Source organism: Sus scrofa, chromosome 13, assembly GCF_000003025.6.
Source record: "Sus scrofa isolate TJ Tabasco breed Duroc chromosome 13, Sscrofa11.1, whole genome shotgun sequence".
NCBI lineage: Eukaryota > Metazoa > Chordata > Mammalia > Artiodactyla > Suidae > Sus > Sus scrofa.
The window spans coordinates 196986449-197038521 of NC_010455.5; the positions used below are offsets into that span (position 1 = coordinate 196986449).

Here is a 52073-nt window from a genome sequence, read left to right on the forward strand (position 1 = left end):
AACTCGGGTCATGAGTTACGAACGTTTGTGATTTTCACAGCTCAGGACTTAGCATTGTAGATTGGTTTTTGTGTACCTATAGTATATCTACTCTCTGTTCCCATGGCCTCATTATTTAATTCTGTGATACTTGACTTTTTAAAAAACTTTCAACACCAGCCTGAAATATAACAGATCTAATCCTGGCTTCTTGGCGTATTTTCTCTTCTTATCAGCCCCAGGGACCTTTGGCTGGCAGGCAGGGCGAGCCTCAGTTTGCATATGACATCACCAGGTTGTTGGTATTGCCAAGCCCAAAGTGACACTGGAGTTTCCCCAGGCCTTGGAACTACCTGAGGGGATTAGAGCCACTAGCGTTGAATTGGGATCATTTTTTTTGTGGATCCTGGTCTGATTTCCAAGACGAAATTCCTAATTCACATTAAGGATGGAACACACCTGGCCTTGCTCAGTGGGCTACGGATCTGGGGTTGCCGTGAGCTGTGGTGTAGGTCGCAGATGCGGCTCAGATCTGGCATTGCTGTGGCTCATAGGCTGGCAGCTTTAGCTCTGATTAGACCCCTAGCCTGGGAACCTCCATATGTCTCAGGTGTGGCCGTAAAAAGACAAAAAAAGATCAAAAAAAAAAAAAAAAAGAGTACGCTTTAGAGGTAAAATTCCTTCCCGCTAAGGTTTTCTAAAAGGTAGAATTTTGTTGTTGTTGTTGTTTATTTTGAAGCTTGATTGAGATAGAATTGATGTGTATTACGCTGTGCATATTTGAAATTCACTTTGGATAAGTTTTTACGTATGTGAAACCGTCACCACAATCAAAATAAGGAATACCTCTTACCCCAAAGTTTTCTCAATTTTAAAGTAAAACATGTTGGGGAGTTCCCGTCGTGGCTCAGTGGCTAACGAACCTGATTAGGATCCATGAGGACTCAGGTTCAATCCCTGGCCTTGCTCAGTGGGTTAAGGATCTGGCGTTGCTGTGAGCTGTGGTGTAGGCTTCAGACATGGCTCGCATCTGGCATTGCTGTGGCTGTGGCATAAGCTGGCAGCTGTAGCTCCACTTGGATCCCTAGCCTGGGAACCTCCATGTGCCATGGGTGCGGCCCTAAAAAGACAAAAAATAAAAATAAAATAAAGTATGTTGAGATCATAAGGGAATTTAAAATGTCCCCCCTTAGCAATTGCTTGCTTGTAAAGGACAGATCCAAGTATCTGTCTTTTCGATTTGGTTTATTTTCAAAAAACAAACAAAACTCAAAAGAGAAATGCCTAGATTTCAACAGTACCAACAGGAAAACATATAACTAATTCTAACCTTTTTGTAATCCTACCACTTGAAGAAGAATCCAGTGTAAGGTAACGTGGTATCCTGGACTGGCTCCTGGAACAGAAAATGGACATTCTTTTTTTTTCTTTTTTTTTTCTTTTTTTCTTTTTTTTTTTTTTTTGTCTTTTTAGGGCTGCACCTGTGGCATATGGAGGCCCCTAGGCCAGGGGTCTAATTGGAGCTATAGCTACTGGCCTACACCACAGTCACAGCAACATCAGATCCAAGCCACCTCTGCGAGCTATAACACAGCTCACAGCAATGCTGGATCCTTGACCCACTGAGCAGCGATGCCAGGGATGGAACCCACAACCTCATGGTTCCCAATAGGATTTGTTTCCACTGCGCCAGGAACTCCAGAAAAAGGACCTTAATTCGGAAACTGGTGAAATCTAAATAAAGTCTAGGATTTGGTAATATTAAGATGTCACTTAAGTTTCTGGTTTTGACAAAAGTAAGATAACTTTAGGGAGTTCCCATGATGGCTCAGCATTAATGAGCCTGACTAGTATCCATGAGGACAGAGGTTCGATCCCTGGCCTTGCTCAGTGGGTTGAGGATCCGGCGTTGCTGTGAGCCGTGGTGTACGTCACAGAAGCGGCTCAGATGCCGCGTTGCTGTGGCTGTGGTGTAGACCGGCAGCTACAGCTCCAATTCAACCTCTAGCCTGGGAAACTACATATGCCGCAGGTGTGGCCCTAAAAAGACCAAAAAAAAAAAAAAAAAAAAGTAAGATAACTTTAGGGGAAAATGAAAACTGGATGAGAAGCATACAGAACCCCCTGTACACTCTTTGTAACTTTTCCATAAATCTAAAATTTTCCAAAATATGCAGTTTACATAAAAAAGAATTTAGTGGAATTCCCGTCATGGCTCAGTGGTTAACAAATCCGACTAGGAACCATAAGGTTGCGGGTTCGAACTCAGTGGCCTTGCTCAGTGGGTTGGGGGTCCGGCATTGCCATGAGCTGTGGCGTAGGTTGCAGACACAGCTCGGATCCCTCGTTGCTGTGGCTCTGGTGTAGGCCAGGGGCTACAGCTCTGATTCGACCCCTAGCCTGGGAACCTCCATATGCTGCGGGAGCAGCCAGCCCAAGAAACGGCAAAAAGACAAAAAAAAAAAAAAAAAAAAAAAAAAAAAAAAAAAAATTAGTGACTGTTGCTCAAGGAAAAGCACATTTTATCACAGAGGTTGTGTTCGAAATATAAAAGATTATATTATACCTCTAAATAGTGGGCAAGTGGAGTTCCTGTTGTGGCTCAGTGGAAACTAATCTGACTAGGAACCATGAGGATGCAGGTTTGATCTCTGGCTTCGCTCAGTGGGTTAAGGATCCGACATTGCCGTGAGCTGTGGTGTAGGTCATAGATGTGACTCAGATCCCATGTTGCTGTGGCTCTGGCATAGGCCAGAAACTGTAGCTCTTATTCGATCCCTAGCCTGGGAACCTGCCATGGGTGTGGCCCTAAAAAGCAAAAAATAAAAATAAAATAAAAAATAAAAATAATGGGCAAGCAACCAGATCTATGTAGTTTTTTTGTTTGTTTGTTTTTTAAGTAACAGCAAAACGCATTTCACTTACTAGTGCTACCTTTCCGTTATAATAGGTTTTGTTAGGGAACAAATGAGTGACACCACCTGCCTTGGCCAGGCATGACAATAATCACTGGCAGGAGCTGTCTCACAACAGGAGGTCCTGATAAGCAACAGGTGCCCGTGCCGCTGCTGAACACGAACCGGAGAATTTGGGAGGGGCCAAAAGGAAGGAGGAGACACCAGCCCATAATATGCCCTGCCCACCTCCCAGAAGCCCTCACTCTGGAAGCCACCTTGACTGAGAGATGCATGCATGGCCAGGAAGGGCCCTGAGTCAGAGCACATACGGGCCAAGCAAGACGATTGGCCAGAACCAACCCCAAAACTAACCCCATTAACATAAAGCCAGAGGCTTCGAGGCACATGGCAGAGTGGTTCTCCTGGATTTCCTCACCCTCCTGCTCCCGCTGGCCCCAGCTCCTTCCCAACAAAGTCCTGTGCTCTGTCAGCAGGTGTATCTCCTCAGAAAAGTCACTTCCAAGTGTTAGACAAGAGCTCACTCTCAAATTGATATTGCTGTAGTTTGGGGTGGTTCACAGCAGGTTCAGCACCAGCCAGCCCACCTCACCTTTTCTGGACTTTGTCTAGATCCCAGGAAAGTTGAACGTAGCAAAAATGATTCAATGGTTCCTGTATCTGGTATTGGGAAACCAGTGCATAGCAGTACCCACTGTTCTAACAGATGCACTCCTTCTGATGATAGACATTTAATTATCTAGGTCAGGAGTTGCAGGATTATTATTTTAAATAATTGTAATTATAACAAATATTATTATATAATTATGATTATTACTTGATTGTTATTTTTAGTTATATTTATTGTCTTCAGTAATCAGTTTTGCCCACTAGTCTCTCTGGCTTCCTGTTTAAATGACCTTTTTTCCTATAGACAACTACTAAATTATTCAAGTCCAAGCTACAATGCTTGGTCTCAGCTGTACCTCAACTGTCTAGAATAATGCCTGGCACAAAGTGTGTGCTGAGGAGTTCCCATCGTGGCTCAGCGGAAACGAATCTGACTAGGAACCATGAGGTTGTGGGTTCGATCCATCTCTGGCCTCACTCAGTGGGTTAAGGATCCAGCATTGCCGTGAGCTGTGGGGTAGGTGGCAGATGCGGCTCTGATCTGGCGTTTCTGTGGCTGTGGTATAAGTCAGCAGCTGCAGCTCCGATTAGACCCCCTAGCCTAGGAAGCTCTATATGCCGTGGGTGCGGCCCTAAAAAAACCAAAAAACCAAACAAAACAACAAAGTGCATGCTGATAGATATTTTTTAAAATATTTGTTGAGGAATTAAAAGGTAGATTCCTCTCTTCTGACACTTGGATAAGCCAACACTTCAGTGTTAGTTGCCTTCGTTCAAATCAAATCTCCTTAGGACTATTTGTTTCCTGGGACAATGTGAGGAACGTCCATTCAGGAAATAAGAGGTCTTTTTGCTTTCTTTTTTTTTTTTTTTTTAAACGGCTGTACCTGCGGCATAAGGAAGTTCCCAGGCTAGGGGCTGAATCAGAGCTGCAGCTGCAGTCTACACCACAGCCACAGCAACACAGCATCCAAGCCACATCTAAGACCTACATTGCAACTTGCAGCAACACCAGATCCGTAGCCCACTGATCGAGGCCAGGTGTCGAACCTGCATCCTCACGGACACTATGTCAGGTTCTTAACCGGCTGGGCCACAACGGGAACTCTCCTTGGTCTTGCGATCTGCTCAGGTAGGATCTGAGCCTTCGTTTGCATAGATGCTCCTGTGCCACCTATGGGAGTAACTAAGGAGTCACTTACAGCTGTTCCCAGGTCCTTGGGTGATTTGACTGGGATAATGAGAGGAGGGAAGTGTGCCCTCTCCCTTGCATGTCCTGGGAGAGTCAAGGCAGGACAGGAAGGCTCCCCAAGGTCAGGGAAGCTGGCAGGACTGTGACTTGGGGTCAGGGGAGGCGCTGGGAGTGAGCCCTTTCGTCAGGAGGGAAGGACTGCCCCTTGGGAACACGTCCCAGGCGTCTGAGTCCATGTTTCTCTCCAGCTACAGCAGGGGAGTGAAAAGCTGCTGGCACAGCGTGGGTACCTCTCTGCCTCAGCTTGAGGGACCCCTCAGTTCCTGCCTGGGGCTCTCCACTCCCCACATGGAGGGACATCTCGAGACCTTCCGTGAGCGCTGGAACAGAAGAGAGAGAAGAGGCGCCCACAGCATCCTCATCGGCCGACACCAAGACGACCCATCACCGGGGCGGAGTTTGGTCCCACTCGCCACCCTCTGGTGCTGCGTTGGCTGATTGACCTGGGTGTCCTCTGTCACCTCCACCAAAATGTACACTCATCAGGCTCCGAGTTTTTGTGTGTTGTGTTCAGAATAGGACCTGGAGTGGAGTAGGTGCTTAATAAACATTGGTTAAATGAAGGAGGGATGAAGGGAGGGAGGGAAAGAAGGAAGGAAGGGGGAGGGGAGGGGACACGATACTGAAAACAGACGTGTGTTTTCTGAACACACTTCGCTGTCCCTGGACCTTTTCTGTTCCTGTTTTTTCACTAACGACTGTAACTCCGGGAATTCATATTTGTTTTCATTTGTTTTGTTTCGCATGGACAACGAGCGTACCTAAATGAATTTGCGTTTGTTTTGTTTTGATGTGCGTTGTATATAAATCACGTAAGCATGGTGTCGGAGGTTTCAAAGGTAAAAGGAAAGGAGAGCTCAAGATGAGAATAGTTTCAGAATGGGAGGCCATCTGGCTGCAACATCTGTCACCCCACGGATCGCCAGGGTCGATTCTTCGGCGGATCTGGCTGGCTCGGCAGGTGTCCCCTTCCTCCCTCACGGCTCCATGTGCGACCCTCCCAAAGCTGCACGCTCGGTGGAAGAGGACAACCTCCCCCGAGAGGGGAGGGACCGCTTCTTCCTCTAATGGGTTTTTTTTTTTTTTTTTTTTTTTTTTTTTTTTTTTTTTTTTTTTTTTTTCCCTGTAAGGGTAGTATCCAAGCATTCTTACTTTTTTTTCTGTTCAATGGTATACATAGTTCATGCTTTCTTCTTTTTTTTTTGTTATAAGCCAAGCTGTCCTCCCCCTCCTAGAACAATCTCTCCAACAGATTCTACAAGATGAGAAGAGTTTTAGACTTCGCAGGGAGGGGACATTCACAGGCACTTAACACCAGGAAATGGAGCATAAATGTCAGGTCATGGCTTGTTACACAAATGCCCTTGACTTTTGCTGGGCTGTACCCGGAAGGAGTCAGGCAACCTGAGGCTTAATTAAGCCTTTGGGTTGCTGAAGAGTAAACATGAGGTGTCAGGCATCTTCTTTCCCCTGGCCCACGTCATGGTTGGGACTTTGCAGAGTACAAATTCTATCTGCGTAATATCCTGAAACTGCAGGCTGCCTGATTTTTATTTATTTATTTATTTATTTATTTGTCTTTTAGGGCCACACCCAAGGCATATGGATGTTCCCAGGCTAGGGGTCCGATAGGAGCTACAGCTGCTGGCCTACACCACAGCCACAGCAACACGGGATCCAAGCCTTGTCTGCGATCTACACCACAGCTCACAGCAGTGCCAGATCCTTAACCCACTGAGCAAGGCCAGGGATTGAACCCCCATCCCCATGGATGCTAGCCGGGTTCGTTAACCACTGAGCCACAAGGGGAACTCCCCAGGCAGCCTGATTTTTGGACAATCACAAAAAGCAAGTGTGTGAGAAACCAAAGATGCCTTTCTATTCCATTCGGAATGTGGTTTCTACAATCTTCTCAAAAATGGTGAAATAATGTTGCCTCCTTGCCTTTTTACAGGTGTTCAAGAATTTAAGCATTTTGAGGAGTTCCCAGGTGGTGCAGCAGGTTAAGGATCCAGCATTGTCACTGCTGTGGCTCGGGTTTGATCCCCGGCATGATGTCAGTGCCGCCAAAAAAAAAAAAAAAAAAAAAAAAAAAGTAGGTATTTCAAAAAGTAAACTGGGTAAGTTCCCTTCATGGTACAGCAGAAGTGAATCCGACTAGGAACCATGACGATGCAGGTTTGATCCCTGGCCTCACTCATTGGGTTAAGGATCCGGCGTTGCCATGAGCTGTGGTGTAGGTTGCAGACATGGATCGGATCCTGCATTGCTGTAGCTGTGGTGTAGGCCAGCAGCTGTAGCTCTGATTGGACCCCTAGCCTGGGCCCCTCTATATGCAGGTGTGGCCCTTAAAAAAAAAAAAAAAAAAAAAAAAAGCAAGATGTAAACTGTAGTTACCTCTGGGTTGTAAATTACAGAGGAATTCTCTCCTTTATAATTTTTCAGTTTTTTATAGACTCATGATAATGAGTAAATGCTATTATCATTAAAAGGAAAAGACGGTAATAAGAGCTTGTGCCTATTTGTTGAGAAGTTCCAAACCAATTAACATTCCAATTTCAGTTAGCCCACAGACGAAGGGCCCAACCAAGGCAAAAGTAGCCATCGCCTAGAGCAGAAATCCAACTGGAAGCAAAATGCATGTCTTCCTCTCTCCCCAGATACTGGTGCATCTTTGGACATTAAGCACCCTGGTTTTTACTTAGGTTACTAGGAAGCCAATTTTAGCAAATGCGTAGGATTTTTTGACTAGATGTGGACATGCTGCCTCCCACCACCACACATCCTCTGACTTCATTTTCTAGGCATATATTTTCCATAGGCCTATAATTACTTAATCTAATATTTTATACCATGTATTCTTTTTTAATTTTTACATTAAAAATGCATACATGTGGGGGAGGGATAAATTGGGAGCATGGGATTAACAGAGACACGTTACCATATAGAAAACAGATACCAGTGATTGATCGTATAGCACAGGGAATGATATTCAATATCTTATCATAAGCTATCATGGAAAAGATTCAAAAATAGATAGATAACATGAATGCATAATCAGTCACTTTGCTGTACACCTGAAACTGACACAGTGCTGTAAATACTTCAGTTTAAAAAAATACTTGCATATGGTACAAACTGCCATATGGCGTATTATAGGTTGCCTTAAAATTCTAGAGAATAGGGGAGTTCCTCTCGTGGCTCATGGTTAACGAATCGACTAGGAACCATGAGGTTGTAGGTCCCTGGTCTTGATTGGTGGGTTAAAGGATCCAGCATTGCCGTGAGCTGTGGTGTAGGTCACAGACGTGGCTCGGATCTGGCATTGCTGTGGCTGTGGTGTAGGCCAGCAGCTGCAGCTCCGATTAGACCCCTAGCCTGGGAACCTCCATATGCTGCAGGTACGACCCTAAAAAGACAAAATAATAAATAAATAAAAATCTAGAGAACGAGTTACGGCCTTCTCTTTTTAGGGCCACTCTCAAAGCATATGAATGTTCCCAGTCTATGGGTCGAATCAGAGCTACAGCTGCTGGCCTACACCACAACCACGGCAACTCAGGATCCAAGCCACGTCTGCGAACTACACTACAGCTCACAGTCACGCTGGATTCTTAACCCACTGAGAGACGCCAGGGATCAAACCTGAGTCCTCATGGACACTAGTCGGGCTCATTACCACTGAGCCACAACGGGAACTCCTTTTTTTTTTTTTTTTTTTTTTTTCTTATTGAGTAATAGAAATCCGCTGAAGTTCATAGGTTCTGCCCAGGCTGAGCCTGCATACTGACTCAGTGACTGGAATTATTACATCCAATGCCAGGTTTTCTTGGAAGTCTCAGCTCTGGCACAAGCCTTTTCAAAGGGAATATGTGCCCACAAAGAATTGTTTGTGTCAGGGAAGGAATGCAGGGAAGCAGCCTACTCTTCCCCATAACCCTTTCTCTACCCGACTTGTAGACCAAATGACTGGCTAGCTCTGCCTACGTACTGTCGTGTACACAGTGCTGGGTGTTTTTGTTTTTTTGTTTTGTTTTGTTTTTTGCTTTTTAGGGCCACACCCATGGCATTTGGAAGTTCCCAGGCTAGGGGTTAAATCAGAGCTGTAGCCACCTGCCACAGCCACAGCCACGCCAGATCCAAGCTGTGTCTGTGATCTACACCAGAGCTCACGGTAATGCCAGATCCTTAACCCATTGAGTGAGGCCAGGATCAAACCCGCATCCTCATGGATACTGGTTGGATTCATTAACCACTGAGCCACGACGGGAACTCCTAGACAGGGCTACTATGGCCCAACCTTTTGCAACCAAAAAGTCATAGGCTTGCTCACAAATGAGTACATACAGATTAAACTACAACAAATCCTTTCCATCCCGACTTGCCCTAACCCCAAGTTTCAGAAAACAATGTTAATTCTCCTATCCCTTCTTTTTTTTCAGGTAGGTTTTTATTTATTTTTATAATGATTTTTACTTTTATCATTATAGCTGGTTTACAGTGTTCTGTCAATTTTCTACTATACAGCAAGGTGACTCAGTCACACATACACATAAACATTCGTTCGTCTCACGTTGTCATGCTCCATCATAAGTGACTAGATATAGTTCCCAGAGCTACACAGCAGGATCTCATTGCCAATCCTTTCCAAAGGCAAGAGTCTGCATCTACTAACCACAAGCCCCCAATCCATCCCAATTCCTCCCCCTCCCCCTTGGCAACCACAAGTCTATTCTCCAAGTCCATGATTTTCTTTTCTGTGGAAAGGTTCATTTGTGCCTCATATTAGATTCCAGATATAAGTATTATCATACGGTATTTGTCTTTCTCTTTCTGACTTACTTCACCCAGTATGAGAGTCTCTAGTTCCATCCATGTTGCTGCAAATGGCATTATTCTGTTCTTTTTTGTGGCTGAATAGTATTCCATTGTGTATATATACCACATCTTCCTAATTCAATCCTCTGTCGATGGACATTTGGGTTGTTTCCATGTCTTAGCTATTGTGAATAATGCTGCAGTGAACATGCAGGTGCATGTGTCTTTTTTAAGGTGAGTTTTGTCCGGATATATGCCCAAGAGTGGGATTGCAGGGTCATAAGATAGTTCTATGTATAGTTTGCTAAGGTACCTCCATACTGTTTTCCATAGGGGCTGTACCAGCTTACATTCCCACCAACAGTGCCGGAGGGTTCCCTTTTCTCCACACTCCCTCCAGCATTTGTTATTCCAGGTAGGCGTTAACACTCGCCAAGTTAACTGTGCACTGCGTTTAACAAGAAAAGGATGAATGCCAGCCCCGCATTCCACATAGACCTGCAGGAGCGACAGCCTTGGGGATTTTGAGAGGGAGGGAGTGTTGGTGCAATGGCCACCCTGGGGAGGCCAGGCTTTAGAGGTGTGGGGGTGCTGGGTGAGGGGGCCGTGCAAGCCTGAACTGGTGCAAGAGCCCAAAGTAGAGATGCTGAGGGAAGTGACCTACCTGTCTGGTGTCATTCTGCGCAGCCTCTGTGGTGGTCGAATCACGGACCCTAAAGATGTCCACAGCCTGTGAATGTGTTACCCTACTGGCAAAATGGACCTCGGAGATAGGATTAGTTAAAGACCTTGAGATAGAGAGGTTTTTCCTTGATTATGTACGAGGGCCCAATGTGATGATAAAGATCCTTATAAAAATAGAGGGGCAGGAATGTCAGCAAAGGGGTGTGTTGGAGTTCCCGTTGTGGCTCATCCGGTTAAGAACCCAACATAGTGTCCTCCAGGATGCAGATTCGATCCCTGGCCTCACTCAGTGGGTTAAGGATCCAGCGTTGCTGCAAGCTGCAGTGTAGGCCACAGATGCTGCTAGGATCTGGTGTTGTGGCTGTGGTGTAGACTGGCAGCTGCAGCTCCAATTTGACCCCTAGCCTGGGAACTTCCATATGCCATGAGTGTGGCCATTTAAAAAAAGAAAAGAGAAAAGAAAGAAAGAAAGAAAGAAAGAGAGAAAGAAAGAAAAGAAAAGGGTATGTGTCCATTGATAGATGAATGAATGAAGAAAATGTGTTATATAGCAAGGAAATATTCAGCCATAAACAGAAGGACATGTGTGCCATGTGTGACAACATGATGGGTACTCTGTGAAGTGAAATAAGTCAGAGAAAGACAAATGCCATATGATGTCACTTATACCTGGGATCTAAAAAGGGCTCCAATTAGACCCCTAGCCCGGGAACTTCCATATGCCACAGATGCAGCCTTAAAACAAACAAAAAAAGAACAGGACGTATTTTTAACTTTTTAGATATGTAAATAAAAACTGTTTGGGGCTGATTCCCCTCAGGAAATATTATTGAAGAACTGGGGTCTGAGATGAACTCCTGGTGGTTTTTGGAAGTGAAATTTTTCGGGGGTTTTGGCCCAGAGAAGGGGTATAGGGAAGGAGGCTTGGCACAGGGCTGCCAGGGAGGCTGGGAACTGGAGTTTTCTTGAATGAAAGTGTCCTCATAAGGCTGAGAATTCCCCAGCCAGACTAAGGGTATTTGCAAGGTCTGAGCAGGACAAACAACCACTGCCCTGACCTCATAAGTTTGAAATGCAGATGGAGAAATGACATAAGGCAAGGTCTCAACAAAAGACATCTGTTCTCTTGGGAGGGTGTGGACCCGCTGGGTTCATTTGAGTGACGCATCAGAAGCTCCGTCAGCATCTCCTGGCTGCACCGAGCTGATTTGCAGCCGCACGACCTCGCCTGAGCCGGTGTTTCTTGACACCACTCTTAGTCATGTCCAATCTGCCAGGTCTTTTCCTAGAAGTCTACAGGATCCAGATGGCAAATCGAAATACAGAGGACAGTGATATGATCTTCACCTTTCCAGAAAACAGGGAACCGTCTGAGTTCCTCTGAATTACACAAATCCTGCCCTAAGCAGCCCTGAAGACATCTCTGCCCGCCCCTCCCAGTTCCCACTGGCAGCTTCCTGAAACCCTGGGCCCCAGTTCCTGGGAGCCACTGGGGCTTTCCAAGGGGCAGGAATATTAAAGTTTGGGTATTTACCAACAATGTAGGCAAGAGCTTCTCTTTCTTTTTTTTTTAATAGGCATCTAATCTAAGCCCAGCAACAACACTGGGTCCTTAACCTACTTGGCCACAGTGGGAACTCCAACTGCTTTTTTAAAAGAGGTTCAAAGGACCTGCCAATTTCCTCCTCTCTGCCACTCTTTCTTCTTCCTGTGAACGTTCTGGATATTATCCATCCCCTGGGTTACAGAGGAATAGCATGAGGAATGTCATATTTTGTAATAGTTATTCTTTCGAGGTTCTTCCTCGAAGACGGTAGAGGAGAAAAGAGTGTGTCTTTGGGGGATGGGGTTTCACAGTGGTCCCACTGGGGAAGCAGAAATGCGACACTCTCAGGGAATTGAAAGGGGGGCGCTGTGGCCCATGATGGACACAGTTAGGGACAGGACCCATCACTAGAGAGACCCAAGGTGAATGGGTCCTTTTACATAAGGGTCAATTCCCCTGACCTTGCTGCTGGAATTTCTTGGAAGAGAGGACACCCCATCAAGGCCCCACTTAGCACTGCTCAGGGCTGGTTTTGAGTTCAGAGCTCTTGCTGCTCTGTTTAAATCAATGGGGGGGGGCCTCACCTACCCACACTTTGGGGGCGCGCATCTCAGCAGAGATCAATGATAACATGAGACAGTATCAGACAATAGAAGATGGTGATTAAGGACCGAGACAAAGTTCTCAGGAAGTGGAAGCTCAGACAAGAGAAGCTGTTTTATTTTTATTTTTATTTATATATTTATTTTTAATCATTAATTCCCCAATAAGATTTTTTTTCTACTGTACAGCATGGTGACCCAGTTACACATACATGTACACATTCTATTTTCTCACACTATCCTGCTCCATCACAAGTGACTAGACTTAGTTCCCAGTGCTACACAGCAGGATCTCATTGCCAATCCATTCCAAAGGCAAGAGTCTGCATCTACTAACCCAAGCTCCCCAACCACCCCACTCCCTCCCCCTTCCCCTTGGCAGCCACAAGTGTATTCTCCAAGTCCATGATTTTCTTTTCTGTGGAAAATTTCACTTGCGCCTTATATTAGATTCCAGATATGTGATCTCATATGGTATTTGTCTTTCTCTTTCTGACTCCTGCACTCAGTATGAGAGTCTCTAGTTCCATCCATGTTGCTGCAAATGGCATTATGTCATTCTTTTTTATGGCTGAGTAGTATTTCATCGTGTATATATACCACCTCTTCCTAATCAATCCTCTGTCGATGGACATTTGGGTTGTTTCCATGTCTTAGCTATTGTGAATAGTGCTGCAATGAACATGCAGGTGCATGTGTCTTTTTTAAGGAATGTTTTGTCCGGATATATGCCCAAGAGTGGGATTGCTGGGTCACATGGTGGTTCTATGTATAGATTTCTAAGTACCTCCATAATGTTCTCCATAGTGGTTGTACCAGTTTACAATCCCACCAACAGTGCAGGAGGGTTCCCTTTTCTCCACACCCCCTCCAGCATTTGTTATTTGTAGACTTATTAATGACGGTCATTTTGACTGGTGTGAGGTGGTATCTCGTGGTAGTTTTGATTTACATTTTTCTAATAATCAGTGATGTTGAGCATTTTTTCATGTGCCTGTTGGCCATCTGTACGTCTTCCTTGAAAAAATGTCTCTTTGGGTCTTTGCCCATTTTTCCATTGGGTGGTTGGCTTTTTTGCTTTTGAGTTGTATAAGTTGCTTATATATCCTAGAGATTAAGCCCCTGTCAGTTGCAACTATTTTTTCCCATTCTGTAAGTTGTCTTTTTGTTTTCTTTTTGGTTTCCTTTGCTGTGCAAAAGCTTGTCAGTTTGATTAGGTCCCATTGGTTTATTGCTTTTACTTCTGACGCTTTGGGAAACTGACCTGAGAAAACATTTGTAAGGTTGATGTCAGAGAATGTTTTGCCTGTGTTCTCTTCCAGGAGTCTGATGGTGCCTTGTCTTATATTGAAGTCTTTAAACCATTTTGAGTTTACTTCCATGCATGGCGTGAAGATGTGTTCTAGTCTCATTGATTTGCATGCAGCTGTCCAGGTTTTCCAGCCATACTTGCTGAAAAGACTGTCTTTTCCCCATTTTATGTTCTTGCCTCCTTTGTCGAAGATTAATTGACCATAGTGTCTGGGTTTATTTCTGGATTCTCTATTCTGTTCCATTGGTCGGTGTGTCTGTTTTGGTACCAGTACCACACTCTCTTGATGACTGTGGCTTTGTGATATTGCCTGAAGTCTGGGAGAGTTATGCCTCCTGTTTAGTTATTGTTCCTCGGAATTGCTTTGGCAATTCTGGGTCTTTTGTGGTTCCATATAAATTTTCAGATGCTTTGTTCTTGTTCTGTGAAAAGTGTCATAGGTAATTAGCTAGGGATTGCATTGAATCTGTAGATTGCTTTGAGTAGCATGGCCATTTTTACAATATTAATTTTTCGAACCCAGGAGCATGGAATATCCTTCCATTTAAGAGAAGCTGTTTTAGAATTTCGATTGCACACATGGGGAGAGGGGAGGGAGGAGAGGTGAAGGAAGGAAGAGGAATGCACAGGTGGGTGAGGAGCATCGGAAGAGAAGTACCACATACCGGCCTTGGAGAAGTACATCTTCAAAGACTCATGGATGGTGGGGGAGGGATAAATTAGGAGTATAGGATTAACAGATATGCATTGTTTTATATATTCTACCGTATATAAAGTAGATAAACTGCAAGGATTTATTGTATGGCACAGGGAACTATATTCACTATCTTGTAATAACCTATAAGGGAATAGAATCAAAAAAGAATATATTGGGAGTTCCCCTTGTGGTGCAATGGAAACGAATCCGACTAGTATCCATGAGGATGCGGGTTCGATCCTCAGCCTTGCTCAGTGGGTCGGGATCCGGCATTGCTGTGAGATGTGGTGTAGACCGCAGATGCGGCTCAGATCCCATGTGCCTGGGGTTGCGGTGTAGGCCAGCAGCTGTAGCTCTGATTTGACCCGTAGCCTGGGAACTTCCATATGCCACACATGCGGCCCCGGGGGGAAAAAAGAGAGACAGAGAAGACATACAATATGAATATATGACTCACTTTGCTGTACACCTGAAGCTAAAACAATACTGTAAATCAACTATACTTCAATTTAAAAAAAAATCCTTAGACTTCCTGCTGTGGTACAGTGGGTTAAGGATCCAGAGTTGCTGCAGCTATGGCATAGGTTGGAAGCTGCCGTTCGGATTCAATCCCTGGCCCAGGAACTTCCAGAAGCCGTGAGTGCAGCCAAAATAAAATTCCTTAAAGACTCATGGGTGGAACATCAGGGTCTTATTCAGGCGCCTTGAGAACTATGTTCGGGAGCCTTGGGGACTATGTTCGGGCAGGCAGAACCCAGCTTGACTGGGGGAGACCGAAATGGCAGGATGAGATGCAAGGGGCTTTGCAGCTAGACAGGGCCTGCTAGGGGCTCGCCGCACCCAGACAGCTGTGTGATTTGAGGGTATGATCAGTCAGATTTTGAACAGAGAAGCAGAACCACTACACAATTTGAATGTGTGTTTTAGGGAATTGACCATAAGAAATCGTGGAAGTTGGGAGTTCCCGTCGTGGCTCAGTAGTTAACGAATCCGACTAGAAACGATGAGGTTGCAGGTTCGATCCCCCGCCTTGCTCAGTGGATTAAGGATCGGTGTTGCTGTGAGCTATGGCATAGGTTGCAGACACGGCTCAGATCCCACGTTGCTGTGGCTCTGGTGTAGACCAGTGGCTACAGCTCCTATTGGATCCCTAGCCTGGGAACCTCCATATGCCGCGGGAGCGGCCCCAGAAAAGGCAAAAAAACAAACAAACAAAAAAAAATTGTGGAAGTTGGCTACACAGTCTATGGGAGTCTCATTTTTCCGTGTCTGGGGTGGGAGCCTGAAGTTCCTCGGCCAGAGCCTTGGAAAGAGAAGGCAGATGAGAGGAGGAGGCACGGACCAGCTGCAACTCTCACCATCTCCAAGCCTCCAACAGGGTGTCCCGCAGGAAAAGCTGGTGCCCTTTGCCAGGAAGCTAAACACGCCCCTGGCCCAGGAGACAAGGGAGCGGAGGCTCTGGCAGGGCTAGACGAGGTTATGGCCTGGCTACATCTGACCCTCCAGGACGCCATCAGAGAAGTCATGATGCTGTGAGCAGCAGCACTGCCCCAGTCCCTGTCTTCGGAGTGTGGCTGCATCTTCAGTCCTACCTTAACTCGGAGCTGTGCAAGGAGGGACTCTAGGAGATGCAATTACGTCTTAGATGAAAGACAAATCCACCACGGGCAAATCTCTTAATGCTCCCTGCCTCAGTCTCCTCATCTGTGGTAGAACCCACTCGAAGCCCCGATGGCCACCAATCGGTGTCGGCTTCTTTCTCTACCCCTCCTCCACCCTCCCCAGGAAGGGGAGGGGAGGGCCTCTAGATCTCTGCACGAGGAAAACATTTCAGGAAGATCAGGTAGCAAATTGACGGAAAGGGATGGGGCGATGCAGGTTGTGTAGGACTGAAGTGTACGTATTTATATACTAGTCATAAAAGAATACACAACTAAAAGTATAAAATTGGAGTTCCCGTCGTGGCACAGTGGTTAACGAACCCGACTAGGAACCATGAGGTTGCAGGTTCGATCCCTGGCCTTGCTCAGTGGATTAAGGATCCAGCATTGCCGTGAGCTGTGGTGTAGGTTGCAGACACGGCTCAGATCTCAGATCTGGTGCTGCTGTGGCTCTGGTATAGGCCAGTGGCTACAGCTCCAATTGGACCCCTAGCCTGGGAACCTCCATATGCTGCGGGAGCGGCCCTAGAAAAGGCAAAAAGACAAAAAAAAATTAGATACCAATGTATTTATTTATTTATGTTTATTTTTGGCCATGGTATGTTTGATGTGGAATCTCAGTTCCCAGACCAGAGAGGGACCCAGGACACAGTAGCGAAAGCACTAAGTCCTAACCACTAGATCACCAGGTATCCCAAATGCATTTATTTAGAACCAGAAAATAAATCACAAATTACACAATTTTAAAGCTGCCACCAATCTCTTGGGATAAACCAGGATTAATGTAATACAAGAAACAGAATGTATATCTATGTATGACTGGGTCACTTTGCTGTATAGCAGAAATTGGTACAACACTGTAAATCAACTATACTTTAATTTTTTATAAAAATGAAAAAATGGAGTTTCCATTGTGGCTCAGCGGTAATGAACCTGACAAGTACCCATGAGAATGTGGGTTCGATCCCTGGCCTTGCTCAGTGGGTTAAGGATCTGGCATTGCTGTGAGCTGTGCTGTAGTCACAGACATGGCTCAGATCCTGCATTGCTGTGGCTGTGGTGTAGGCTGGCAGCTGTAGTTCTGATTCTACCCCTAGCCTGGGAACCTCCATATGCCTCAGTGTGGCCCTAAAAAGCCAAAAAATAGAATAAAATAAATAAAATAAAATATGCTCTATAGAGGAGCTCCCTTTGTGCCTCAGTGGTAACAAATCCATGAAGATGCGGTTTCAATCCCTGGCCCTGCTCCGTGGGTTAGGGGTCTGGCATTGCCATGAGCTGTGGTGTAGGCCGGCAGCTCGAGCTCTGATTTGACCCCTAGTCTGAGAACTTCTCCTAACAAGACAAAAAAATAAAATAAAATACACTCTATAGAAAGAATAGAAAATTAATTCAGCCTTTCCTCTAGGAATGATTTATCAAAATGTTTCTTCTTATTGACAATTTAGAAAAGTGTCTTTTGGAGTTCCCGTTGTGGCTCAGCAGGTTAAGAACCCAACTAGTGTCCCTGAGGATGCAGGTTTGATCCCTGGCCTCTCTCTGTGAGTTAAGGATCTGGCTTTACCAAAAGCTTTGATGTCATTTGCAGATGCTGCTTGGATCTGGCGTTGCTGTGGCTCTGGCATAGGTCAGCAGCTGCAGCTCTAATTAGACCCCCAGCCTGGGAACTTCCATATGCTACAGGTGCAGCCGCAAAAAAAGGGAAAATTTTCTTTACCTTCACAGTTTGCTGTCGCTACATCATGTCAAGACATTTCCCAAAAACACCACAGCCACCCCATCCCCACTCTGCATGAGAAGGGTGTCAAAAGAGAAGTCAAAGAGGAAAGAGACAGAGGTCTGAACAACTGTGGTTAAAATCTCTTACTTGGCAGATTTCACAAAAGCATATGACCAAGTGAGAAGGATGGAGCAGGACAGGGTCCTTCCGTGGCCGTGGAAGGGGTTGTGGAAGGGAGGGCCACTGAGGAGTAAGCTTTTAGTGGTTTCTCAGTAAATGTGCCCCCAAAGGGAGTTCCCATTGTGGCACAGCAGAAACAAATCCAACTGGCATCCATGAGGTTGCAGGTTCGATCCCTGGCCTCACTCAGTGGGTTAAGGATCCGGCATTGCCACGAGCTGTGTGCTATAGGTCACAGATGTGGCTTAGATCCTGTGTTGCTGTGGCTGTGGTGTAGGCTAGCAGCTGTAGCTAAGGATTGGACCCCTAGCCTGGGAACTTCCATATGCTGGAGGTGCGGTCCTTAAAAAAAAAAACAAACAACAACAACAAAGTGCCTCCAAAGGGGAGGAGCTGCAGAGGCGAATCAACTCACATGGGCTGTATGCAAAAAAAAAGTTATATGCAATAAACTGAGACAATGCATGATGCTGGAGGCGGGAGGGGGGACAGACGGAACCAGACAAAGGGCAGTGGACATGAGACATCCTTCACAAGAAACGCCAACGAGATGGGCTTTCTGGCTCTTCGGACAGAGGATTCCATGGAAGTCAGAGTTACCCACCCTGCCTTCAAAGTCTTCAGCCAAGAGAAACAGGAAGTGGAAAGACCAGCCACTGAAAACTGACCTTTTTCAGTGAGCTGCCTTGGAGGCAGGGGCTGGTTACTTGTCTGGGGATATTATGGGCTTGAGGTGACCAGGATGCCCATCTGAGTAGCGAGCTGGGCAGGATCCTTTTAGCACTCTGCCAGGAACTGGAAGGGAAACAGAAACCCTCCACGTTTTCGCAGGAAAGAGCTCTGGAAGGAGGTTCTCCAGCAGAGAACAGCTCTGCAGGTTTTCATGTACCCCTCAAAGACCACAGGGTTCATTGTCACTGTCCCTGAGAACGCTACAGCAAGGGAGCTCACAAGCCATCCCTGGCCTGGGCTGAGACACATGCACAAGTGTCCTTTTCTTTTTTTCTTTCTTTTCTTTTTTGCCCCCTTTTGTCTTTTTGGCCATGCTCATGGCATGTGGAAGTTCCCGGGCCAAGGATCAAATCCATGCCACAGGGGTGACAAGGCTGGGTCCTTACCTGCTGAGCCACAGAGGAACTCCACCTGTCTTTAACTTGAATTTGTTTTTCCCGATTGTAAAAGTGAAATTTGCCCATTGGAGAAAAAACAGAAAAGCATTAAATAAAACCCCAAATGGTTAACCTTCATAATTCCATACCCATTTCATATCAGTGTTTCGACTCAGCTCCTCCAGTCATTTTCTTTCTTTCTTTTTCCTTTTTCTTTTCTTTTCTATTTTTTTTTTTTTTTTTAAGGCCCTACCTGTGACATATGGAAGTTCCCTGCAAGTTCCTGGGCTAGGGGTGGAGTTGAGCTAGAGTTGCAGCCGAATCTTTGACAGCGGCTTGCCACAAGGCCAGATCCTTAACCCCACTGAGCGAAGCCGGGGATCCAATGCGCATCCTCACGGAGACAGACTCGGGTCCTTAACTCGCTGAGCCACCACCGGATCTCCATCCGCCAGTCATTTTCAGTGAGTCACTTTTGGAAGGATTCTGACTTATGTCCTGCTCTTTTCCCTTCACGTATATAAACTCGTCTTTGTCTTGAAAAACTCACTCAAAGCATCATTCAAACACTGCGAGAGATTCATTTGATCACGCATTTTTACAACAGTGGCCACTTTCGAAAGAGTTCTACAGTAAGGAAAGAAAATGCAAAAAGTCCCAAAGCTTGAAGATGCCAAACATTATGTTCCCAAGGAGCCCAGCAGCCACACACACCCATTTCTGCCCTCCATGGGTCCAACAACCTCTTCTTTCACTCTTGGTCTCGCCGCCCCCCCGCCCCGCAACTCCTTCCCTTTTTTGCCTGCTCTTTCCCTGCTGAGTGGGGTTAGGGCTCATTTGGGGAGAAAAGATAGACCCTTGAAAGTCTGAGGGGTCCGCGGGGGGCCGGCAGTAGATGGGAGCCAGCAGGGAGCCTGAAGTGCACCGGGGCCGGGGGCGGGGTGGGGGGGGTGGTAAGAATTCCGGGTAGTTCTGGATCTCAAATCCTTTCTGGCATCAAATGGCAAAGGGCGGCGCAGACTCAGACTCTAAGAGCTGGCCTTCCCCGCACCCCCGACATCCCCCAACTCCTGAGGTTACTTCCTCATACTCATCACAGTCTGAACTAGGGCCAAAACCCACAAACCATTATGAAATGTGGGGCTTTTTCTCTCCCCCATCTCACTGCGCCCATTATCCCCCAAAGCCCCGCCCCTTCCTTCACCCCGACCCTTTCGACCAACCAGCCCCTTAAAACCTATTTTCAAAAAGGGGTTAAAAGCTGAATATGTACTTGAGAGACTAATAAGCAAAAGTTTACACTTCAGGCAGGAATGCTCGAATGGCACAACCGCAGGAATCAGCGGGAGAAGAGGGGCCGGGGGCGGGGGATGCTCCGCTCCAGACCCACCTGCGACCTCGGGTCTCGAGGGGTCTTGCCGGCAGCATCGCAAGCCCCCGAAAGTGGCATCTGGCAGGGTTCCCTCTCCACCCCACTCCTGTGCCAGGCCCGGGCCGGCCGGCCTCGGTGGGGCCCCGGCTCCGGTGTCTGCAAAGGCTGCGCCAGGGCCGCGCGGAACCCCCCCGGGCCGTGGTTCCCGGGGGCGGCGGCGGCGGGGCTGGGGGGCCCCGGGAAAGTCCCCGCAGCGGGCGGGGCGCGGGAGCGCGGCGGCTTCTCGGCGCGGCGCGGGGCGGGGCACGGGCGCCGGGAGGGGCCGGCTCGGGCTCGGCTGCCGAGCGGGGTTCCCTGGCCGCTCGGGACACGCCACCCCCGCAGCTGCTCGGGAAGAGGCGGGCCCCGCGCGCCCAGCGCTCGCCATGGCCGCCGAGGCGGCGACGTGAGCGCCCGGGCGACCCCGTGCCGGGGCCGGGCCGCGCCCAGAGCCGCCGCCGCCGCCGCTCCTGCGGCGCCCGGAGCCCCGGGCCATGCGGCCGCTGCTCGTTCTGCTGCCGCTGGTGCTGCCACCGCTGCTGCTGTTCGGCAGATGCGGCGCCGCGGCGTCCCCGGCAGGTAAGCGGAACCCGGGCCCCCGAGGCCGCACGGAGGCGTCGTCGCATGGGTGGGAGTCCGCGGGGAGCCCGGAGCAGGTGGGGGAATCCACGGGGAGCCGATCGGTCCGGAGGAAACGGGGTGTCCTTAGCGGGTGGGGTCGGCGGGGAGCCTGGATCGGTCGAGGGCCTGCGGGGAGCCTCGATGGGTCGAGAGTCTGCTGGGCGGGGTCCGCGGGAGCCCGAATCGCGTGTCGGGTGGTGGGGGAATTCCGAGCAGTCCCCGGGGCCGGGACCTGGCGCAGCGAGAGGAGCCGTGGGACCGCCAGCGCCCTGGACATCGCTCCCAGGAAGGAAGCGCTCAAGCTGCCGCCGCACGAGTCTGAGCACACAGGGGCTCCTTCTCTCCCACCTCCGCGCCGCCGCACCCTACAACGAACGCGGCCGACCTCCGAACTTCTCAAAATAAACAGAGGCAAAGTCAAAGCCAGGGCTCGAGAAAAGGCCGCCTCTGCCGGCCACAGATTTTTCCCGATCCGCCTGAACGGAGCCCTGCCTGGCCCCGGTGGCAGGAGCTGGAAGCAGGTCCCAGGCCTGCCTGCCTTCCAGCTTCGTGCCGCGGAGCCCAGCCACCCGCAAGGGACCTCCGTCTAGGAGGTTGTGACCCTAGCTCAGTTTTAACTGCGGCCCAGTGTGTTTGATAGCGGTCAGTCCCCCCCGCCTGCTACCCGCCCCAGGGATGGGATAGATGGGGGGCAGTACTCAGGGCAGGATGCAGAAAGGTCAGGTTGCCAGTAGAGGGTCAGGTGAACCAGACTTTTCATTCCAGCTCCGTGTCCAGTTGGACAGCCCTTTACCTGAGCTCAGCCTCCTGCTCACCTCTGACCCTGACTGACGGTCCTTATGAGCCAAATAGAAAAACTAGGAAAAGAGAGAATGAAAGGAAGGAAGGGAAGGACGGAGGAAGGGAGGGCAGACAAAGATGGATGAAGAAAAACATTTTCTCTGTTCACACCTATGTTTTGCTGGGTTCTTTCTGCTGGAGAGGCTGATGGCATAAATTGGGTAACTCTTTTAAAAGTCTCAGGAATTTAGAGGTTTCCTCCCCCTTGAAATCTCAGAGTGTTTTTGGGTTGGTTTCTTCTCCAGCATCCCTCGCAAAAGCCCTTAAATACCGTAGCTCTTCCTTAAGGGGAGCCTTGCATAGGAGGATATGCGCTCGCTTGCGGGGAAATGGCTGCTTCCCCAGGGAGTTGGACAGGTGGGTTTGGATTCTGACTCTGCCCCCTCCCTGAGCCTCCCTCACATTGGTAAAACGTAGGTAATTGCCCAGGCTGGGTGATGGGCAGATGGTGGCACTTTATACTAGCGCTACTCTTGATGAGTCTATGAACTTGTTTGTGACTTGTCTGCCATGAGTCCAGAGTTTGAGAGAAGTATTTAGAAACTTTGCAGTTTGATATTGCTGCAACACCCACGGGCGGGTCCATCTTTCTAGAGATTCTCCTTTATTGTATTCTGCAAAGGTTCAGGTCTGTGCGAAATATACCCATTCTTCACCCTAGACCCTTTGCAAAGCAGCACCATTTTACAAATCTGTTTCTGTGACTCTCTGAAATTTTGCACAATAAACAATTAAAAGCTAGGGTCTATTTAAGAGAAACTCTTTGTGAGTCAAAACACAAAGTGAAAATACTAACAATGATTTGTAGTAAACAGGTGGTAGAACATTTTCCAGACACTTACATAATTTGCGGGTGTCCTTCAATAATCATGTAATTGTTTTTTGGAGTTCGCCTTGTGGCACAGTGGAAACAAATCCGACTAGGAACCATGAGGCTGCAGGTTCGATCCCTGGCCTCACTCAGTGGGTTAAGGACTTGGCGTTGCCGTGAGCTGTGGTGTAGGTCACAGACAAGGCTTGGATATGGTGTTGCAGTGGCTCTGGTATAGGCCGGCAGCTGTGGCTCCAATTGGACCCCTAGCCTGGGAACCTCCATAGGCCAAAGGTACAGCCCTAAAAAGACAAAAAAAAAAAAAAATCATGTAATTGTTTTTATGGTCAGAGGAAGAAAAAGTCTAGATACGTTTAGCCTACTTTAAAAAACATATCAAGTCTCAAACACCTGGGTCCAGGTGGATGGGAGGTGGCTGGTGGGGAAGGAAGGGGAACAGCAGGCGCTGTGGTTGTGCAGTGCAGAGGGCACACTTACCACCCACCAATGATCTCTTCTTACCAATGACAGGTGGTGAACCATTGCCCAAAAGAGCATGGAGAAGGCAGGAGAGGCGGGGCTCTGTACCCTCTGCTTAGGACAGTGAGCTTTCATCTTGGAGGAGCTAGGGTGTCATGAAAGGCCTAGGGTCCACTGTATTAGGGGGACGGTATTAGTTTCCAGTTGTTGCTATAGCAGGTGACCGCCAACTTTGTGCCTGCATACAGTACAGATTTGTATGTGTCTGCTCTCTTGGCTGTGAGTGTCTCTGCTGTAGACATCTTTGCCATGTGCATTTTCACCTCAAACATCTTCACTGCATAACTAATTAGCCATAAGGCAGTTTTGCCATAAAAGATAAAATAGCTGGTTGACAGTTTGGTTTGACAGTTTGGTTTCAAGTGGTTGCAACGTGTTCGCATTTCTTTCAATTAGTGAACTTATCAATGGCCTTATCAAGCTGACGGAGTATGATGCTTTGCCCCAAGAATTGGTTTCTTATTTCGAAACATACTTCCTTGGAAGAGAAGGAGGCTGGGGGCTTTGAAGGTGCAGAGTTGAAGCAGCGTTTCCCCTGGGACCGAATGTCTATCGATGGACACGTGACAACATGCCAGGAACACACAGCAGTGAAGAGGCTTTTGAAACGCGGCACAAAGCTTAGGTACATATACGCATCCTGCTGTTTGAAAACTAACACCCCGCTTAATGAAGGAAGAAATCTTGGTGAGAAAAAAAAGAAAAAAGCATGAGACAAATCAACAAGCAAAAAAAAAAAAAAAAGTATATAGTGTGATGAACAAAAGGCCTTGAAGACAACTGCTTCCTAAAAGCTACAGAATAAAATCAGTTATTTCTGCAGTATCGCCATAAATCTATGCACCTTTCAAATGTATTCAAACAGTTTGTATTTTGAAATAGTCTTACGTTACATTATTCATTTTTCATGTTTCATTATGTTCTTTGTCAATCTCTCTTTTCTTTTTCATTATTTTACTTTTTACACCTAAACTGCATTATAGCCAATTTGTTATTTGGCAAAAATGTTTGCAATGGAAATGCTTGTGGCAAAGAGGTCTTCAGCAAAGGAGCTTAAGGTGTAAAATACCTAAAACCAGATTTAGTATCCTAGCGCTCTGGAGGTCGGCAGTTGGGTGCAGGTTTCACGGGCCTAAAATCAAGATTGTGTAGGGATGCGTTCCTTTCTCAGGGTTCTAGGGGGAGAATTATTTCCTCACCTTTGCCAGCTTCTGGAGAAACATCTTCATGGTGACATTGGAGCCACCCAGATACTCCAGGATAATCTCCCTGTTTTTAGATCTTCTGATGAGGAAGCTAAATTTCATCTGCAAGCTGAATTCCCCTTTGCCATGTGACCTAAAATAGGACACAGACATCTTGGGTGGGGAGGGAGGCCGCTATTCTGCCTATGACAGGATTGGACAGTTAAATACACTGGTCAGCGTGGGGCTGGTCAGTTGGTGGTCGCTGAAGGCAGGGTCTCAGTAGCAGGTGCTTGCCCCCTGCAAAAGCAGCCATCCATCAGGGCACCCCGAAATAGTCACATCTTAAAATTCACACTCAGGGAGTTCCCGTGATGGCTCAGTGGGTAAAGAGCCTAGCTAGTATCCATGAGGATGCAGGTTTGATCCCTGGCTTTGCTCAGGGGGTTCAGGATCCACCGTTGCCTCAAGCTGTGGCAGAGGTCACAGGTGCAGCTCAGATCCCACCTTCAGCGGCTATGGTGTAGTCTGACAGCTGCAGCTCTGATTCCGTCCCTAGCCTGGGAACTTCCGTACACTGCGGATGCAGCCCTAAAAAGACAAAAACGAAATCATATTTAGGCAGCAGTGGTGTGGTTTGCCTTTCATTCGTGGTCCTGCATTTGCCCCTCAGTCCCTCTCTGGGAGAGAGGGTATCATTTCATTGTGGATCGTGAAACTGAGGCTCACGTGGGGTCGTAGCAGGGTTCCGTGGCCCTGGGTGGCAGGATCAGGATTCCAGCCAAAGCCCTTTGTCCAGAAATTCTCTTCTTCTCCCACTAAGCCTTGTCAATGCCGTGGACAGCAGATGCTATGGCCCTAAATACATTGACTCTTTAGAGCCAGCCAGATAAGTCCATGGTCTCAAGTTGTACCCACTCGCTGTCCCAGCCTCTGAGACCAGAGAAAAGGCAGGACTTACACACAAAGCAAGGAAGGGAAAGAGAGCCTGGGCTAAGCGTGGGTTCGAGTGGGCCGATGCAACACTGGGGACACAGAAACTGGCTGCCTGATCCCTGAAGGAGAGCAAGCTGCTGTGCTGCAGGCCACTCATTTTCCAAATCCTGAGCGCCTACTCCTCTGGCACCGGAGATGAGGCAGCCTCCAGATCTGGCAACACCCAGCCTCCCTGGAGCCTGCTGCTCTGGAGTCGGGGAGATGGTCGATGCGCGGCTGGCAAGAGGATACAGTCACGTGGTGTTCATGCTGTTCTCAGCCCAGCCCGTGAAATTAACCCACTCGCGCCTCCTGGCAACTCTTCGAAGTCTGCAGGGTTATCATTTTCATTTCCGCAAAACCAAGGCAGAAAGAGGTGAGACGCCTTGTCCAGGGTCCACGCCAAAGAGCGCCTGGCTTGGACCCCCAGGCAGTCAAGGTCCAGAATCCATGCTCCCCACCACCGGGGTGTCCACCAAGGACCCACGTGGCAGGAAAGCCCGGAGAAAAGGAAGGCAGGGATCAGGAGTCCTCTGCTCTGGGCTTTTTAGGTGGGAAACTGCTCTGAGAAGTTGGCATCTGAGCAGAGACCTGAGGGAGAAGGGGAGAGAACCGTGGCACAGGGGGAAAGAAGGTTCCAGAAAAAGAGCAGCAGCAAGGGCCAGGCGAGGTGGGAGGGTGCCCCGGCATTTCCCAGGAACAGGAGGAGGCCCCGGGAGGCCGATCAGGGACGGGCCTCCTGAGAGGCGCACAGGGCAGGGGGTGCGTGAGTGAGCAGCTTCTGTACTTTGCCGTGAAAGCCACAGTTCCACGACTCATTTTCTTCTCTGAATGTGGTGAGACAGGGGATTCCAAGAAACTCAACTACGAGAGCAAAACTGCAGGTCCTGTCCCCACACCTCTGTGGTATGAAAGCTGGGGAAAGTGGAAGGCTCATCCAGAGACTCCAGCCCTTACTGAGAAAGGCTTTCTTCTGGCGGAGGGTGTCTCCTGCTGGCTCGTCCCCAGAGATGGGGAGGGTGCCCTGTGACAGGCCGATTAAAGGTCCCCAGAGACGTCCACGTCCTCATTGCTGGAGCCTGTGACTCTGACCCCAAAAGGGATTTGCCTGGAGTTCCCATGGTGGCTCAGCGGTAATGAACCCAACTAGAATCCATGAGGATGTGGGTTCGATTCCTGGCCCCCACACAGTAGGTTAAAGATCCGGTGTTGCCCTGAGCTGTGGTGTAGTTCTCAGATCTGGCTCCGATCTGGTGTGGCTGTAGCTGTGGCTGTGGCGTAAGCCAGCAGCTGCAGCTCTGATTTGACCCCTATCTTGGGAACTTGCATATGCCACAGGTTCAGCCCTAAAAAGACAAAAAAAAAAAGTTCTGACCTCCCAAACTATAAAAGCATAAATCTGGATTTTGTGTGTGTGTGTGTGTGTGTGTTGTCTTTATTTCAACATCAATGGAAAGCTGATACAGCAGAAGGAGGTCTCTGAGATGCTTAGGGGGTGCCCAGCTCTAACCAGGGGCTCACCCTCAGACACTGCACAGCCCTCCCAGAAAGCAGGACTTCATCTCTCAGCTCAGCTTTGGGAGCCGCTGGGCTGTAGCAGCCACGGTGAGCCGGATGGGCCTGCCCAGGAGGCCGGCCTCCTGCCATGCTGCCCCTTTGGCCTGCCTTTCGTGAGGCCTGGTGTGAACTGGCAAGGGTATCAGTTAGCTGGTCGAATTAAGATCTGGAAGGAAGGTCAGCCCGAAGTCGTAGCTGTAGGTACTCTGGACGAAACAGCTGGCTCTAGGTAATACATCTTTCAGAAGAAGAGCGGCAGGCCAGGTGTTGGCCAATCTGGGCGCCCTTCTTTAAGACTGGATGCGCTTACTGAAAATGTGTGGTTTGAGTTTCCTGCTTTGAATTCTGGAACAGTATGTTTTTCAAACTTTCCATCTCTGAGTGTTTCTCATTAATCTTTCAATCTCAGAGAAAGTCTTATCATTACCGTCTGTTTTCTTACCAGAGAAAAAGTTCCTGAGCTTTTTGCAGCCTCTGACCCAGTCCCTGTAAAGTACCTGCTTGGGGTGGCTGAGGTTGAGTCTCAGGTCACCCAGGGAGGGGGACTCTGACATGGGCGGTGGTTCCCCGGGAGGGTGTTATTTTGTTGTTTGTGCCTAAGAATTGTCTGGGAAGCCTGTGAAAAATGCACATTTCCTGGTCTGGGTTGGGGGCTGGAAGCTGCATTTTCACCAGCACCTCAGTGATTGGGATGCTAGGGTTTCTGGAGAAACCCAGCAACTCTGATGAAGCCCAGAAGGCAAGTTTTTCCCTTCTAGGCGCCTTTGGGCTTTGCACACCTGGCTTGGTGTGTGTATGCGTGTGTGTGCATGCACATGTGCGTGCGTGTTTGTGGAGCTTTAACACACTTTCCCCTGATCCCAAGTCTGGGTCCAGTGAATATCAAGTGGCCCCCAATTTAACCTTCCCCTCAGCCTTCTGCCTTGGTCTGTCCTTTGTCTCTTATTTCTAAAGAGGAATCTGGGGTCTGGGCTCTTCAGTTACCCGCACTTACTAAAGGCAGAAGACAGTCTAGTTCGGCCAGACTCCGTGCCCAGGACCTGTTTGTAAGAACTGAAACTAGCAGGTGGAAAGGCAGCCCCAAGCCCCTCTTTTTCCCACGGTCTGTGTCGACGGTGCGGTCTTTTTTTTTTTTTTTTTAAATAATTTTTTTTTATTTTCCCACTGTACAGCAAGGGGGTCAGGTTATCCTTACATGTATACATTACAATTACATTTTTTCCCCCACCCTTTCTTCTCTTGCAACATGAGTATCTAGACAAAGTTCTCTGTCTAAACGGTGCGGTCTTTAGTCAAAGGCTAAAGAGGTGCGGGGAGACACGCCAGGGAGCCTGGGTAAGACCAAAACCCCAGGTGTATGAATGGTTTCGTCGTGCGCATTTGAATATTTTTGTAATTGACTTTTCTCCTCTGGCCCCTCCCTGTCCGTCCCGCCTCTTCCCCCTTCTCCTATCTTCTGTCCCTTTCCAGATGCTCCTCCTCAGCTGCCACCTCCTCAAAACCTGAAGGTGCGTCTGTACAATGCCCAGCAGGCTCTGAGCTGGGATCCTGTGACCCTGAGCAATGACACGAGGCCGGTGGTCTACCAGGTGCAATACAGATAGTAAGTGATGTTTCTGTCGCCTTCTTCCTGGGAGGGAGCCGTGATGCAACCCAATGCCAGCTGCTTGTTTTTGCTTCTTGGGAGATCCCTGGGAAGCAGCTATTTCTCTTGTACTTTTTGGTTTGGTTGGTTGTTCCCACCATATGTGGCAGTTCCCGAGCCAGGGATTGAATCCCGGCTGTCGCTTCGACAACACCCAATCTCTTGACCCACTGCGCCATGCCAGGGATTGAATCTGTGCCTCTGCGGCAACCCATTTTGCTGCAGTCCAATTCCTGACCTACTGTGCCACAGTGGGAACTCCTCTGTTGTACTTTTTAAATCTCTAAGGACAAAGATTTTGCAACTTCCCACTCAGCTGAAAGCTGAAAGGATGCTGGCCGTCAGAGAACTCAGCTGTCTAACCACATGGCTCCTTGCTTTGGTGGAAGTTGATTCTCTCATCTGTTTCAAGATGAAGACTTCCTGTCTTGAAGGGATCGAGGGCACCTTTCAGTCTTCATTTTCTTCAGGTTTCTTTTTTTGTTGTTGTTCTTTTTTACATTTTAGAGCTGCACCCAAGGCATATGGAGGTTCCCAGGCCAGGGGTCTAATCGGAGCTACAGCTGCCAGTCTACACCAGAGCCACAGCAATGCAGGATCCGAGCTGCGTCTGTGACCTACACCACAGCTCACGGCAACGCCGGATCCTTAACCCACTGAGCGAGGCCAGAGATCGAACCCGCAACCTCATGGTTCCTAGTCGGATTCATTTCTGCTGCGCCACGATGGGAACGCCTTCTTCAGGTTTCAAAATCTGATTTATTTACCCTTCTGGGCCACATTTGGCCTCATAAGAACTTTATGCATTTAATGGACACTTTAATTCTCAATTTCTAAACTGGTGTTAACATTTTGCATTTTATTGTGGCCTCTCGTGTTGTCGCTCAGCTCCTTTTCAAGCTTTCTTATAGTTTGCCATCATCTGATTTGCAATAGAGACACATACAGGAAGAAGAAAGGCAAAACCCAAGTCCTTGTTGACCTTGTTAAGTGCAAGACTAAGTTAAAATTATTGGTTAAGTCATTTTTGGATGACTAAATAAACAGCATTTTTTTAAATGGGCATGCTCAGTGCTTGTGAAAATGTGGCTGGTGGCTACAGTGCTAGACCAGGATCAGTTATTAGCACGGTCTCTTGGAAAGGACTTCTGCTATCATTTAGAGGTGTGGCAATGTCCATCATACTTTACCCTAAGCAGACAATTCATCCACCCCACCAGAAAACAAACAGGAGCCCCCGTCGTGGTGCAGCAGAAACAAATCTGACTCGTATCCATGAAGATGCAGATTTGATCCCTGGCCTTGCTCAGTAGGTCAGGGATCCAGCATTGTTGTGAGCTGTGGTGTAGGTTGCAGACGCAGCTCGAACCCCAAGTCGCTGTGGCTGTAGTGTAGGCCGGCAGCTATAGCTCCAGTTCGACCCCCAGCCTGAGAACTTGCACATGCCACAGGGGCAGCCCTTAAAAACAAAAAGCAGAAAACAGATAAAACCAAGCCTATATTCTTTTTTTTTTTTTTTCAATCTTTCTGTCTTTTCTAGGGCCTCACCCATGGTATATGGAGGGTCCCAGGCTAGAGGTCTAATCGGAGCTGTGGCTGCCGGCCACAGCCACAGCCACAGCAACGTGGGATCTGAGCCGCGTCTGCAACCTACACCACAGCTCACGGCAACACTGGATCCTTAACCCACTGAGCAAGGCCAGGGATCAAACCCGCAACCTCATGGTTCCTAGTCGGATTCTTTAACCACTGAGCCACGAGAGGAACTCCCCAACCATATATTCTTGGAGATAAACATTGACGCATCTGTTCATGTTCTTTAGCAGGAACATAGGAAATTGTATCAGGTTAACTTGTGGTTGAACCCTTAGGTGACAATTATGTGTCATGTGACAGCAGGTGCAACTGTAAGCAGTTTGGAATGTATCTGTGGTTAAGAACAGGTAGAGAGGCATTCCCACTGTGGCTCATGGGATTAAGAATCCCACATAGTGTCTGTGAGGATACAGGTTCCATCCCTGGCCTCACTCGGTGGGTTAAAGGGCTGACATTGCCACAAGGCGGCAATGAAAAATTTAAAATAAACAAATAAATAAATAAGAACAGGTAGGGACTGTGGAAAAATTACAGGTGGTTAATTTGTTAGAGGAGTAGGTTTCCAGCTGACTTCCTTTTCATCTTTAAATGTCCCTTGTAATAGGATTTACTTAAGAAACACTGAAATTTGAGGCTTGTCTCTGAATCACATTTATCTCTTTTTTTCTTTTCTTTTCTTTTTTTTTTTTTCCCAGGCTAGGGGGCAAATCAGAGCTGCAGCTGCCAGCCTACACCACAGCCATAGCAACTCGGGATCCGAGCCGCATCTGTGACCTGCACCACAGCTCATGGCAACACCAGACCCTTACCCACTAATCGAGGCCAGGGATCGAACCTGCGTCCTCATGGATACCAGTCAGGTTCATTACTGCTGAGCCACGATGGGAACTCCACATTTATCTACTTCTTAAGTAATTATAAATTACAAACATGATCATCTATAGTAAATGACCTTCCACGAGACCTGGCTGCACAGTTTGGGGGCACTGTGCCACCTGAAAACATGGGGCTCTGTTCCAAATTATTGCGATTTCAAGATGGCAGCAGCAGAGGTTCAATCCAAGTGCCCTCTTAAGAGTACAGCTTTGTGCCACTGTACAGGTCACGCGCCCGTGAACTAGTCTTCCCCGGCATTTAGTGAACTTGGTATCCTAGAGCTAAATAAGGTTTCACTAAGAGGCAAAAAAAAACCCCACAAAACAAAACAAAACAAAAAACCTGGAGTTTCCGTCATGGCTCAGTGGAAACGAATCTGACTGGGAACTATGAGGTTGTGGGTTCAATCCCTTGCCTTGATCGGTGGGTTAAGGATCCGGCGTTGCCGTGAGCTCTGGTGTAGGTCACAGACGTGGCTTGGATCTGGTGTTGCTGAGGCTTGGGCATAGGTCAGCGGTTACAGCTCCGATTAGATCCCTTGCCTGGGAAGCGCATATGCCGTGGCGGGTGCCGCCCTAAAAAGACAAAAGCCAAAAAAAAAAAGATTTCACTAAGAGGAAGTCACAGCAGATTTATTGACTAGCATTCCTTGGCCTCAACTGGGGAAGTGCCTTTGTTGGTTGACCAGAATGCCTCTGAATATTAGAAATGCTGGATAGGAGCTCCCTGGTGGCTCAGTGAGTTAGGTATCTGGCATTGTCACTGCTATGGCACAAGTTCGATCCTCAGCCTGGGAACTTCCACATGCCTCAGGCATGGCAAGAAACAAAGGAAGGAAGAAAAAAGATAGATATTGGATAAAGCCCTGACAGTTTCACATCACAGGCTAACCTGTTTCACTTTGTTTTCTCTTCAGAAAGCATTTTATAGATTTTTTTTCAGGTTGGAGGTTTATTTTGGTAAAAGCAACACAGAGATGGGTTGCATGCAAATGTTCCTATTTGGAAAAGCTAAGGAGTCACTGAAAACTCAAACGGACGCTAATTTAGTTTTCTTTGCCAAATGCAGATTTGGTCATGGAAGAGGGCCTTTGCTTTTTTGTCTCTTCATCCTTAGATATTTTTACATGCTTAGAACATTTTAGTTAACATTGAATATTTTTTTTTAAAGTGTTTCACCACACCCACGACATTTGCAAGTTCCAGGGCCAGGAATCGAACCAGAGCCGTGGCAGAGACAGGCCATGTAGTTATGCTGGAGGCCACAGGCAAAGTCCTAAGCAATTTAATTTTGAGGCTTCTGGGACTGCAGTGTTCCATCCTGTTTCTCTCTAGTAACGCTATTACTGTCAGTAGCAATGGCAGTGCCTCTGTTTTTTGACGGTCACAAGCAGCAAAGCCAAAATTATACAGAGCACTTTGTGAGAAAATTTTAAGTGTAAATTAGAGGTTACAGATAATGTGGCTTACAGTCTGTGTTTGGCTCACAGTGTTAACGTTTTTCTCCGAATTAGTGCCAACATCTAAAAATCTGGAGATTTCACTTTAAAAAAAAAAGAAGAAGAAGAATAAGAACCCAATCTCTGGTTTTTCTTGAAAATAAAGACAGGCAGACAGCCAGGACTTTTCTAGGTCACACCCCACCTGGCCTGCTGCCAGACCAGAACCTAAGCAGCCATTTTCTCAAAGCCTTTTTTAGTTTATTTTTTTCCTAATTTTAATAGCAGTACATCCTCTTTATAGAAAATATGAAAAACCCAGAAAAGGAAAAAGAATAAAGTTAAAACAAGCTGGTGCTCAAGAAAAAGCACCATTCTCATTTTAGTGTATTTCTCTCTCTTTTCTTTAATACATCCATTTGTTTGCAGATGCGCTAGTGTGTGTAAGATTGAAACAAAACTGGGGTAACACTGCTGGGCCCTGCTTCCTTTTTTTTTTTTTTTTAATCTTAATGTTGTTAAGTGTGTGACCATGTTTTTTCATATGATTTTTTTCTATGTGAACATTTTTAGTCCATGGTTTTTTATATGATGATGACTTCTTTAACTTTTCCCATACTCATGAGTGGTGTAGACAGATGGCTGTTTATGACTCCTGTGTAAGTAATGTCCTCAAACATAGGACATTACTCTGATGTTTCTGGAAGATGACTTGCTGGGTTCAAAAGGGACAAACTTACTTAATCACTTTTGGAAGTGATGTAACAGAGGCTGGACAGTGAAATCATTGGTTGCCCGGGTATTTAACAAATATTTACACGGTGCTTATGAGGCACCAGGCCCTGATCCAGGCACTTTCCTGGTGTCCAGGGGGTCCCCCTTCCTGACAGCACTGAGAGTCAGATTCTACAGTTCATTCACATCTTAAAGGTAAGGAGACTGAGGAACAAGGAAGTGATGCAACTGGAATTTGAACCCAAGTCATCTGGCTCCAGGATCCAGGTGTTGATCCCTGTGCTCTGCTCCCTCTCGTGATGAGGTTGCTTTCAAAATTAGATCGCTTCAGGAGTTCCCGTTGTGGTTCAGCGGTAAGGAACCCAACGAGTATCCATGAGGATGTGGGTTCGATCCCTCGCCTTGCTCAGTGGGTTAAGGATCCGGTGTTGCCGTGAGCTGTGGTGTAGGTCACAGACGTGGCTCAGATCCTGCGTTGCTGTGGCTCTGGCGTAGACCGGTGGCTACAGCGCCGATTGGACCCCTAGCCTGGGAACCTCCATATGCCGAGGGAATGGCCCTAGAAAATGGCAAAAAGACAAAAAGAAGAAGAAGAAAGCATATTAAGTGAAACAAGCAAAGTGAAAGGCACTCAACACAAAAGACTACACAGTTTATGATCCCATTTATATGAAATGTCTGGAACCAGCAAGTCCATGGAGCTAGAAAGTGGAGCGGTGATAGCCTAGGGCTTGGGGTTGGAGAGAAATGGAGAGTGACCCCTACCAGGCGCCAGGGGTTCTCTAGGGAATGAGGAAGATGTTCTGGAAATGGATTGTGGGGAGAGCTGTGCCACCCTGTGAATGGACTGAAAGCCACTGAATTGTACACCTTACATGGGGGACATGTATGGCGTGTAAGTTACATCTCAGTTTTTAAAATAGTTGTAAAAACTCAGCTCTGGGGAGACGGTGACATGTGATGCAGGGGGAATGATGCGACAGGAACCCCTCTTTCCCTTTGCAGCAGCACCAGTCACAACTGGTACGACGTCAACAAAAGAGACAGCAGCGTGGATTGTACGAACCTCAGCAGGACGGAGTGTGACTTTACCGCCAACAGCCTCTCCAAGGGTTTCCCACGGCAGTTCAACATCTCCCTACGTGTTCGCGCCAAGCTGGGGGACCGCGTTTCCCCTTGGGTGACAGCGCCTTGGTTCGAACACTATCGGAATGGTAAGACGTCCTGGGTTCAAACCTCCTCTCACCTTTGCAGGCTTTCTTCACTTCTCTTCACTGGGCAGCACTGACTCCATGCCCCCCAGTCCTGCCGCTCACCCTCAATACCCAGCACATGGCTGAGTATAATGGTCAAACCTGAGTATTGACCACAGAGGCTGGGGCTAGAACAGGGGGTCACCTGCAGGTCAAATCTGGCCCGCCAACCTACTTTTTGTAAATAAAGTTTTATCAGAAAAATGTACATATGGACTATTACTCAGCCATAAAAAAGAAGGGAATAATGTCATTGGTAGCAATATGGATGCATCTAGAGGTGAGCGTACGGAGGGAAGTAAGTCAGATAGAGAAAGATAATTTTTTTTTTTTTTTGGGCTTTTTAGGGCCGCTCCGCGGCATATGGAGGTTCCCAGGCTAGGGGTCCAATCGGAGCTGCAGCCGCCGGCCTACACCACAGCTCACAGCAACGCTGGATCCTTAACCCACTGAGCAAGGCCAGGGACCAAACCTGCAACCTCATGGTTTCTAGTCAGATTCGTTAACCACTGTGCCACGACGGGAACTCCAGAGAAAGATAAATATTACATGTTATCGCTTATAGGTGGAATCTAAAAAAAAAAAATGACAATGGAGTTCTCCTGTGGCTCAGTGGTTTAGGGATCCAGCATTGTCAATGCAGCAGCTTAGGTCACTGCTGTGGCTCAAGTTCAGTCTGGTCCGGGCACTTCTTTATGCGAGAGTACAGCCTAAATAAATAAATACATAAATAAAATACAGATTTTAAAAATAATACAAGTGAACTGGTTTACAAAACAGAAACAGACAAAAAACAAACTTATGGTTATCCAAGTGGAAAGGGGAGGAGGAATAAATTGGGAGTTTGGGCTTAAAAGATATACCCTATGATATATAAAACAAATAAACAAGAAGGACCTACTGGCTAGCACAGGGAACTATAATCAATATCTCATGATAACCTATAATGAAAAAGAATCTGAAAAAGGAATATATATGTATATATGTGAATATATATATATAAATGACCGAATCACTTTGCTGTACACCTGAAACTAACACAATGCTGTAATTCAACTATACTTCAGTTTTTAAAAAAAGTTTTATCAAGTGCAGTTTCCCCATCTTTTCATACATTGTCTGTGGCTGCTTCCATGCAGCAATAGGCAAGTCAAGTAGTTGCAACAGGGGGATTTCTGACCCTTGGAGCCTAAATCACACTGGCGCTTTACTAAGAAAATTTGCCAACCTCTGTGCTAAATGGGTTACTAGCATGTTGGCTTTACTGATCACCGTTACCTGGCACAACTTCTTTTATGTTCAGGGAAGATTTTAATTCAGCCTTGAATGGTGCTTGGCACAAAGCAGCTGTTCAGTAAATAACTGTCAAATGATTGAACTCACAGAAGTGCTCCCAAATATTAGAAGGGGAGTTCCCGCTGTAGCTCAGTGGTTAATGAATCCAACTAGGAACCGTAAGGTTGCAGGTTTGATCCCTGGTCTTGCTCAGTGGGTTAAGGATCCGGCATTGCCATGAGCTGGGTGTAGGTCGCAGACGCAGCTCGGATCCCGTGTTGCTGTGGCTGTGGTGTAGGCGGGTGGCCACAGCTCCGATTGGACCCCTAGCCTGGGAACTTCCATATGCCGCAGGAGCGGCCCAAGAAATGGCAAAAAAGGCAAAACAAAACAAAACAAAAATATATTAGAAGGAAGTGTAAGAGTCGTCAGATACTAGTTTATAGATTTGTTCTTTCAATGATTCATTTTTCACGTGGTCACCTGTACCTGATGTTTCTCCAGTATCTGTGCAAACACAAAGTATGAAGCTGCTTGGGATCCTGACTCAACTAAACAAAGGTATAAGACAACTGAGGAAATGTGATGGCTGTCTAGATACTTGACGATAGGGAGTTCCCGTCATGGCTCAGCACTAACGAACCCAACTAGTATCCATGAGGGTGCAGGTTCGATCCCTGGCCTCGCTCAGTGGGTTAAGGATCTGGCATTGCCATGAGCTGCGGTTTAGGTCACAGACGTAGCTTGGATCCCACATTGCTGTGGCTGTGGTGTAGGCGGGCAGCTACAGCTCCAATTCAATCCTTAGCCTGGGAACTTCATGTGCCATACCTGCAGCCCTAAAAAGACCAAAAACAAAAAGATATTTGATGATATATTAAGTAAATGTTGATAATTTATTTTAGGTGTTACAATGGTATTTTGTTTATGTTTTTTTTTAAAAAGAGGGCTCTGATCTTTTCAGGATACATACCGCAGTAGTTACAGATGTAATAATGAAATGTCTGAGATTCAGCCAGAATAATCCAGATAATGGGAGGGCCAGGGACAAGGTGGATGGGCACAGGAGGAGCAGAATTGGCCCGGACTTGACGATGGACTGAAAGATGGGTGATGAGTACATGAGCTCTGGTTACAGTCTTCTCTCGACTTTCTCTGTGTTTGAAATCTTCTGTGATAAGAAGAAAAAAATCAATGGTTTGGAGTTCCTGTTGTGGCACAACAGAAATGAGTCCAACTGGTATCCATGAGGTTGTAGGTTTGATCCCTGGCCTCGCTCAGTGGGTTAAGGCTCCAGCATTGCCGTGAGCTGTGGTGTAAGTCACATACATGGCTTGGATCCCACGTTGCTGTGGCTGTGGCATAGGTCAGCAGCTGTAGCTCTGATTTGACACCTAGCCTGGGAACTTCCATATGCCATGGGTACAGCTCTAAAAAAAAAAATGATTTGCGCTAGTGACATGAGGATGAACCATCACACATCTGGGCTATCAGGCATCACTTCAGGAGTTGCTGTTGTGGCTCAGTGGGTTAAGAACCCAACTAATATCTATGAGGATGCGGGTTGGATTCCTGGCCTCACTCAGTGGGTTAAGGATCTGGCGTTGCCGCAAGCTGCGGCGTAAGTCACAGATGCGGCTTGGATCTGGCGTTGCTGTGGCTGTGGCATAGGCTGGTACCTGCAGCCCCAGTTCCACCCCTAGTGTGGGAACTTCCATATGCCACAGGTGTAGCCCTAAAAAGAAATGGGAAAAAAAAAAAAAAAGCATCACTTCGGTAGGAATTAGTGGGGGGAAATGTACCAGGAGCAGGATCTGTTGTGAAGTCGCTGGTCCAGTCAGCCCACTGCTGCCCTAGGTCCTCCCGGTCTGATAGGCTGAGGTGTCCTTGGTCCGTTACTGGTGGGGTGTCACTCTGGGCCCCTCGCTGAGGCAGTGGGGTTCTCAGAGCTGCTTTCAGCACTTGTGGTCGAGTTGGGATGAGTAACCGAGACGATGCTTTACCAAGGGCACTCGAGGGTGGAAGGATGAGATAGTGTCTGGAGGAGGCAGGCTTTGTCTTGACATCACGCAATTGTGGGTTCAAGTCCCAGCACAGTGCCACTTACTGGCTGTTCCTCTGGGCAAGTCATATCCCCCGTGGGCTTCGGTTTCCCCCTCTGGGAAGTGGATGTGGCTTTCTACAGTTGTTGCAAAGATCTGGGTGGACACACAGATGAAATGCACATCTTTGAGTGACGGCTCAGGGTGTGGACGTTACCCTCGGTTGTCACCCCTCGTTCAGGGCTCGAGAGAAGGCAGACCATGGCCCTCGAGAGCCAGGCTCCTCAGGTGGGTGTCAGATTCCAGGTCTGGGACGCTCTTTGTCAGAAAGGCAGAGCTTCGGTGCTGACCTTTCGGCAGCTCAGTGCTGAGTCATCCAGGCTCCCACGCCCACCCCCACGGCTGAGTCACAGAAAAGTCTTAGAGAATCTGTTCAACGGAGGCCTGGCCCTGCAGGTCAGCATGGGCTCTGGTCGCTTCGCCGTTGGAAGGGCAGCTCAAGGATGTATGTGCCAGGGCCTGTGAGCAGGTTTAATGGAGTTTTTGTCCCTCGCAGCCCATCAGCTGACATCATTCTGGCCAAGCCCAGTCTCTGTCTGCACATCATTCGTCCACCAGAACAGATGAGATCAGAGGGCACCGGGCCAAACCCTGCAGGGACCAGTTACTTGGGCACAGAGACAAAGGTGTCCAGACCACATGCCTAACCCTCCCCGACCCGGGAGAGCCTGGGCAGAGCCTGGAAGCAAGAAAGAAACCCAGCCCCTCTTTCCCAAGCATGTAACTGTTCACGTGATAGGGTGATCTGTGCGTGTAAAGTGTGCAGAGATGGGCCTTTTAGAACTCGGGCGACACAACTTGTACTTCGATCCGAGTTCCTCTGGTTAATTATACAATGTAAATGCTTACTTGATCAATGCTGTGACCTTTCATTTACAGCATAGCATGAGTCAGTCTTTGGCTGTCCTATAAATTGTATAAACAGCCTTGGGAGTTCCCTCTGTGGCTCTGTGGTTAACGAACCCGATTAGCATCCATGAGGATGCAGGTTTGACCTCTGGCCTTGCTCAGTGGGTTAAGGATCTGGCGTTGCCCTGAGCTGTGGTGTAGTTCGCAAATGCAGCTCGGGTCCCACGTGGTTGTGGCTGTGGCTGTGGCATAGGCCAGCAGCTGCAACTCTGATTCAACCCCTAGCCTGGGAACTTCCATATGACTCGAGCATGGCCCTGAAAAGCAAAAAAAAAAAAAAAAAAAAATGAAAAGCCTTAACAAATAGACTTAGGATGGTAATATTTCTCAGTTATTATATGTAAGCATTGTATTGGAATGCTTAGAGGAGTTCCCATCATGGCTCAGCAGAAATGAATCTGACTAGTATCCATGAGGATGCAGGTTCAATCCCTGGCCTCGATCAGTGGGTTAAGGATCCGGTGTTACCCTGAGCTGTGATGTAGGTCATAGACTCGGCACGTTGCCATGGCTATGGTGGAGGCCAGCAGCTGCAGCTCCTATTCGGCCCCTAGCCTGGGCACTTCCGTATGCCGGGGCTGCGTCCCTAAAAAAAGACCAAAAAGAAAAAGTCCCCCCAAAAAAGAAAAAGCTAGAAGTCAAAGGTATTGAAAAGCTTGCACATACCACTTGTGGTTCATTTATATAGAAAATAGAGAGAGAGAGAGAGCAGGTAAGGACTTTTCCCCTCTGCACGGAAAATCTTTTCCCCTCTGCACGGAAATTTGACCTTTGGCTCACCTTCCAGCTCTATTTCTCTGGAAATGGGATAAAGGCAGCATATAAACCATGGTATTAGCATTGCTTATGGTTGGAAGGACCCCTGAGTGGTAAACTGCATTTCAGCTGGGACCACCTTAAATGCCTGGCAGAAAGCCACACTTGGGGGCAGTTGCTGAGTGCAGGTAACTGGGCATGTCCCTGCGGGGACTCTGGAAGCTATTCTTGTGGAATTGTCATGAGCGATATTGGCTCTTGTGGTTAAGCCAGGGAAGCTCCTGTACCTGCCTCATGTGGGTCTCAGATGCTTGAACCTGAACTGTGTTCTTGAGGCGTGGGGTAGGGTGGGGGGAATTGGGGCATTGGCAGGCAGGGCAGCAGCCGTGTGGATGGTGGCCAGGACCCCTCCTTTCCCTGAGGCCAGAAAGCCCTAGTGCTGCACGTGGCCCCACTGGGCTTCCTGTCTGGTAGCCCTCCAAGTAAATCTGGGGCCCAGAGCAGCCTCTCGTGGTCTTGTGTGCCTGTCTCGTTGCATGTATAAATGTGTGTGTATAATTACCATGTGTCATGTTAGATATAAGTGCAGGAGTTCCCATCGTGGTGCAGCAGAAACGAATCCAATGAGGAACGATGAGGTTGCGGGTTCCCTCCCTGGCCTCGCTCAGCGGGTCAAGGATCCGGCGTTGCCATGAGCAGTAGGTCGCAGGCGCGGCTCAGATCCCAAATTGCTGTGGCTGTGGGGTAGGCCGGCAGCTGCAGCTCCAATTCGACCCCTAGCCTGGGAACCTCCATATGCCACAAGTGCGGCCCTAAAAAGGCAAAAAAATATATATATAATATAAATATATATATTAAATATAAATATATATATAATTGCACATACAACATAATACTGTGTGTATATATATAATGTACTATATATATACTGTTAGCGTAGTATACTATAATACTAATGTACTATATATGTAATGTACATGTAGATTGATTTTCTCTGTGATTCTATTTCAGCTACCATCGGGCCTCCAGAAAACATCTGGGTGACCCCAGAAGAAGGCTCCCTCATCATCAGGTTTTCCTCTCCTTTTGACGTCCCTGCCTCGGTGGCCTTTTTCTCGTATTATGTCTATTACAGGGAGATGGCGGGAATCCAACAGGCAAGAGCATTTTTCTTTGTGTTTGCTTTGCTTTTCTTTGGAGTTTCTGAACAGCAGGAGGAAGTCCACTCTGAAAGGGCCAAGGGGAGCAGCTCATCCCAGGACCCCCTGGAGCCTTGGCGGTCTGCGGCCTCCTCTGCAGTCCCCTGCTGCTCCTGCCTGTGCTGACGCTTCCCTCCCCCCAGATGCGTCTGCAAGGCCTCTCTGCCTGGTATCCCACGGTCCCCATTGTCCGGATCAGGACCCAGCCGGTGCCTGTGGTGCCTTTGCCACACTCCGGAGTTTGGGGAGGTTCTGTGGGCCTGTTGCTACAGTCAGGAATTTCCTACTGCTGTCTGCAAGGTTTAACGGTACAAATTTTGTGGTTTGAGCTGTTCGCAAAGAGAGCCATGGGAATAGGTGAAAAGTCAACTAGAAGGAGAGAGAGCATTCTAGGGAGAAGGGCCAGAAGGTTCGAGAAGGCCTGGCACATTCGGGGCACTGCAGGTGCTTGGATCTGTCAGAAATACAGGCTGTGGCTGGCAGGCGGCTGGGGGTGGGGGTGTGGATAAGGTGGGTCCTACCGGAAGGGGCCCCTGGATGGCCCGAGAAAAAACTGATAGCCTTTCAGCATCCCCAGTGTCTGATGATCCAAGCTGCATTTAATGACATTTTATTATCTCTGTAAACATCATGATTTCCTAAGTTCAACATTATTACAATTTTTAATAAGAATAAGAGTTTAGGGAGTTCCCACTGTGGCTCAGTGGAAACAAATCCAACTAGGATCCATGAGGATGTGGGTTCCATCCCTGGCCTCGCTCAGTGGATTAAGGATCTGGCGTTGCTGTGAGCTGTGGTGTTGGTGGCAGACGCAGCTCGGATCCCACGTTGCTGTGGCTGTGGTGTAGGCCAGCAGCTCCAGCTCCAATTTGACCCCTAGCTTGGGAATTTCCATATGCCGTGGGTGCGGCCCTAAAAAGTAAAAAAATAAAATAAAATAAAATAAGCAAAGGGAAGAGGCCCAGGGGGTGAGGTCTGAAGGAATCCAGGCCTAAGCTTCCAGGAGTCTTCCTCTAGTCACACAGGACACACTGGATTCCCCCAGCAGCAAGCTGTGACAGCATGTGTGGGTCTTGTCTATATCGGAGACACTCATTAAAGACTCGGTGTCCAGGGCTGGTACTGGGGGCTGGTCACACAGGCACCCTCCGACCAGCACATCCACCAGAGCTCCAGACTCCCAGAGGGAAAGCAGATGTTTAGCATAAAAAAACATTGTTTATGCAATAAACCATGCTTATCAGTTCAGAAATGGTGGGAACGCTCCTGAAACCCAAGTTCGCAGATGCCTGCTCTGGGCAACCTTGCAAGTCCTTTCTAAGGACAGCAATCTCAGGCCCGCATGATCTGTGATTCTAACTTTTGGAGGTGCCAACTGGCTGCCAAGATAAACTTAAAAGGAAGGTTATCCTTAAAGTTGCTGTACAGGGCATTACGAGCAGACGTTTTTCCCCTCTGCCCTGGCAGTCGTTACTATTAAACAGGAGGAAAAAAATTAAAAATCATCTGTATCTCTGCTATTCCTATATTATATAATCATTTTGTATGTTTGAAAATAAGACCATGTTCTGTTGAATAATATGCCTTTTTTTCAGTCAACATATATAAAAGCAGCTTCACCAGTCCACGTTTCCGAGCGTGTGTTAAATATGACCATTTCAAACGCCTGTGTTTACTGTATCTCACATTAAGAAAGCGGTCCTAGAGTTCCCTCCCGTCATGGCGCAGTGGTTAACAAATCCGACTAGCAACCATGAGGTTGCGGGTTCGATCCCTGCCCTTGCTCAGTGGGTTAACGATCCGGCGTTGCCGTGAGCTGTGGTGTAGGTCGCAGACACGGCTCGGATCCCGAGTTGCTGTGGCTCTGGCATAAGCTGACAGCTACAGCTCCAGTTAGACCCCTAGCCTGGGAACCTCCATATGCTGTAGAAGCGGCCCTAGAAATGGCAAAAAAAAAAAAAGACAAAAAAAAAGACAAAAAAAAAAGAAAAGAAAAGAAAGCAGTCCTTTATAAGAAATCCTATATTGCCATAAGGTGGTATATCTTTTTCTTGTCTCTTTGTGGCTTGGTGACAGTTTGTGGAGGATGAGAATGAGGGGCCATTGACTGGACACGTGGAGGTGACAGGACCCTGGTGGCAGGAAGAGGCAAGGAGGTAGAGAGGAGGCAGAATCCTCAAAGAATCCAGGATCCGACTTGTTCCTGATTACATAAATCACTAAGATCATCTCAACCCAAACTGTAAAAGGAATCAGCACATTTTAGTTAAAACCAACCAGAAGCAGGTGGGGAACCCAAGCAACATTATTTCCTAGAATAACTTTTTTCTGTTTGTTGACTGCCTTCAAGTAGCTTGATGAGATTCGCCATGAAATACAAAATGTTCATTTGAAAGGAGAAAATTTCGTCCCAGAAATTGGGATTGGAGTTCTCCTGTGGCACAGCAGGCTAAGGATCCGGAGTTGTCGCTGCAGCGGCTGGGGTCGCTGCTGTGGCAAGTGTTCGTTCCCTGGTCCAGGAACTTCCACATGCTGGGGGGTGCGGGGGGCGGGCAAAAAAAAAGGAAGCTGGGATTTGCTAAATTCCAGACTTGTACCCTCTGTTGCTTGCAAGGGGTCTTGTGGGCCCTCTGACCTCACAGCCAGAAACATGGCCCTAAAGCCATCCGTGTCTTGAGGCTACTCATCAATTTTCATTTATTTTTATTTTATTTATTTATTTATTTATTTATTTGTCTTTTTGCCTTTTCTAGGGCCGCCTCCATGGCATATGGAGATTCCCAGCCTAGGGGTCTAATCAGAACTGTAGCCGACGGTCCATGCCAGAGCCACAGCAACTTGAGATTCGAGCTGCGTCTGTGACCTACACCGCAGCTCACGGCAACACTGGATCCTTAACCCACTGAGCAAGGCCAGGGATCGAACCCACAACCTCATGGTTCCTAGTCGGATTCGTTAACCACTGCGCCACGACGGGAACTCCTACTCATCAATTGTCACAAATAAAATTGGTCCTCTGTAAGCACGTGTGATACTTATAAATGCTCTTTCTTTAAAACAGAATTGCCTATCCTTTGGTTGGTGCATTCAGTGTGAAATTTGAGGAAACATTGGGGAAGATAGGGCTTGACAATGTCTCGGTGGATAACTTTCATGTGTGATTGCTGGTGTTTTTTACGCAGGTGACGCAGCCTTTCAGGAACAACTTCATCACACTGAATGATTTAAAACCCTTAAGAGTATACTGTTTTCAAGTCAAAGCAGAACTGTTTTTGGTCAAAGAAAACATCTCTAGATCCGGGCATTTAAGCAACATATCTTGCTCCGAAACAACAGCCGATGGTAATGTGCTTTCTTAAGGTCTTCCTGAGCTGGGGGGAAAAAAACGCCCCTAAAATAGTGCAATCAGGGACTGCTTATGAGGTGAAGGGCGATGGGAATGGGGAGACCCATAGAGAAGGGGCTGAGACAGCACTTCGCCAGCGGCTTAGCGAGCGCATGGGGAAATTTCCAGTAGCAAGAGCTGCTTTGTTGTGCGATCGCCTTCGTTCCTGCCTGCAAGGCTGGGTGGGGGAGCCCTAGTATCCACCCATTCTCCTGGGACAGGAACCCCATTTCCTGTAGAAGCGGATGACACATGACTCGATGTTTGTGTCCCATGGACGGTGGTCATTTGCTCACATTTATGTCGTCTCTTTAGCGTCTACCAAGCTGCAGCAAGTCATCCTGATTGCCGTGGGAACCTTTCTGTTGCTGTTGGTGGTGGTCGGGGCCTGTCTCTTTCTGGTCCTGAAATTCAGAGGCCTGGTTAAATACTGGTTTCACTCTCCGCCCAGAATCCCGGTACAAATAGAAGAGGTACGTGTGTACACATCTAAAAGGGTGACCTGGGCGTTCCCTTCATGGCTCAGCGGTTAGGGAACCCGATTAGGATCCATGAGGATGCGGGGTCGATCCCTGGCCTTACTCAGTGGGTTAAGGATCTGGCATTGCCATGAGCTGTGGTGTAGGTCGCAGACGCGGCTCAGATCCCAAGTTGCTGTGGCTGTGATATAGGCTGGTGGCTGTAGCTCTGATTCGACCTCTAGCCTGGGAACCTTCCTGTGTTGTGGGGCGTGGCCCTAAAAAGCATAATCAATAAATAAATGGGTGACCTGCCCTCCACACCCCCAGTAACACCCACAAGGATAGCAGTGGACAAGGCTGGGGACACAGATTTGAGCTATACATGGTGTTTGGTTATTTGCACACCCAGGTTCCCAGTGGCTTTATTCACAAGAGCCCAAAAGTAGACACAACCCAAGTGTCCATCAGCAGATGAATGAATAAATAAAATATGGGCTATGGAGTTCCCACTGTGACGCAGGGGGTTAAGAATCCGACCGTAGCAGCTGGCCTTGCTGTGAAGGTGTGGGTTCAATCCCTGGCCAGGGAATTTCTGTATGCCACAGGTGCAGCCATAAGAGGGGAAAAAAAAAAAAGTGACCTATATGTATGAATGGAATATTACCCAGCCTTAAAAAGGAAGGGTGTTCTGACACAGGCTACAACATGGATAAACCTTGAGGACATTATAAGAGAAATAAACAGTCACAAAATGACAAATACAGCATGATTCCGCTAATACAAAGAATGTAGAATCATGGTTTCCAGGGTCTGAAAGGAGGGAGGAAATGGAGAGTTAGTGTTTAATGGGGACTTATTTCAGTTTTGCAAAATGAAAAAAGTGCTAGACACAGGAGTTCCCATCATGGTGCAGTGGAAACAAATCCGACTAGGAACCATGAGGTTGCAGGTTCCATCCCTGCCCTCGCTCAGTGGGTTAAGGATCCGGCGTTGCCATGAGCTGTGGTGTAGGTCACAGATGTGGCTCGGATCCCAAGTTGCTATGGCTGTGGTGTAGGCCGGCAGCTGCAGCTCCTATTTGACCTGGGAACTTCCATGTGCTGCAGGTGTGGCCCCTAAAAAGACCAAAAATAATAATAATTTTAAATGGCACAAGATTGGGCTAGTCGGGCCCGGCCAAGAGATAGGCTGCAGGAGTTTCCTCTGGAAGCAACACATCAGTCCTGGGCCTTTGGTGACCTCCCCCAGGGAGCCTGGTCAGGGGACCCAAGGCAGTGGAGATCACCGGGCAAGAGCTTGAGCTTTGGGTCAGACGTGCATGCGAGGCTTCTAGAGTAAACACACCCAGAGCTGTGAGCTCAAAGCCTTTACACCGAGTGCTCGGGGACATCACTAGTACTTTAAAGGATTTAAGAAAGTGGAGTGGGTGAGTCTTATAGAAAATCCTGTTTTCCTGCCCAGCCCAGCCCCCCTGAGGCTCTGTGAGCAGCCAGGCTCTCTAAGAACGCAGCTGGGACATTCTTGGGATGAGAAGCTAGCTGATAGAAGAATGTTTTTTAGAAGTATTTGCTTCTGGAAGTTTATCATCCTTCGGTAAAATCAAAGTAAAATATTGGAAACAGGAGTCCCCCTTGTGGCTCAGCAGGTTGGGAACCCAACATAACGTCCATGAGGATGCAGGTTCAATTCCTGGCCTGGCTCAGTGGGGTGGGGATCCGTGTTGCTGCAAGGTGCCACGAGGGTCAAAGATGCAGCTCGGATCTGGCATGGCTGTGGCGTAGCTCGATTTGACCCCTAGCCCAGAACTTCCATATACCACAGGAGTGGCTATTTTTAAAAAAGGAGTTCCCATCGTGGCGAAGCGGAAACAAATCTGACTAGGAATCATGAGGTTGCAGGTTGGATCCTTGGCCTCAATCAGTGGGTTAAGGATCCGGTGTTGCCGTGAGCTGTGTAGATCGAAGATGTGGCTTGGATCCTGCTGTGGCTGTGGTGTAGCTGTAGCTCTGATTTGACCCCAAGCCTGGGAACCTCCATATGTCGTGGGTTTGGCCCTAAAAACCAAAAAAAAAAAAAAAAAGCAGAAACAGAATCTTATGTTGTTATAGCTAGTCTAGAAAGACAGACTGGTGCTTCTAGAAGGAGCTCTATAATCTCTTGTTTCCCTTCATTTGTCATGAGATGTTTTTAAAGTACACAGACATTGTGCAAATTACATTAAATTCCCTACTGAACCTTCCATCCAAATGCTGCAGGATCCCACTTCTTTGAAGCATCTGAAATAGTCAAACACAGACTTCCTGTCATGGCACAGCAGAAACGAATCCAACTAGAAACCATGAGGTTTCAGGTTCGATCCCTGGCCTCGATCAGTGGATTAAGAATCCGGCATTGCCGTGAGCTGTGGTGTAGATCGCAGACACAGCTCGGATCTGGTGTTGCTGTGGCAGCTACAGTTCCAATTAGACCCCTAGCCTGGGAACCCCCATATCCCACAGGAGCAGCCCTAAAAAGACAGACAGACAGACAGACAGACATATATACATAAAAATAAAATAGTCAAACTCATAGAAACAGAGCAGAATAGCGGTTACCAGGGGCCAGGGGAAGAGCAAGGGGAGAGTTGCTTTCAAATGATACAAAGTTTCAGTTATGCAAGGTAGGTTCTAGAAATCTGTAGTAAACATCGTGCCTATAGAGAGTCCTGTGCTGTGCACTTCAAAATGTGTTGAAGATGGACGTCCCCTGATGTATTCTTACCGCCAAAAAAACCACCTTCCCTGGTTACTGTTGTGCCGGTGTAACAGCTCTCAACTTAGAATTTTACTCGCAGGCATAATCTCTCTCTCCCAGTAAAACTAACGTCTGGACTCTCATCAGTGAATTTACTCCTAGTCGTTCCTTTGGGGCTTGCATCTAAAACATACAATCTTTCGGTTCATTTTCCGGGGAAAGCGTGAAAAATCTGTATCAAAAGTCACTGAAGTTGCGTGAGAACAGTGAATCATGTTTCACTTAAATGTCTGAGGTTTCACAAGAGCGCGTGATGGATTGTTCCTCTTTCCATCCGCCAGCTCTAAACTGACTATTTTAGTATCTTTCAGCATTTGCCAGCCCAGGTAGGTTTGGTAACTTGCTCATCAATGGCTGAGCCCACAGCGGAGGCAGGAAGGACAGGGGACAGTTAGGCCCTGGGGACCACTGCTTCATCCCCGAGGACCAACGCTCCCTGACTCGACCAGGGCTGTGCTGCCACGGCTGTGCACCCGCCCAGATCCTCTGTCCCTGGGGTGTTGTGTGAAGTAGCAACAGCCTCTGGATGGAGTGGCTGGGAAAACGCTCCTGAAGGTTCCCTGTTTTCCCCATTGGAGGTGAACCAGGGGTTCCGCTTCCTCCTTCCCTGAAAAAGTAGAGACTTTTCAGGGATTAATCACCCACAAGCCAGAACTCGCTTTTCCTGAGCGGTGCCCTTTGGCACCTCAGAGTATTCCCTGGGTGGCCCTTGGATTCACGGTCAGGTGATTGAGATGAGGGGTGAAGGTGTTTTGTGGGTGGACAGAATTGGAAGTTATCCTTGGGCGAAAAAAAATAATAATAGGATTGGGTCAACGAAACATTAAAGTAAAAAGATCTGGTATCTTGAACTGAGAACCTGATTGTAATAATGATTTTCAACCTTTTCAAGTATTTAAAGGACCCGGCTCAGCCCATCTTAGACGCCTTGGACAAGGACAGCTCGTCAAGAGATGATGCCTGGGACTCTGTGTCCATCGTTTCATTTCCAGAGAATCATCGAGAAGACACTCTCCAAAGCACTTTGACCCAAAGCACTGTCTCGAGCCACAAGCCTATGGATGGAGCACCCTCAGCCAATACAGCTGCTGATGTATCTGTCCCGGTTTGATGGAGCCACTGCTCAATGTCCCTGTCACAAAAAGACCTATGGGTGGAGTTCCCTGGTGGCTCAGTGGGTTAAGGATCCCTTGGTGTCACTGCTGAGGTTCTGGTCCCTGCCATGGCATGGGTTCAATCCCTGGCCTGGGAACTTCCACATGCCATGGATGTGGCCAAAAAGACCCCAAAGACCCATGAGTACCTGGGCAGAGGTCATGGGTCTTGTGGGAGAGACAAACTTTTATTTTTTAACCAAAAATTTCCTAAATCATACATGTGTTTAGCATGATTCTACATACCAAAAAAATAAGGTTTCTCTTAAACACTAAAAAAGCACTTAATTATTTGTTAGCCAAGTGGCATCCCCTCTGATATTTTGTACATTGCTGGTTGGGCCGTGCAGTCAGGAGACGGGGGTCCCCTCTAGCAAGAAACTTGAGCACTTCGGGCAGGTAACAGAACCTGTCCCAGCCTGTGCCAACAAGGCTGTCCCTTTCACGTGCAGATTCCTGGCTTTAAATGTGATTAAAACTGTAAATAATTTTCTAGTAACTTAAGGGTCTTTTTTTTTTTTTAAGCTGGAAATAAACAACTGTATAATTAACTTTTTAAAAGTCTATGTGAAGTTCTTCTACTTCATCTTCTTTATTTTGGCCTATTTTCTGCAGTTTCAACTTTTTAAAATTCTCTATCTAAACTTTTGTTTTCAGAGTTCCCGTTGTGGCTCATCAGGTTAAGAACCCAACATAGAGTCTGATGCGGGTTCGATCCCTGACCTCGCTCAGGGGTAAGGATGGAGCGTTGCTGTGAGCTGCAGGATAGGTCACAGATGTGGCTCAGATCTGGCACTGCTGTAGCTGTGGTGTAGGCTGGCAGCTGCCGCTCCAATTCAATCCCTGGCCTAGGAACTTCCATGTGCCCCAGGTGGGGCCCTAAAAAGAACAAAAGAAAAAAAAGAAAACTTTTGTTTTCCTACCTCTCAGTAGAGCTACCGAGAGGCCTCATGGTCATGCAGCAAGAACTTTCAACCTGTATCACTTGATTCCTTGAAAAGTTATGAAGGGGATTTTTCAGAAGCTGCATTTGCGCTTCATTTATCTGTGATGTGTCACATGTGTTGAGCAAGGCGTGTAGAGAGGATTCGCTAGTGGACCAGAGTGATAACCACTGGGCCTGCAAGTCTTCTGTCAGTGCAAGTAGTGATGGGGTCTTTTTGTTCAGAGGACATGGATTAAGAACCATTTATAGGAGGATTTCCTGTCGTGGCTCAGTGGTTAACGAATCCGACTAGGAACCATGAGGTGGCAGGTTCTATCCCTGGCCTTGCTCAGTGGGTTAAGGATCCGGCATTGCCATGAGCTGTGGTGTAGCTCAGATCTGGGATTGCTGTGTCTCTGGCGTAGTCCGGTGGCTACAGCTCCAATTAGACCCTTAGCCTGGGAACCTCCACATGCCATGGTGCGGCCCTGGAAAAGACAAAAAGACCAAAAAAAAAAAAAAAAAAAAAAAAAGAATAAAAGGGGGAGTTCCCATCGCGGCTCAGCAGTAACAAACCAGACTACTATCCATGAAGATGCAGGTTCGATCATTCACTGGGTTAAGGATCTGGCATTGCCGTGAGCTTGGTGTAGTTTGCAGATGCAGCTTGGATCTGGGGTTACTATGGCTGTGATATAGGCCAGCAGCTGTAGCTCCAATTGGACCCCTAGCCTGGGAACTTCCATATGCCATGGGTGTGGCCCTAAAAGACACACACACACACACACACACACACACAATTTATAAGACCGTTAACATTAGGAAATCGATGTTTAGCTTCATTCCCCCTCTCCGGCACACACACAGTGACATGTTGCTGTCAGGTCTGCTTTAGAAAGAAGCCCCTGCTGGCAGCCTGACCTTGACAGTGGGAAGAGGAGATGCTGATGGTTAAGTATACGGAGCTTCCAGCACTAGTTGATGGAACCGATTTCTCCCTCTTTTAATTGGGGCCTGTGCCTCTGGTGAGGAATTGACTCTTGGGCTGACTTTCTAACCAGTCATTGTGTACCCTGCCATCCAGAGTGACAAGAGAGAAAAAGTCACCCACCCCCGCCCCAGCCGAGTCCCCTTGTGAGATGTCTACTTTATCAATGAGTTGCACCTGGAGTCGGGACCCACTGGGAGAGAGAGTCAGTAGATGGAAATTGTGAAGACCTTCCTCGCATCATTTAGGAAATTTAAGATGAAAGAGCTTCTTCTGAAGGGCCATACAATCCAGCCCATTGGGAAGAGGAGGCCATGTATAGAGCAGAAAGAGAACGGGTTAGGCGCCTGAGCCCAGCAGAAAGGGGGGCAGCTAAGTTCTATTAGGAAGGATGCTCTTCTGTGCCACCCTCCCTAAAAGGAGGTCCCGGCTAATCAAGGGCAAGCAGGCTGGCGGTGGGGGACCAGATTCTGGTAAGAGTGAACTGGATTCAGGGTGGAATTAGTCCATCATCCTGGGGCAGACCCTGAAGGCCCTTCTTAGGTGAAGGCAGCAGCTTAAGTGAGTCACAGACTCAGAGGCCAGGGCCAGGGCTAGTGCTGGGTGCCTCTCAGGGGCCAGGTTCAAGGTTATTGCCTTATGGGGAGGGGCTTCACTGACACCTACTGCATGCACCGAGCATCCAACCTTGCTGCCCCTCTAGGGCCCTCCTCACCATCCCCTCACCTCCACATCTGCGACCTACACCATAGCCTGGCCTGTTATCCAGAGAGAAAGGACAGGAATTATTTGAATAAGTAAGATACTTTTTTTTTTCATAGTATTTTCCAAAAGGAATACCTAGAGGGAAAAAAAAACCTACACACATAAAAACAGGAGTTCCTGGAGTTCCCATTGTGGCTCAGTGGGTTACCAACCTGACTGGTGTCCATGAGGATATGGGCTCGATCCCTGGCTTCGCTCATGGGTTAAGGATCCAGTGTTGCCATGAACTGTGGTGTAGGTCCCAGATATGGCTTGGATTTGGCGTGGCTATGGCTGTGGCGTAGGCTGGCAGCTGCAGCTCCAATTCAACCCCTAGGAACTTCCATATGCTGCAGGTGCAGCGCAGAAAAGGAAAAAAAAAAAAAAAAAAGGAATTCCCTGCTGGTGTGGAATCTGACATTGCTGTGTTCAAGCTGCAGCTGTGGTGTGGGTTCGATCCCTGGCCCAGAGACATCCACATGCCACAGGTGTGGCCAAAAAAAAAAAAAAAAAAATCAAAAGAAGACTATTTCGTCACACATGAAAATTACATGAAACTTAAATTTGAGTACCCACAAGTAAATTCTCTTGGGACCCAGTGACACATTCTTTTACGTATCATCTATGGCTGCTTTAGTGCTGCAAGGTAGGATTCAGTAGTTGAAACAGAGATTGCTTGCCCACAAAGCCTAAAATATCTACAACATGGCCCCTTACAGAAAGAGTTTGATGGGAGTTCCCTTCGTGGCTCAGCGGTTAACAAACCCGACTAGGAACCATGAGGTTGCGAGTTCTATCCCTGGCCTTGTTCAGTGG

General features: G+C 47.8%; 1 protein-coding gene across 1 annotated transcript; it reads left to right on the plus strand.

Moving 5' to 3' along the window:
• Positions 20855-49156, plus strand: IFNGR2 (interferon gamma receptor 2 (interferon gamma transducer 1)). Its single transcript, NM_001111258.1, is given in 7 exon segments — positions 20855-21074; positions 28494-28626; positions 34319-34527; positions 40620-40765; positions 43990-44149; positions 44508-44665; positions 48339-49156. Coding segments are annotated over 7 exon segments (1110 nt in total). The 5' UTR covers positions 20855-20989; the 3' UTR covers positions 48558-49156.